This window comes from Ursus arctos, chromosome X (genome assembly GCF_023065955.2).
Source record: "Ursus arctos isolate Adak ecotype North America chromosome X, UrsArc2.0, whole genome shotgun sequence".
NCBI classification, from domain to species: Eukaryota; Metazoa; Chordata; class Mammalia; order Carnivora; family Ursidae; genus Ursus; species Ursus arctos.
This window is the reverse complement of record NC_079873.1, coordinates 23,477,163-23,549,251: the sequence shown is the minus strand read 5'-3', so window position 1 is coordinate 23,549,251 and position 72,089 is coordinate 23,477,163.

Sequence of the window (72,089 nt, the reverse complement as noted above, 5' to 3'; positions counted from 1 at the left end):
CCTGCATCAGGCTCCACACTCAGGGCACAGTCTGCTTGGGATTCTCCCTCTCCCTCTGCCCCTCCCCTGGCTCACTCACTCTCTCAAGCTCTCTCTCTCCAAATAAATAAATAAAATCTTTGGAAAAAAAATAAAAGTTGCTATCAACAACTAATATTTGGTCTTTTTACATTTATAACTTCAAGTTAGACAAATCAACATGTAAAAAGTTAAATACTACAAAGAAAGCATTTTTTCAGTTTTGATAATGTCTTTAATAAAGCAATGCATTCCTCCTGCAAAGCTAGTCCCACTACAGCCTGACCTGTCCAGTGGCTAGTGTCTGCCTTATATATCTTTGTACCAACAGCACTTAAAACAGCACATGACATGAAGTTGGACCTCTATGAATGTGTGACACAGATCCATCAACAAATTAGATCCTTTTCACCTAACTGGAACTCTTCTCTCTTTCCAGTTTAATCATCAGATTGCACAACTGGAGATTACATGATATATTCTAGAGTTCTCACACCCTTACATGTCTGCTTATAAATTTGGGTCCAACCAAGATTTCCTGAGAGAGGAGTTTATTTTCTACAAGGAAAAAATATTGGTATGGCACTAAAAACTTGAGAAAGAAAGACCAAATATCACTAAAGCTGATGGCATTGTACAATATTCTCCTAGATATCTGCATACAGTATAGTTTGCATTAAGATATTTATAAGCATCAAACATGTGGAATGTTGTAAATAACCCTTAAAATAAAGGGGAAAAAGCTGTTGATTAATCAGATAGTATTTTTGAAAATGTTCATTTTAAACTTATTATGCTTGTTTAAATGTTAAACTCTGAACGTTTTATATACAAATTATCTTTCTAAAATTATTATTTCTTCTAATATCCTTCTTGGCATTTGTATTTCAAAATCATAAAAAAATTAATCACTCTAGGTCTGAAAAAAAAAACTCTTCATTAATTCTATTGCTGCAGGATACTGTGAGTTTTGCTAGTCCTTGCCAAGTCATTTCTAACAACTTGCATTTAGAAAAATGCCCTCTCAGTACATGAATCCATGATCTAGGTCAAGGAGAAAAATAAGCAGAGGAAAAATAAGAGAATGCTAACCAAACACTAAAAAGAGTACAACATGAGGGAGTTCTAAAACCTTAGTAAACAAAGTTGGGGACCTTTTTGAGACAGTGGAAAGGGCTGACGGATGTTGTGCACCTCTCCATTTTAGAAATCCTAGTGAAGGTATGTGTGAGGAGAGATAAAACAAAATTGCTCAATGAAGTAATGGGGTCATCCCCTCTGATGCCTTTAGGGATGCTGTAACTCTGGACGTTCTTCATTCTGTTTCTATTCTTTTCGTATGTAGCTACAAGTGACTTCATTTTGGAGCCCACTGTAGTTCATTACAAGGTGCATTTCTCCTTGTAGACTTAAATGTTCCTTCAGCCAACCCTCACAATCTGAGTTTTCTGCTTTAAATGCCTGCATTTTCAGCTCAAAAATCCAAGTCACTTGTTTTAAAACAAAAAGTTAATGCCTTTCTAACAGGAAATGGTCTCTCTGTGTTGGCTCTTCCATGTTTTGCCCTCTTTTTGTGTGTTTTATTCATCTTAAATCTTAGCCACAGGTCAAACATGCCAGCTTGTAACCACTGAGAAAGTCAGAGAAGGAGTGAAAAACAACTAAATAGACTTCCTGACCTTACTATTATTAGCACGCTGCTCTCTTCCCGAGAGCCTCTTCTGAAAGTCAGACTGATCTTCATTTTTTATGCTGGGAGAAGACAGGTTGAGAGCCCTTTTGACATTCCTAGCTTATTCAGTTATATTGTAGTGGCTATCTTGTTTTCTTAGGGGAGACTATTAATATGCCCTTTAAAATGAACTGTGTTAGTTCCTAGTCTAGTTAATGCTAATGTTTGGAAGAAATTTTTTTCAGCAGTGTTACTGAGAAGAAATCTTACAAGGAGATTTACTAAATAAATGAAAAATTATACCACGGAACAATAAAACATAGTTTAGCATACTTTATACATTATATTATGCTCTAACGCTGTAGAAAATATGGCTAAGGTAAATGGTGAGAACGTTGTTGCTTTAAGGTATATCTAGATTTGACTTTCAGTCTGACTTTCTCAGTCAACAAGAGTCAGATTAGTAAGGTCACAGGAACAATTAGGCTAATTGTAGAGTATTAGTCACTCTGCAAAGAGAAGGAATAAATAAGTAATTAGTATTATATATTCCCTCCCCCAAATAATTTATACATACTGAGTGTTTTCAACATGAGAACTGATATGAGAACTTTCTCTGCCTTTTTTAAAAAGATTTATTTGAAATAGAGCACGTGCACACAAGTGGGGGGAAGGACAGAGAGAGAGGGCAAGAGAGAATCTCAAGCAGATTCCCCGCTGAGCATGGAGCCTGACACGGGGCCCAATCTCACAAACCTGAGATCATGACCTGAGCTGAAAGCAAGACTCGGATGCTTAACCGACTGAGCCACCCAGGTGTCCCTGTGTGTTTTCTTTCTTAACCCTCAAAACAACCTAATGAGTTATGTAATATTATTTGTCCAACCTGACAGATGCAGAGACTGAGCACAGAAATAAATTGCTTAATAGAGCAAATGGGATTTCATCTTCATCATCTTCTACCACTACCCATCCTTTTCACCTTCACATAAATAGTCTGGATTATGTTTTCTGCATTATAATAGACTGGAAACCAGTGACAAGGTAATCACAGTTTAGGCAAAGCAATTTATGTCAATATCTAACTAGTATCTGTTTCCTTAAAGGATAGTTCTTTTGAAAACACACACACACACACACACACACACACACACACACACACACACAATATGAAGTGGTATCCTCAATAGATTAAATTACTTTTAAAACATAAACACCATAAACTACTTGTAATATTTCAAATTTTTATTATAACAATTATCTCAAACAAAGACTAGGTAACTGGAGATTTTGAAATATACTTTTAAAATAGTTCAGATTTTTTTTGTAGGTGACCATTATCGTATATCATGCTTAAATGTATTGTTAACTTATACTGCATATTTAAATGCATTTCTGTGTACTATAAACTGCATAAGGAATCAAATCTAACCAACATCACAGTCTACCCTTCAAAGAATGATTCACTCTTCTTCTAACAAAATTAGGAGATCATGTGTAAATATTATTAGTAAAGATGACTTGCCAAAGTGCACATCTGATTAAATTACCTTGATGGTTTGGCTCCCCACCATTCACTGGAGAAAATAAGCAGTCCTTAGTAAGGTGTATTATATCAGACCATGACCTGACTCTATCTCTGGCCATAACTACCAGAAAGCCTAATACTTATTTCAAATTACTTGGAGTTCTCTGAGTTACCTATGTTTCACACACCTCTTTACTTCTGTCCACGCCCTTTCATTGACTACTCAATGAAAACCTCACTATCTTGATAATCAGATCAAGTGGTACATACTCTTTAAAACTTTCCTCCTTACCACAATTAGTAAACTTAAACGCTACCCACCTTACAGAGTTTCTATGGCAGACCCTACTATATTTTGAAACCTTCCTATTTATAGATCTTCTAATTCCTTCCAAACAGTAAACTGTTTAGAGAGCAGCTACCTTATCTTCATTATCTTTTTATCTCTAGCATTTAGTATATTTAGTACATAGTTGATAAATGATACCTGGATGAAAAAATAAATCATTTGTTTTAGCCTAATTTTTTTATAATTTTACTCTTTATTTTCCTCATCTAGGTTACCTCTATGTATGCTTGTGTGTGGGGGGGGTGTAGGGGGTGGGAGCTGTATATAAAGTTATAATAATTTGGTCCCAAATTTTTGCTTATTAACTGTGGCCCTACGCCTCAGGACCTCTATACATTCATTTCACAGTCAAGGTGGGTAATTTCAATGGGGTTGGCAAAGTTCCTTTTCTCAAATACAGATTTATTGGGAAGCCAATGACACATAAATTTCAGGGTACTTTCACTAACACGGGCCCTTCTCATGGAAATTGCAAGCATTTACATTCATAATTTATTTTATGCAATAATGCTGAAGTTGCTGTAGGCACTTTGCATTCATAATTTTGTTTTCTTTTTTATAGAGCACACCCTCCCTAAACAGCAGTAACTCAGACTTAAAAAACCTGGACCCACACCCTGCCTCTATTTTTAGCAGTAGCTATTATTTATTGAGCACTTCCTATGTGCCAAGCACTGTTCTGACTGACATGTATTTATATCTATATATATCAGAATATTCAGCACCCCATAATAATAGTTGAGTTCTCAGTGTACTAGATGTACTGTGCTAAATGTTATTCAAACATCACTGCGTTGAATTCTCACAGAAACCCTGTGAGGAGGTGTTGCCATTGTCTCTTTTTTTTTTTTTAAGATTTTATTTATTTATTTGACAGAGATAGAGACAGCCAGCGAGAGAGGGAACACAAGCAGGGGGAGTGGGAGAGGAAGAAGCAGGCTCATAGCAGAAGAGCCTGATGTGGGGCTCGATCCCATAACGCCGGGATCACGCCCTGAGCCGAAGGCAGACGCTTAACCGCTGTGCCACCCAGGAGCCCCAACCATTGTCTCTTTTTTTACAAGTTAAGAAAGGGAAGCAGAGAGAGATTAAGGAAGTTGCCCCAAATCATAGAGGCAAGATGTGAAGTCAAGCAGTCAGGGACCAACTCTGCGTACTTAACCTTACCCTATATAGCTTCAGTCATACTTCACCCTCTCTGTGGTTTTGATGACTACAAGTCCAACAACAAGAAAATGTCTTTCATTCCTTCAGTATCTTACATAAGACCTCATGTAAAAGTATCTCTGGGAAAGTAACACATTGACTTTTATGCACATGAATTATGCCCATGTATAAAAACTAAGAGAGTGGAGAAGTCAGTACCAAGAAAATATAGAGTGGGTAAAACACCAAATTGCAAGCTTGGCCAACTTAATCATATTAAGCAGTTTTGGTCCTGAATGTTGACAACAGCAAGCTATGAGGGTTAATATGGGAGCAAATCAAAGCTGCTGCAAGACTACCAACTATTCACTTTCAAACAGAAATCTCTCACATTCCTCCAGTTTTAGGCAAACTAATGCAAATATCAGAAGCTAGTATTTGGCAACTTAACTCCACTTATGGGCTGGCCTGTTCTTGGGAATAAAATATTTTAAATGGTCCTAAATACTACGTATCATACCATTTCATTAGCTTCATTTGTATAACATGCTTGCCATAGTTGTATGCTTTAAAATGTGTGTATGTTACAAAAGTCTAGTATCATTTACTTCCTAAATTTATCTTCATTTCAGGTTTAGTTAGGCTTCACTGAAATCTTGGTGTGTTCCCGTTCTCTGATCTAAGGTACTTGTTGCAATTCAAAAGGTCTTATGTGGCAACTGAGCTGAACAAAGGTCCCCAATACCTCCCATTGCCAATTTAAGCAGGTGTTGTTAGATAACTATATTCTCAGCCACCCCAGCGTGTCAGATTCAGGGAGATAATTTTCTTAAGCTATAATAGAATTTTCATTGAGGCAATTTGTCTTCAATGCATGAGATGTGAATTGCTCAGCTATCCCCAGATTTTGAGAAATCAAGCAAAGATACTGTCTACTAGTAGCTTTGAATATTTTGATCATAGGTAAAAAGCAATAAAATAATAGCATCATTTGGGGATCCCATTTACATAAAGCAAATTTATAATTGATGTGCCACTTTGTGGTCACCAGAGTTAATGGGCCTTTTCAGAACCTCTACTTAATAACAATAAAGTACCATTTTTACAAGATTTAATGTTGAAAGAATTAATGCACCTCATAGCTTGACCTTCAACTGCTCCTTGGATGGCAACTACTGTACTGTTTCATTCTCGGAGAGTCTGCAGATTTAAAGGTCACCTTATACAATCAGCATTCTCATATGTTTTTAATAAAATTGTTTTTGTATGCAGGTAACACTTTAATAAGGGAGGAATTTTCACCAAGATTTAGATAATGCTTAACATCCAAAACACCCAAATAATCTGTATTGATATTCAGGTCCTAGAAATTAATATGAATGCATCACCATAACGGATCTAGGAGGCTATCCACCAGTAAAATTTCATTTTTGCAAAATAAGTAGGCAGTTAAAGAGTTAATAACTACCACCTTCCTGAGCCCCCATCTCAATGACACATGCCAAAATGATATGCAAAAGTATGGTTCATCTCCCATTGCCCTAATCCTGGAGAGACACAACAATACTAAGTACCAACATGCTCATCCTAAATAGCAGGGTGTCAAGACTCTTCTAGGCAAGAGTGAATCGTTAACTCAAGCCTCCATTACAAAATTGCTTAATAGGGTCTAGTAGTGTGCAAAAGCGTTTTCCAACAAATCAGCATCACAGGAGACCTGGCAAAGAGTCACCAAGTCATCTTGATTTGCCAAATAGAGTAAACAAACCTCCTTTGACTGGCAGTTGCAGGAGAAACTATATTTTTCTATACTGGTTGGCAGAGTTCAAATTGAAGGGAAGTGCGTACTAGGTTTAACAAAATAAATTAAGACAATATTCAAGTTCATCTAACAGCTTCCTGAAGAAGTATAGGGATATGTAAATCTATGGTGAAAGATCAGGCTTTAAAACTTGAAATCAAATGTGAATAAAGGGACCTAGATATTTAAACACATGGAAAAAACAATCCTTTTTTGTATGTGGTAGTATAGGTCCTCCTCCTGGACTGGAAGCAGACACAAAGATGGGATTACACAAGGAAAAAATTTCTTAGGGTGTTGTCCTCTCCCTCTCTCTGCTTGTTCTCTCTCTCTCTCAAATAAATAAATTAACAAAATCTTCAAAGGCAGAAGGCAACCTGGGTGGCTCAGTCCATTAATCCTCTGACTTTTGATTTCAGCTCAGGTCATGATCTCAGGTCCTGGAATTGAGCCCCATGTCAGGCTCTGCACTCAGTGTGGAGTCTGCTTGAGATTGTCTGTCCCTCTGCCCCTCCCACTCGTGCTCTCTCTCTTATATAAAAATCTTTTTTAAAAAATAAAAATTAAAATAATTTTTAAAAAGAGTTCTTGGGTGGTGGGAGGAGCACCTGTGAGAGAAAACAGGAGGAAGCTGGAGGAGGTTGGAAGAGCTATCCCACTATGATGCATGTCTGACCACTCTGAAGGAGAGCGGGAAGTGAGTGAGCCAAGAAGCAGGCTTTGTACTGTAGTACAACCTAAGAAAGTTTCAGCCAAACTGACTGGGGAGTCCTTGGGCCAAAGACACATCAGAGGAATCCCACAAGTTGCAGGAATGGGCCTCCCTTAGTGCCCCTGCTACACTCAGTCATTGGCTGAGATAAGATCTTATGTGGGGTATGGTCTTAGCACTAAAGCCTATGCGCAGAGTGCAAAACCTGGAGCCAGCAGTCAGTTACACTCCCCACACTAAGAAATGTGAGAGGGCATTGCCACGATGGTCACAATGCATTCAGTTACTATGCCTTCATGAAACTAACCATTTTAATAAAAGTCTGAGCTTCAACTGTGTAAGCAATCACGAGTGATTTTCCACACACAAAAATCAAACATGTTTCTCCTACAGATAAATGACAATTACTGTAGAAAGTAGAGCTAGAATAAACAAAATATTTCAATTAACCATAAAAATAGAAAATCATCCTCATTAGTCCCTTCAAAATGTGTTCTTTGTTTACTGACACTAACTGCTTTTAATACAAGTAAACACACATTACTTTTAAGATCTTTGTCTGGCAAGAGTAGTGGTATCAACTGAATAAAACCAGTAGAGCATATCAGGGAAACTGCTCAGATAATGAAAACAAAGTTTCACAGGACAGAGGACAAAGGTACACAGAAATGTATGGGATTAACATGTAGAATATAAAACGTGTGTATCACTGTGCCATGAGTTTTGAAACAAGGGACAAAGATGAGCAAGGAAGGTACCTATATACTAAGCTATGTATAATAGAGTTCCATTTTGCTCTGACATTGCAAGCTGTCAAAGGGTTGGCATGAGTTGATGACATCTGTGTATACTGGTGTAAACTCAAATATATGGGCTGTTTGCATGGATAACAGCTGATCTGAGACATCCTATTTCCTTAGTGCACAGAAAGTAGCTTTCGCAATCCTAATAGGAGGTAAATAACATGCCCGGATACCGATATTGATAGTTTAGAAACCTGTGGAAATGTTTTGTCACCTTATGTCATTCTGTGTGTTTTCTGTGATATCCAGAAATCTGGGCCAAAGGTTTAAGGGGTCTGATGTAATTGCGGTAACCATATGGTATCTTCCATGTAGAGGCATCTGAAGGTGGTTTAGTGCAAAGAAAATTGGAGATAAAGGATTTATTCCCAAATTTTCTGAATGATCTTTGGAAAAAGAACTGTGATACCATGAATGCTAGTTGCCAGGCTCTCAGTAAAACAGAGAGATTAGAATAGCTAAATTTGGGAACCTGGGTGGCTCAGTCAGTTAAGTGTCTGCCTTCAGCTCAGGTCATGGGATCGAGTCCCACATCAGGCTCAGAGAGCCTGCTTCTCCCTCGCCCCTTGCTCTTCCCCCCTGCTCAGGCTCTCTGTCAAATAAATAAAATCTTCTTAAAAAAAAAAAAAAAGAATAGCTAAATTTTTCAAACAGCTCCACAGAGCCCAAAGAATTTCCAAAGATACCCTCATGAGACCACTCTGGAAAGAAAGAGAAACTGAGATGGTGGGGCAGTGCTGTTTGCAGTTTAATATTTGTGTTTCATAAAAGATCTCATCTGAAGAAAAATTGCAAGGACTGAAAGTATCTACATTATGTGATTTCTAAAGTCTCTGTAGCCATACAATTCTGATCTTTTGATTAGAATTATAAATAATGGGAGCTTTACAAAGAGTGAGGTAATCCTAAAAAATAATTTTCTACACCTGCAAGTTGATGTGTCAAGTGTACCCAAACAGCAGCAGTTGGTGAACAGTATTATCTCATTTACTTCCTGTTGAGTCTTACATAGTGTGGGAAGTTGAAAAATGCCCACAGAAAAGAGATCTTTGCCCTAGTCCCTGAAACCTGCAAATGTTACCTTATAGGGAATAAAAGAATCTTTGCATATGGCATAAAGTTAAGAACATCGAAATGGGAAGATTATCCAGATAGGCATGAAATGCAGTAACATGGATCCTTTTAAGAGGCAAGCAGTTAGAGATCTGACACAAAAGAATGTACAACACAGATCTGAAGATAATGGCACTGAGGTCGGAATGATGTGGCTACAAGCCAAGAAATGCCAGCAGCCACTATAAGCTGGAAGAGGCAGTGAATGGGATTCCCCACTGGAGACTTCAAAGAAAGCATGACCCTGCTGACACCTTGATTTCACCCCAGGAATACTGATTTCAAAACTTCTGGCCTCCAGAACTATAGGCCAAACTTGGAGTAATTTGTTACAGCAACCAAAGGAATCTACTACACATGGGAGAGGGCTTCTTTTTCTCACGTCCTATTTTCGACCTTCTAAAAACAACATAAGCTAGCCACAGACAAATGGCAGAGTTTTAAAGTCATGTGCAAAGACCACTGACTTAGTTTTTTTAGAACATACTAAGTACTCATTTGTTACCATCTCTGGTAACCTGGAAGAGAAAACTGTTTTTTCTTAATACTTTATTGAAGTAAATCATATATACAGAAAAGTAATCAGAAGTACAGAACTCCATGAATTGTCATGAAGTAAACATGCCTTATATAAGCAGCACCAGGAGCAATACTCATCCTCCTTCCAGTCACTAACCCCCAAAGGTAATGACTATCTGTTGACTTCTAACACCCAACAGATTCATATTCCCTTCTTTTGTACTTTACCTAAATGGAATCATGTAATATATGTTCTTCTGAGCCTATCAACTTTTGCTTAACATTTTATTTTTGGCATTCTCCTGTAGTGTTGCATTTAACAACAGACCATTCTTATTGCTACATAAGATACTTATTGCTATATGATGATAACCACAGAGTATCCACTGGTAGTCATTTGGACTGTTTCCACTTTTAAACTACTATAAATTGCAGTGCTATGAACATTTTTGAGAAGAAAAGTACCTATTACTTCTGGGTGAACAGTACCCTCAGCTGAAATTGCTGGATCACAGAGCACTCATGTTTGAACAGAAGATTTTATAAGAATGTAAGTATAATTTTAATATCACCCCCATTTTGTTATGCAGGTATTTCAAGTATCTTTCTATTAGGGACCTTAAAATTGTAGGTGAATTCTGAACAACCTAAGCCCTTTGATTAGAGAAACTGGCCAGAAACACTGGCTAAACTCTGAAGTCAGAGTCTTATATTCATGTTTATCGTATTTTTAAAGGTCACTTTAACATAGTAAAATATTTTTTAAAATCAGAATTTTAAAAATTTCAAACTTGGTACTGGGCACATTTGAATTTTCTCCTCCAAATGATTTTCTCAGAGGAAGAACATCAGACAAAGTTCACAGTAAAGATTACATGTTATCTCTAGAAAACCATCTAAGGCATCTTGATAGTCTTACAATTTCTCATATAATCCAGAAGAATGTAAAACTTCAGTGAAGTGAATGCTCTCAGACTTGAATGGGTATAGAAAGATGAAAATATAATTAGTCCAATTGTGTTTCTTTGAGACACTTCCAACACTTCCAGCGAGCAGAACAATGGTAGTTTTTTTTTCCCTTTACAGAAGAAATAGGTATTTTTTAAAAAAACATTCTAAGTTTGAATATAGTTTTCTGGGTTGTTTTTGGCCAGGGGGGGGATACCTTTTTCTCCTCCTCCCTAGGACAGTAAAGCTCTGAGCTTTACTACATTACTATCAGCTTGGGACTGAAAAAAAAAAATCAGAAGTCTAAAGGCTTACAGATTCAGAATGAAAACATATATAACACCATCTCTGAAAATTAGGTCAAGTTAACAGAACTCTTTGCTCACTTTGCATCTATCTCAAAGTCCAACATTTGAGAAAATATGACTATTTTAATGGCAGGCTTGTGACACCAGTTATGAAAACAAGGCCTGAGCCTCTGAAAATAGTCTCCTTTTCTTGTTGTCTGTGTCCTTCTCATTATTCCAGATTGAGCAGGAAATTCTGTCTTTATCTTAACATCATCTCATCTAGCAGTAGTCTCTAATTCAGAACAAATTTATAAAGGTTGAACTCAAGTCTGGAAGCATACCAAGAAGCCATGATTATGCACCAATACTGTTAAGTAAAGGGTGTACAGCTTTATGCTAGGCACAGTGGGTTTTTTAAATAAACAGGTTTGGTGAAGGAAAAAATTAAATAGATGAATCTGTTAGATAAGAAAACCCAAATTAAAAACAAAGAACCTACCGATTGCTTTCTCTACTGCAAAAGTACACACTTGAGAAAAGATTATACAGTAAATACTTGCCTAGTATTTAAAGTATTAGAAAAAACTCGTTCTAGTAATCAACAATTATTAAGCAAGGCACTCTTCTAGGCACTGGGGATACTGAACAAAATAGGTAAAAATCTACCCCCTCATGAAGCTTACATATTAAGTGAAGAAAGACAGACAATTAGAAAATACATCATGTAATGTATGTCAGTGGTGCTAAGAGCTAAGGGAGGTAGTTTGCAATCTTATGTAAGTATCCAGAGAAGGTCTCACTAAGCAGTGATATATGAGCCAATAGCTGAAGGAGGTGACAGGGTAGGGAGGGCTAAGGGGAGCAGGTGAGCCATGAGGCTAGCTGGGGGAAAAGCATCACAGGCAAAGGGAATAGCTAGTGCAGGTGCTGACATGGGAGGAAGACAGTCTGTTCTATAGAGGGGAATTGTGCCCTGGAGTGGAGCAAGCAAGAGGGAAGCACCAGGAGACAAACAACAACAAGGAAGAGCCACCTGACTGTACTGTTACAAGCAACTGTAGAGACTTGGGATTTTATTCTTAGGGAGATGAGACCGTCATGAGTAGATATTGAACAGAGAAAGGTATCATATAATTTATATTTCAAAGAATCACGCTGGCTGCCACGATGAGAAAATACTAAAAGGGGGTAACTGAGAGCAGAAAAAATGGTTAGTAGACTACTCAAATGAAAAAGGTGAGAAACGAGGGAGTCTGGACCAAGACGTAGCAGCAGATGAACTGAGAAGTAGTCAAATTCTGGGTCTAAGTTTTAAGACAAAACTGAGAACTTGCCAATGGGGTGGAACATCTGAGAAAGAGGAGTCAAGAGAAATCCAAGGCTTTGGCTTGAACATCTAGAGGAATGGAGTTTCCACTGAGGAAGAATAGAGAAGGTCAGGTGCGGGAGGGAAGATAAGGAATGTTTTTGGGGTTGGCTAAGTGTGATAGGCCTGTTTAGACCACAAATAAAGATGTGGACTAAGCAGATGGATATATGAGTCTTGAGTTCTGGGAAGAGATCAAAGGTGGTGATGACATATTGCATGGTGCACTGGGTGTTACACGCAAATAATGAATCATGGAACACTACATCAAAAACTAAGGATATGCTGTATGGTGACTAACATAACATAATAAACATTTATTATAAAAAAAGGTGGTGATGAAAATTTGGGAATTGTAAGAATATAGATAGTATTTAAAGCCATGGTATTCCAAGAGATCCCCAACATAGCGAGTATACACATATAACAAGACATGTAAGGCATGAGCCCTGGGGTCCTCCAGTGTTTAGCAGCATATAGTTTATCTGGAATTCACGAGAAGAAGCATGCCAAAGAGTCTCAAAGGAATTCTAGAGGAAGTGATCCCTTAAAACAAAATATGACTAAGATGATACACTAAGTGGTGATTTTAACAAGACACTTTTTGAAATTACTTCCAAATGTTATAAGATTTTTATGACTAGTAATGAAATCTTCCTTTATCCTCATAAAATTCTAATATATGAATATTTAATGTAAGTATGCCTAAGTATGACATGTATATCTCACATACGAGGATCAATTTTTTACTGTTCAGATAATGTCCTATAGTAAAAAAATTGCTGTGTTGATATGAAATTTAAGAATTTGGTATATGTCTCAAGAAGTTGCCCTTAGATTCATGAGAGTCAGTGATTTAAAGATAAAAAGTATATTAATGCACCTCACCAATGAAGATATAGAGATGACAAACAAGCATATGAAAATATGCTCCACATCATATGTGATCAAAGAAACATAAATTAAAACAACAAGATACAACTACACACCTATTAGAATGGCCAAAATCTGGAACACTGACATGCCAAATGCTGGAGAGTATGTGGAGCAAAAGCAACTCTCATTCACTGGTGGTAGGAATGCAAAATGGTACAGCTTCTTTGGCAGACAGTTTGGCAGTTTCTCACAGAACTAAATATAATCTTACCATACAATCCAGCAATTATGCAGGTTGATGTTTACCCAAAGAAGCTGTAAACTTATGTCCACACAAAAACCCACACACTGATGTTTATAGTAGTTCCATTCATAACTGCCTGAACTTGGAAGCAACCAAGATGCCCTTCAACAGGTAAATAGATTCATAAACCAGTACATCCAGATAAAAGAGCATTATTCACCACTAAAAAGAAATGAGCTATCAAGCCATGAAAAGTCATGGAGAAATCTTAAATGCATATTACTAAGTGAAAAGAGCCAATATGAAAAGTCTACGTACTATATGATTCCAACTATAAGGCATTCTTGAGAGGGCAAAACTATAGAGATAATAAAATATCAGTGGTTACCAGGGGTTGGGGGAGGAGAAGAAAAATCAGAACACAAAAGATTTTTAGGGCAGCGAAGATAACCTGTATGATTCTTTAATGATAGATGTATGTCATCATACATTTGTACAAACCCACAGAATGTACAAAGCCAATAAAGAGCCATAATATAAACTATGAACTCTGGGTGATTTCTGAGGTGTTATGTAGGATCATCAACTGTGGTAAAAAAAAAAAAAATTATCACCCTGGTGAATGATGTTGATAATTGGAGAGGCTATGCATCTCTGGGGGCAGGGGATGTATAGAACTCTGTACCTTCCACTCTATTTTGTTCTAAATCTAAAACTGTTCTTTAAAAAATCAATTCTTTTTTTTTTTAAAGGATATTAATCAGACCGAAAGTACTCTGTGTTCTCTTGGTGAAATCCTAAGTTGATTTATCCAAGAGATGTGGAGATACTGAATAATCTACCTTTAATATGATAAAGCTAGGTTACTTTAAATCATGTGATATTTCTTTTAAGATTGATGATTTTGATATTTATATTTTTAGTACATATAATTAAGGTCATGTATGCCAAGTGTAATATTGAAAATAGAGAATTTCAGAAAAAAATTAACAATATTTAATGACTAAACATACCGATCAATTTCAATATGGCACCTCTGTTTAGACTATACATATCTTATGTTTGTGTGACCATTCCCTAACTTCTATAAACCCTGGGAGAAAGTGTCTAATATACCCAACATTATTCCTCCTGCATGTACTGATTCTTTACCTTTGGAATGCACTTTTAACAACGTTACAAATAATACCTTTTACTCCACCGTGGCCATCTTTAGAATTAAATTCACCAGAGACAACTTCTGTAAGGTTGTGATATTTTGACTGTGGTGTACACATCAACAGCATCTTTTATATTCTCCCTTAGCCCACACTTTCAAATTTCCTCAAGACAAATATAATCTTAAAATGGGAATCGAAGCATTTTCAAGAACTGTGGTATGAAAGGGTCAATACTTAAGTGCTTTCAAACTGTAGATGATGACTTAACACAATTTCAATAACTACATTTATTTTTTCCTCAAGTAAACAACATATCTCAATCAAGTAACACGTTCTTGGTGCCTGGGTGGCTCAGTCAGTTAAGGGTTTCCTTTTGGTCAGGTCATGATCCCAGAGTCCTGGGATGGAGTCCCATGCAGGGCTCCCTGCTCAGCAGGAAGTCTGCTTCTCCCTCTCCCTCTGCCCCTCCCCCCTGCTCATGCCCTTTCTCTTGCTCTCACTCTCTCTCTCTCTTTCTCTCTCTCTCAAATAAAGTAACATGTTCTTTTCTTACTATAGGTAGTTTAAGCTACATTTTCAAACACAGAAACACTTAATCCTAAAAAAATAAATGTTTACGGGAAAGTAAATTATTTAGAGAAAATACCCTTTCTTAATTAAATATTCTTCCTCATGAGACCTAAAGATTAATAGATAACTCTATGGAAGTCCATTAACCTCCTATCATCTTAGAGGAATTCTACCAATACAAAGGTGGGAAGTGACCATGTCTTAAAAAAAGACATGAATATCCACAACAGCTAAGTGAGACTACCCAAGACTAGAGGGTTTGTTGGTCTACTAGTAAGACCTTACTCATGTCTCACAGTCAGCTAGCTGTTGGCTGCTGTGAGTGAGCCACATGCCTCTCATCATCTGGTGGTGGCAGATTTCCAAGAGAACAAGTGCAAGCATTCAAGGTCTCTTGAGGTCTAAGTTTAGAAAAGGCATGATGTCAGTTTTACCACATTCTATTCATCCAAGCAAATCACGAAGCCAGATACAATTCAAGAGATAGGAAAGTAAATTCCACCTCTTGAAGGAAGGAAATGAAAAGACATCAGAAATGGGTGTGGGGGGCAGGGGAGGTGAGGTTACTAAGATTGAAGCAAGAGGGAAAGTGTTAGGAGATGAGGTCACAGAGCTAAGAAGGGAGAAGATCAATAGTGAAAGCCAGGAGACAATTTAACAGGCTACTGAAACAATCCGTAGAGAAATCAAACCATTGATTTTCAAGTACCAAGCTTCCAATACACGTTGCCTGAGAAAAATTTCATTGTAAGGAGAAAGCATTTGAAACTCAAATAAGACATGTTCTACCAACATACTGCTCTGAATACCTTGTGTTTTCAAGTTCTAATACCCTTGTTCTTGCCACCAACATTTAGTTTTTATCACAAAGATATGGAATAAAAAAATTAAGTAAAATTTGACTCTACAGCAATTCCTACAATTAATTTTCAATTAACTAACATGTTTTTTAAACTCCAAAGATATAAACAAATTTAAGGTACTATAATTCTTTTCAGAAAACGCAAAGATTCAAGTTATTTTTTTAAAAAATCCTTAATAAATAATTCATTAAATAATCAGTCTAGGAACAAGTATATTAACCACTGAAATAACAAAAGGAACATAACAAACTGTTCATAAGGATGAAAGCCACACACTTGACCCCTAGCACATGTAATAGCAACATGCTTTAGTGGATGGTACTTCAGACATTTACAGTAATTTTTTACAGATTCACCTATCTTTTAATTCCAGTTCATTAATTATATGAGAAAATGACCCTTAAGTAGCAAGGAATTACCTTGCACATATTTCCTTTATGGGTATAAAAGATAACTCAAGCCCTCTAAAAAATTTTATTAGACAAAAAAAAATGTTCTGTGCAGCTAATCCCCAGACTCCTGAAATTTAACAGAAAAAAGTAGAAGCTGTATTTCCACTTATCCATAGACATATGCCTTAGAATTAGTTGAGCTAAAAAAAAAAAGGTAAAAAAAAGTTCTGTAACTTGCTTCCCTTTCTTGTGACCCATGTCTTTATTGTTTCAACCTTTTCTGTCTACAATTCAGAATCCATGTTAAGAGTTCATCATGAATACATCATGAATACACCAGAAACGTTTAAGAGAATCATATTAATATTCTACCAGACACCCACACACACACACACAAAGGCTTATCATATAAGTTCGACAGAACAAACTTCTAAAACTTACCCTGGAATCCTTATTATCATCATATGAATGACTTGACTTAATTCATTTTATATCAATTCACACTCCCAATGTTTTACTGGGTGAGTGAAAGACATCAGTTTTATAATATAGCAAATTTAATCCATGATTTCATTCATTCATCAAACACTGAGTATCCTCAATATGCAAAAGTCAACATGTATGGATTAAAAGTAATTGTCTTGTATCATAATTGGGGACAAAAAGTATGGAACATTTGCTGATTGCATAGTGTTGACTGTTTTGGGGGTGCATTTTAATGTCTCACAGGAAGCATAGGAAGTTCAACTGTTCAGTAATTTGCTGAAGGTCATAGCTGAAATATGGCAAATGCTGTATTAGAACACAGACCTATCCAACATCAGTGCCTATACTTTTTTCCCACTGCACCATATTTTTTAATACATGTTGGACAGTTCATAAAATAAAGGTAATAAAAATTATTCTTACATAACCTTAAGACTATTAATTACATTCACATCCTAACAGCTACCCAATAGCTCTGGTTATTTCAGCTCTAGGGTCCACACTTGCCTCAAGTAACAAAGCATAACTTATTTATCCTCGAAGTGCTTAAATATTTAAGATTCCAAATTATGGCTAGATGAGCTTCAAAATCCTTCTAAGTACTGATAAATATCATGGCAGTACTGACAAACTAGATGAAGCCATTAAGGTTACACTATCAGCTAAAAATGGTTTGGGAAATCAGAACATTACATTTCTCTCCAAACTATCCACTTTTGAAACACAGAGCCACTGCAGGTTACTACTATGTAACTTGGAATTAAGCTAAATCTGATCACTACACCACTGCACATTATTCTATTTCCATACTCTTAAGAATCTCCATTGAAATAAGGAGTCAAATTTAAAAGAGACTGAAGTCAAATACTTAACAATTACTTAGTAATGCTTTTGACTCTTAAGTAATCTACCAATCAATCCTGGAAAAAAATACACTACACAAAAAACAACGATGCCATACTTGCCCTTGTGTCTGTACTAGAAAAAAATGTGCTACTCCATTTGACATGTTTTAGACTATCCCTTACAGGTTTTATCTGATAGATTCCAAAATCACTCCCCAGGCAATTATCCTGTGCACCAAAGATGGAGAACCATGGTTTATATGATGATTTTCAATTTCGCTGTCCTTTCTTTTAATTTATACCCAAAACAAAATTTTGTGAGCATAAGGCCTTTCTCTGCTCATGAACTTTTAGGCACAATATTCTTAGTAATATTCTATAAAGACAAAACCATGTATTATTTAACCCTGTTTTTCTTCTACAAACTTTATTTTTGCACTAAAAAGCTTTTATTATTATCCTAAAATGTGTCTGTACTTTCTAACTTTAAAACTGTAATGCATAATTCTAGGTGATCAGTGCAGTCTATGAGTTGGATTTTTTATGTAAATTATCCTGTTAAGTTATGCATTATGGAATAGTACTTATAAGAAGTTCTCAATCTCCTACTCGTAAAAGGCTTTGTGGTAAACATAAGTGTAAACGTATCTAATGGTAGACTACTAGAATATTAAGTATTGCATACTTTGCTATAGTAAAAATTGGAAAAGACATTTCAAAAAGACTTACAGTTTTTCTCCAAGCTTAGGATATTAGAATATTCAAATTGTCACACTTTGACAAACACTGACAATATTTTTCATATTATATTGAAAATTATTTTCCTCCGAAATCATCTATACACAATCAAAACTTAAAATTCAGGGTTTGTAATGTTACGGTGAAGTAGTTTTGTTCATAAACAGGACTACTGTACAAGAACACATATAAAACATATTTCCACTGTAAATTAGGTTCTGTGTCTGTTGCCATTAAGAAGTGGAATAGGGGAAACATAACTTAAGCTTTTACCACATCTTCTATCATTACTCTGTCTCATTCTAGTTTCCAGTGGTTTCAGTCATAGTGGTAACCCCATTGGGAAGTACAACACAGACATGGCAGCTTAAGTCCTCCTAAAACATGGAATAAAGAGATGAGGTCCAAACATGTGACACCTCATATTCAGAGAGTAGTAAAGAAATATTATTTAAGATAAAGCAAACTAAATTCATTTTAAGCGGTTTTTTTCCAATACACATAAAACAAAGATTTCTAAACAGATTATTTTTAAATTTAAAAGTTTTTGTGCTAAAAAAAGTATGTTTATGCATCAAATCTGAACACAGTCTGTACTGAGTTAATATATGGCACCAGTGTCAATTTCCTGATCTTAATAATGGATGGTAGTTACGTTAAATGTTATCCTAAGGGGGAAATGGGTGAAGGACACAAAGGAACACCAGTATTTTTGCAACTTCTATGAGTATATTATTTCAAAATAATAAGTTTAAAATGTTTTTGTGAAATTACTCCTAAATAAGTTGTTTTCAGGTTTTCTATTTGTATTATAATTCTATATTCATTAGTCATCTTCAGATGACAAATAATCATAGCTCCATCCCTCTATCATTGTGGTGCAAAAAATGGAACTAGCACTTCTTAAATTTGTGTATTTTTTTCCTTCATGAGCAAGTATCTACTATAATTTAATACTTTTTACAGTGCCATCAAATAAACCCCTTTCTTTCTAAACCAGTTTAAGTGGCCTATTGTCCTCTTAGCCTCTCAACTTCAAAGAAAGAAATGAGTTAATATCCCATAATTCAAGAAAATAATTTCAATTTTATTTATTTGTAATTTCTATTAGGGTGTCTTTATTTTTTAATAATAATTTTTTATTATGTTACGTTAGTCACCATACAGTACATCCCAAATTTGGGATGTAAAGTTCCATGATTCACTACTTGCGTATAACACCCAGTGCACCATGCAATATGTGCCCTCCTTAATACCCATCACTAGCCTATCCCAATTCCCCATCCCCCTCCCCTCTAAAGCCCTCAGTTTGTTTCCCAGAGTCCACAGTCTCTCATGGTTCATTTCCCCTTCTCTTTACCCCCCCATCATTCTTCCCTTTCTTCTCCTACCGATCTTCCTACTTCTTATGTTCCATAAATGAGTGAAACCATATGATAATTGTCTTTCTCTGCTTGACTTATTTCACTTAGCATTATCTCCTCCAGTGCCGTCCATGTTACTGCAAATGTTGTAAAATCGTTCTTTTTGATGGCTGAGTAATATTCCATTGTATATATGGACCACATCTTCTTAATCCAGTCATCTGTTGAAGGGCATCTCGGCTCCTTCCACGATTTAGCTATTGTGGACAATGCTGCTATGAACATTGGGGTGCATATGGCCCTTCTCTTCACTATGTCTGTATCTTTGGGGTAAATACCCAGTAGTGCAATGGCTGGATCATAGGGTAGCTCAATTTTTAACTTTTTAAGGGAACTCCACACTGTTTTCCAGAGTGGCTGTACCAACAGTGTAAGAGGGATCCCCTTTCTCCACATCCTCTCCAACATTTGTTGTTTCCTGTCTTGTCAATTTTTGCCATTCTAACTGGCATAAGGTGGTATCTCAGTGTGGTTTTGATTTGAATTTCCCTGATGGCTAATGATTTTGAACATTAGTGTGGCTTTAGATGGTACATATAAGCCAGATTTTAATCAATCTCTCTCTCTCTCTCTCTCTCTCTCTCTCCCTCTCTCTCTCTCTCTCTCTCTCTCACACACACACACACACACACACACACACACACAGGCATTTTATAACTTTCGAGCCCTTTGGCATACTTCCTGGAAGTCTCAGTAATGACTATAGTTACTCTTAATTGCTTTCAACACACTTACATGAATGCTACATTCAGTTGAATTATTTCCTGGATTCCCTCTAATTAATCTGATAGCAGCTGTTTTAAGGCCTGTGCTGATTAACAGTTGCAAGACAGCTAAATGCCTAGTACAAGAAAAGCTCTCTGAAGCTTACGTATGTTCATCCACATAATTTTCTCTTTTAAGTATCAACATTACGAAGAGGATCTTCTATTTTTAGTTAATGGTATTATTTGTTTATATAACTCAAATGGTCTCTCCCTAACATACTGAAATATCATCTCAATGTATTTAATAAATATCCTAATAGATATTATGGAAATTCAACATTTCAAAAAATAAATATAAGAACATGTTTTAAAGATTTAAATAAAACTTAAAGAAAACAACTGAGGAGGTATTACAGTATATATTTATACTGGTTTCCTTGTCCTGGTTCAGAAAATATAAATGAACTTTACAATACAAATGACAAATAAGTGACTCATTTAAAGTAAAGTGCTACCAGCAAACTTTTAAGGTCAGACTATACATACTTGTTGAAACTTTATTCCTTCTGACCTACAAAAATGGCAATTTGATATGTTTCAAACATCTGTTCAGTGCAAATAACTATAACTGAATGACATTTTCTACAATTAGCAATTTTAGGCTACATTTTTCCTGGTAGAAAATTGAAACTCTGGTTCTGCCATTCCTCTGTATTCAAAACATGAGATTTCCTAAGACACTGAGGCCAGACCTCACAGTCTGGCAATAGCCCTCCTCTCCATCCTGGTCTCTGGCCAATTCATGTTATTCCTGCCCAATTCCCATTTCTTTAGCTCATCCAGCAAGCGTCCTTCCTTCCTTGAGTGGTACTATCTCCTCACTGAGCCTGGAATAGCCTAATGGAATTCTTGAAAGAGAAGTTTAAAGCAACTTCTTTGAGAAACTATGTCAAGATTCACAAACTCACATGTCTATCTAGGAAGCATAAATAAGCTCTCAGTACTGGTTGCAGGCCCAAGGGAGGCAGCTGAAGGTCAGCTCCAGACCACTCAGTAGGCAAGGTTTTCAGATATCATGATTTCATGGAACACTTCATGGAACATTCTCCAACCTTGATTTGTACAGAAATCAAGAATTTAATGTACAATATTCTCATTTTTAAATTTGGCCACAAACAGAATATAAATTCTAAACACCTTGCGGGGCAAACAGTACACATCTGATGACTGGCTTCAAGTCCATTTGACTCCTGACTCATATAATCATGTGAAGAGGAAGTGACCTTTACATGGTACATTTGGCTAATCTTTACATAAACTGTCTACATTATAGTATAGAGGCATGTCCATGAGTGCATGTTTGTACATCCCACTAGTGTGTGGTACAAAGCAGAGTTTAATAAATATTAGCTATGAGCAAAGAGCAGCCATAGTGTAAGGTCTGACAATTCAAATCCCAATTGGCCACTTGGCCACTTACTAAGTGTGTGATCTGAGGCTAATGGCTTACCCTCTAAAATTTTCGCTTTACTTGTTAGAGATAACAATACACTCTACCTACTTCAGTGAATTGTTGAGGAGTAAATGGGGTAAAATGTGTGTAGTACTTAGGAAAGAGCCTAGCACAAGTGAACACTCAAATATTAACTGTCATTATTATTACTATTATCCTTATTAAATGTGTAGTGTATGTATATATATTAATACATAATGAACACATTTAACAACTTTTTACAGAAATTTTAAGTATGTCTTCTGTTCCTATTTCATGCCCCTTCTGAGAAACCACAGCCAGGACTGTCTTTATTATACACCCAAACATGGAACACCCCCCCACACACAAAGAAAACTTGCATTCCAAGAGGATGAATAAAAAGTAGCTAGGTACTTATGTTAAAAAACTAAAACAACAACAACAAAAAATCAACTACTGACATACACAACAGTATGGATGAATTTCCAAAACACCACACTGAGCAACAGAAGCCAGACACATAAGATTAGCTACTGTATAATTCTATATATATATGAAGGTAACAATGAAAATTCATCAATAGTAATAGAACTTAGAATATAGGTTACCTTTGGTATGTACGAATCAGCTAGAAGAGACATGAGGGAAAGATGTGGAGTCACAGAAATGTAATCTCTTGATTAGGATATGAGCAATAGAGTTCATAAAACTAAAAAAAAATGATTTAGTTAACATCTACATTTCATAGTTAGAAAACTTCACCTCAATACAAGAATTTAAAAGGTGATTAATACATTAAATATTTGCTGTTTTCCTGAAAACACCCACTTAATATTAACATAAAGACATTTTAAATGAAGTATGGAGTATGCAGTATGGAAGTTCCTCAACAAGTTAAAAATACAACTACTTTGTGATCCAGCAATTCTACTTCTGGGTATTTATCCAAAGAAAGCAAAAACACTAACTCAAAAAGTTATATGCACGCCCATGCTCATTGCAGCATTATTTACAATTGCCTAGATATGGAAACAACCTAAACAAACATTGATGGATGAATAAACTGTGGATAAAAAAATAAAGAAATAAAGATACACACAAGGAAAAGAATGAAATCTTGCTATCTATGACAACATGAATGGACCTAAATAAGTCAGACAAAGACAAATATTGTATGATCTAAGAAATCTCTAAAAAAAGAAAAATCATAGATACAGAGAATAGATTGGTGGTTGCCTGAGGGAGGTAGGGAATGAACATGGGTGAAGGGGGGGTCAAAAGGGAAAAAGAAAAAAATAGAGCTTGAACTCCCATTAAGATCCCATTGCCCTTTCTGATTATTGCCGAGGTTCCTTTTCTAAAATCATTAATTCAAGGATTTTGGTAAACTTGTCTCTGACAACTTTTCTGCTGAAGCTTCTACACACAAAGAAAGCAAGAGGTGGAGGCTGTGGAAGGTTGGGGGCTTACAAGGGACTCTCCTACTGCTAATATGCTAAACCCCCAGACCATGTATTGATTAGCAAAAGGAATCTCCCCTGAGTCTTCAATGGACTGGCAGAAGGTTCTTCTCACATACACATGAATTGCTCAACTGAATCCTAAGCTCAGAAAATTTTGATAGGCTGAATGGGTGAATATGAGAAATCATTTTCATGTTGACTGTTGTCCTAACCTGAGCAAAACAAATTCAGAAATCAAAATATTCCCACAACAACAGAAAGCTTTTCAGCTCTAGAATGACCAGGAGAAAAATGTCTGATTTCTTGACATTTGTAATCACAAAACATAGTAGAGTGGATGTGGAACTTGCCTACATGGAACCTATTACTGAAATTCTCCAACCTGTGCATATAGGACAGGGAATGGTTTAGATTTTCTGTGTGTGCTTCCTTTTTGTAGTCTAGTGACTAACCAAAATCAGAAATATAAAATTTTTTTGCCAATCTTATGAGTATCAATGGTATTTTTGTTTTTAGTTTTCATTTCCCTAATTATTAATAAGGTTGATCAAGTTCCTTTAAAAATAATAAAATAAATACAAGGTGATTATTGCATTAAATACTGGCTGCATGTTCCTGAAAATACCAACTTAATATTAACATAAATAGATTTTTAGAATTACAAATATTTGAATCCACAAAAACAAAATGTTCCTTAATCTCACTATATAAATGTCACAAGTAATATTTTCATCAAGGCCTATTTCTCTTTCTTAGTTGCTTACATGAAATATCGGAGGAAAGACCCATTGTTTTCTCTATCAATCTGTTATCAGTTATTTAGTTATAAGTTGCATTAGAACTCTGCAGAGTGGAGTTAAATCTTTAAAATTTGAAAGTACTATGGGGACTGTGAAGAAACTCAATGACATCTTAATATACAGTAAACTAGACTGAATTGGTATTGATCTAAAGGCATATGCTAGAAGTTATTTTGAATACAAGGATAAAATTATAAGGCTTTCAATTGATTTAATTCTCCAAAATAGAGTACAGAAAAAAATAAATCAGGTTACTTGTTTTCTAAATAAAGATAACTTACTGCAGTTAACTGTCATAAAATCCTATGTTACCCAAAATATTTCCAATTTAGACTTCTTAGGTTCAGATGAAACTGGAAGGTTTTTTTCAGATCTTCTATTTCTAGTTCATTTTTATTGAATGACAACAGATAATTCTGGAAAGAAACAGCTTTCATGACCAAATGAATAACTATCTTAAAAGGATTCTGAAAGTAAAGAAACTGCAAATCTTTATGTTAAAATGTATTAAATACAAGAAAACAATCAGCAAATGTAGTTCAAATAATTAAGTCTTAAGCTTTAAAAAAAAGATTTTATTTATTTATTTTATAAGAGAAAGAGAGAGAGTACGAGCAGGGGGAGGGAGAGAGGGAGAGAGAGAATCTCAAGGAGACTCCACACTGAGCATGGAGCCTGACACAGGACCCAATCTCACGACCTTGAGATCATGACCTGACCCAAAATCAAGAGTCTGACACTTAACCAACTGAGCTACCCAGGCATCCCAAGATTTAAGCTTTTAACAGTACATCAATGTATTGGAATTTTTAAAAAAAAAACCTGAAAGCACTAATAGGTTTTTAAAATTAAGGTGATAAAAAAATTATTCAAAATGCTGAATCATTAAAAAAATAAAAATATTCAAATGAGAAGGGCCTCCTGAATGGTAGAGTATCAACTTCTGCAAACCCACTCCTCCATGTAAGTAAACAGAACACTGGAGAAAATTGTCCAAATCAACATTTTCAGACCTCTGAATATTAACCAAAAGCTAGCAATGATCTGAAGAGTGTTTATTCAAGAAAAATGACTTAGTCTCAATAAGTTCTGTGAACTTTGTGGCATTTCAACTATCTCTATTCCCATTTCCCTCTTCCCAGTTCTGTGTTACCCTTGAAAAAAAAACAGTAGCCTAGCAGCCAATGAAAGGCTTCATCTCAAAACAAACAAACAAAAACAAACAAACAAAACACCGCTATGTGATATGTCTTGCAGCTCCTTTAAAATGCTACATTCAAGGATTTTTCTTTATTTGACCTAACTCAGAACTTCTCAATGAGGACAGTGCTACCCCTAGGGCATTTTGCAAAAATCGTCAGCAGCAACTGCTTAATATCTCAAATTCATGAGGTGGTGAAACAAGATGAGACAAACAAGAAGATAGCCAAAACACTTAAATGTAAAATATGGTGAATAAGACGGCCATAGGCAGCTTTGAAAAGCCACGGCATATTTCTGGGGAATTAAGTGGCCACAAGTATATGTAGGGCTGTGTGCATGCTGAGAAAAGGCAGAGCCCTAATCCCTCACCTCTGGGTCACTTGAGCTTCTGCACAAGCAGTAAGTAAAGGCTAAGCCAGAGCTATCAGATGGCACACTGTTGAAGATACACTTCAACATACACACAGAACCACAGGTTTGGAGCCCTGTTAGCTCAAAGCATTTTTTTTTAAATTTCTGTCCAATCACTAGTTGACCAAAAAGCTAAGCAAGCAGAGATTTCAGTAGAATATTTTCAGAAATAATGGTGAAAAACACTAATCTATACATCAAATAACTTCAACAAATTCCAACAATAAACTCCAAGATATACACACCTAGACACTTGTTAGTAAAACTGCCAAAATTCTAGGACAAAGAATTCTGAAAGTAGCAAGTGAAAAATGACTATCACATACAAAGGTGTGTAAACAAAATTAAAAGCTGACTTTGCATCAGAAATCACTTTAGTCAGAAGGCAGTGAGAAAAAATATTCAAAGTGCTGAAAGTAAAAAGAAAGTAAAAAGAAAGCCAACCAAGAATACTATATCCAGCAAAACAATCCTTTAAAAATAAAGGAGAAAACAAGACATTCCCAGATAAATAAAAACTGAAATAACTTGTCACTAACAAATCTGCCCAACAAGAATACTGAAGTAAGACCTTTAGGCTAAAATAAAAGGACACAGACAGTAATTCAAATCCACATGAAGAATTAGAGAACCACCATTAAAGATAGCTACATAGGTGAGTATAACGGAGAGTTTATTTTTCCTTGTCACACTTTTCTTACCCCATTTCAGTTAAAAGAAAGCCACATAATGCATTAATTACAAAAATGTGTTGATAGGCTCATAAGGAATAAAAAGGTAATTTGTATGACAATACAGCACAGAGTAGAGAAGAAAAGACCCAGACTGAAGCCAAGTTTTGTATACAATGGTTATTAATCAAAGATAAATTGTTTTAATATGTTAATTGCAGTACCTATGGAAACCACTAAGAAAATACTCCAAAATATACAGAACAATGAAAAATAACTGAAATGGTGAAACTCTCCTGTGACACAAGTGACTGACACTGACTCAAAGGAAATAGACACTGGAACAAACAGCCCTTAAATTTGTGTGGAACCAGAAAAGACCCCAAATCACCAAGGAATTGTTGAAAAGGAAAAACAAAGCTGGGGGCATCACGTTGCTGGATTTCAAGCTGTACTACAAAGCTGTGATCACAAAAACAGCATGGTACTGGCACAAAAACAGACACATAGACCAATGGAACAGAATAGAGAACCCAGAAATGGACCCTCAGCTCTTTGGGAAACTAATCTTTGACAAAGCAGGAAAAAAACATCCAGTGGAATAAAGACAGTCTCTTCAATAAATGGTGCTGGGAAAATTGGACAGCTACATGCAAAAGAATGAAACTTGACCACTCTCTCACACCATACACAAAGATAAACTCTAAATCGATGAAAGACCTCGATGTGAGACAGGAATCCATCAAAATCCTAGAGGAGAGCATAGGCAGCAACCTCTATGACATCGGCCACAGCAACCTTTTTCATGACACATCTCCAAAGGCAAGAGAAACAAAAGATAAAATGAACTTGTGAGACTTCATCAAGATAAAAAGCTTCTGCACAGCCAAGGAAACAGTAAAAAAAACTAAGAGGCAGCCCACGGAATGGGAGAAGATATTTGCAAATGATACTACAGATAAAAGACTGGTAGCCAAGATATACAAAGAACTTCTCAAACTCAATACATGAGAAACAAATAAACAAATAATGAAATGGGCAGAAGATATGAACAGACACTTTTCCAATGAAGACATACAAATGGCTAACAGACCCATGAAAAAACATTCAAAATCATTAGCCATCAGAGAAATTCAAATCAAAACCACACTGAGATACCACCTTATGCCAGTTAGAATGGCAAAAATAGACAAGGCAAGAAACAACAATTGCTGGAGAGGATGTGGAGAAAGGGGATCCCTCCTACATTGTTGGTGGGATGCAAGTTGGTACAGCCACTCTGGAAAACAGTGTAGAGGTCCCTTAAAAAGTTAAAAATTGAGCTACCCTATGATCCAGCCATTGCACTACTGGGTATTTACCCCAAAGATACGGACGTAGTGAAGAGAAAGGCCATATGCACCCCAATGTTCATAGCAGCATTGTCCACAATAGCTAAATCGTGGAAGGAGCCGAGATGCCCTTCAACAGATGACTGAATTAAGAAGATGTGGTCCATATTCGCAATGGAATATTACTCAGCTATCAAAAAAGAATGATTTCTCAACATTTGCTGCATCATGGACGGCACTGGAGGAGATAATGCTAAGTGAAATAAGTCAAGCAGAGAAAGACAATTATCATATGGTTTCTCTCATCTATGGAACATAAGAACTAGGACGATCGGTAGGAGAAGAAAAGGATAAAGAAAAGGGGGGTAATCAGAAGGGGGAATGAAGCATGAGAGACTATGGACTCTGAGAAACTGAGGGCTTCAGAGGGGAGGGGGTGGGGGAATGGGATAGGCTGGTGATGGGTAGTAAGGAGGGCATGTATTGCATGGTGCACTGGGTATTATACGCAACTAATGAATCATTGAACTTTACATCAAAAACCAGGGATGTAATGTATGGTGACTAACATAATATAATAAAAAAATATTATTATTAAGAAAAAGAAAAAGTCAATAACCTATAACAAATAAAGATATTGAATTAGTAATTCAAAACTTTCCACAAAGAAATTCACAGGCACACTCGTAAATTCTACCATATATTTAATGAAAAATTAACACCAATACTTTACAGACCCTTCCAGAAAATGGAAAAGAATGAAACACTTCTCATTTTGATACTCTGATTACCCTAATACCAAAACCAGACAAAGACATCCTAATAAATGAAAGCTACTGATTAAAATCTCTTACATATATAGATGCAAACAACCTCAAGAAAATAATAGGAAATCAAATCCAGCAGCATACAAAAAGAATTATACACCACTACAAACTGGAATATTTCCCAGGAAATCAAGGCTAGTTTGATATCCAAAATTAATGTATACCTTATTAATAAAGGACCAAAATCACATAACTGCTTCAATTGATAATGAAAAAAAATAATCCAATATCTTTCATGAAAAAAAATTCAATGACTTACGAATAGAAGAATAAAACCAAATAAAACACATCTATGAGAACCTCAAGGCTAGCATTATATTAATTGGTAAAGGACTAGATGCTTTCCCCTTGATCATAAAATGAGACAAGAACTTGCACTCTAGCAATTTCTATTCAACATTGTAACACAGATCCTAGCTAAGGAAATTGGGCAAGAAAATAAAATAAAAGGCATCCAGAATGAAAAGAAATTAGAAAAACTATCACAATTTGTAGATGAGATGATTTTATATAACGAAAATCTTAAGACATCTTCACATGTAGAAAAAATCCATTAGAAATAATAAATTCAGAAACGGTGCAGGATTCAAAGTCAATATACAACAACCAATCTGAATTCTATACACATGTAATGAGCAATCTGAAAATGAAATAGAACAATTCCATGTACAATAGCATCGAAATTAATAAAACACCTAGAAATAAACTTCAGAAAATAAGTACAAGACTTATATACTGAAAAGTATAAAATACTGTTGAAAGAAATTAAAGATGACCTAAATGAATGGGAAGATAACCAATGTTCATGGATCCAAAGATTAAACATTGTCAAGATGACAATACTTCCCAATTTAATCTACAGATTCAAAGCAAATGCTACCAAAAGCTTAGTTTCCTTTTTTGCAGAAATTGAAAACTGTGCCTAAAACACATGGAAAATCAAACTGGAAATCTACAATAATCAAGAGAGTGTGATACTGGTGCAAGAATAGACATTCAGGTCAATGGAAGGGAAATGAGAATCCTAATATAAACTCTCAGATTTACAGTTAAGTGATCTGTGACAAGGGCACCAAGACAATTCAATGAGAACAAAATAGTCTTTTCAACAAATGGTCCACAGTCGAAAGAATGATGTTGTGTTCCTAGCTTAAATCGCATATGAAGGTAACTACAAATGGATAAAACACATAATGTAAAAACTAAAACTATAAAACTCATAATAGGAAATACAGGCATAAATCTTCAAAAACACTGGATTAGGAAATGGTTCCTCACATGACACCAAAAAAGCACGAACAATAACAAAAAACAATGGATAAATTGGGCATCATCAAAATTAAAACCTTACATCCTTCAATGGACACCATCAAGTAGAAAGACAACCCACATATTGAGAGAAAATATTGTAAAACACATTTGTGATAAGGGATTTATATCTAAAAAAATCTTTCGAGTCAACCCAATTTAAAAATTGGCAAAGGGGGGCACCTGGGTGGCTCAGTCGTTAAGCATCTGCCTTCGGCTCAGGGCATGATCCCAGAGTCCTGGGATCAAGCGCCACATCGGGCTCCCTGCTCTGCTGGGAGCCTCTTCTTCCTCTCCCACTCCCCCTCCTTGTGTTCACTCTCTTGCTGTCTAACAAATAAAATCTTTTTAAAAAATGTGCAAAGGATTTGAAAAGACATTTCTTCAGAAGACACTGGAAAGAGGCTTTTCACATTCTTAAGTATTTTATAGTGTTGGAAATGTGTTATACTAAAGAACTACTTGAAATGAAAGAAGCATCCATTAACAGGCAATATTAGATATTTCACTGTGATGGGAAATGATGTTTATAAGAAGTGATGTTCAGATACTAGAATCTTATCTAAAGATGCCAGTTCATGTTTAATTTCCTCACACTAAATGCTGACTTTGGTCTCCTTCTTGCATGAACTCACTGGCTAGTGGTCTGCAATGACTAATTCTGTCAGTCTCTCAATTTAGAACAATGGAACAGGGATGCAACTCTAACAGCAGCCAAATAATTAGTAAGTGTACAAGCCAATCTAGGATCTAGTCCCAGGCCAAAACAGAAGAATGAACTGGTGAAGATATGTAAATATTGGAAACTTGCAGGCTCTTTGCAAAATTACAGTGTCAGAGAGAAACAAGCTGTACACATTAAGATGGTATTACACAGAACAATGTGAGGCAGTACATGAAAAGAAAAATGCATTTTATAGGTAGATTAAACTTTTGGAATTACTAAAACATACAACTGTTGCTTAAAATAATTCAACTCTTAATTAAGCTAACAGAAGAGATACTAAAATGTTAATGATATTCAATATTTGTAGGAGAGCAAAAACAACCCACATCTTAATTACTTCTCTAACTTCATCTTTGCTGCAAGTACTAATAAATGAATAAAATTTTTCAATACTGCTGACAGGAAAAGTTAATTAAATGTACAAATAGCTACCACATAATATAAATCCTCTTCAAAGCCACTGTACATGAAGGTAAAATTTAATTGTTCAAATTTCAGAAAAAAGATCAAGACACTTGGGGGTTCTTTACATGAATGAGAAAATGAGCTAATCAAGTCAGAAGAAAACCTTTTTATAGCCTACATGAAAGTCTCTTCCTATTTCATTTTAAATGTGTTATTTGGAAATATTCTATTTTTGGTACCATCTCTGATATTTCATAATGAGTGAATGCTCAACTTAGTCCAAGTCTAGTCCTGATTAGACTTAATAAAAAGCCAACAAATTTTCCTATATATAGCTCTTCTGCTTTCATCTTATAAACCTAATTTAAAATGAGATTAATTCAGGTTTTTAGACAATATAAATACTTAGGGACTTAAGAAAGTGAGGTCATTTAATTGAAAATATGTAGCTAAATAAAACATTTTTGCTCCAAATATATTTCTACTGAGAATGGAAATACGGTGCATGTAAAAATCTTCTTAGAAAGTGTCCTAATTAGTGATTTTTTATTTTGCACAAATAGAAACTTCAGCAGCCAATGTAAAAACTGCCTGTGTCCAAATAAATTCAATTTAATTATCCACACTGTTCTTCTCCAACATTTACACCGATAATTAATGATCTTCTCAGCAAATTTAGGACTACAGACCTGCTTCTTATAATTGGGCTGCCTCTCAAACCATCTGAATACGCAAAGAAATTTGTCATGCAAAATATACGAGCTCGCTCTTGCTATCTCTATTGCTCTACTATTATGATGAAGGTAATCTTGTCTCCACTACTAATAGGGCTGAAATATCCATACCTACAATAGCAATATAGTAGCTAGTCTCAAAAGTACTGTTCTTAACTGTTAGAGGGCTGCAGAATGAGCAGATTCACTCCCCTGAAGAATTTGGCTCCATGATCTTATAAATCCGGCCTGGTAATGTCAAATTTTTAAATATGATGTAACCTTCCCATGAAGGCCACTCTGTCACTGAGGTATTGAGTGTGTGCAAGATAATCACACAAATCAGGACATCTTTGTTGCAAAGGAGTAGCAGAGTCTCAAAAATGACTGTTCATCTCAAAAGTTAAGTCAACTTCTGAATAGGTCTGGGAGGCTAAAATGTGGATTCTCCATGTACTAACAGCCTAAGTCAACAAGGTATCACAAAATGCTTTGAGTATAATGTCTGTGTACAAAATATAACATCAAATACACACACACACTGTGTGTCCAAGTTAAAGAACTTCACATGTATTCTGTATCACACCTATCTTACATATAGCCAATAATCTTTTATTAAGTAGAAAATACCCTTGAATTTAAAAAATTGCTATTTCATCTGATCAAAAAGGAAATCCAGATTAAATGCTCTCCTGATATTATTTTGTAGCCACTGTAACCACACATCACCTTTGACAGAATTTGTCCTGTGAATACCAGGCTTCTTTTATTTGTCCATAGCTCCCTTCACTCTCTAAGTTTCCTGAGGGCAGAGAACTTATTTTTTTTTTTAACCTTTGTACCTCCAGAGGTGAACACTGGTCTAGAGTACCAATTCAGTAAGGAATTATTACTTAGATTAAATCCCTTTAAAGTTAAACTACATGAGAAGTTAAAAATTAAAGTTCACATTATAGTTGACCAATGGTTATTCTTAGAGTTTTACTCTAAGCTCATTTGTCTCATATTTGCACATGAAATACATCAACCATACAGAGTTAACCAAAATGCTATGAATATTCTTTAGTAAGTGAACAGACATAACTAAGGTATTTTTGCATCTGATAAATCAAGTAAGGTTCTACATTCTGAACACTACACATTCGTAAGCATATAGAAAAATTTAAAGCCAATAAATTTTAGTGGTGATTTTGATGACAATTTAATACTGGTGATTTGTGCCTGTATGTATGCAAACTCACTCTCCCTTCAGCATTTCTCTGGTTTTTCTTCCATGATGGAACACAGTACCAGTATTAAGAAAAGTTTAAATTCAAACGTCATGCTATATTAAATCTACGTCACTCAATTTAGAGTCTTACCAACTCAAAACATTTATAAGTAATTTTTGAAACGTCCATAGGTTTATGGGAATGCAAATACATCTCATGAACTCACTGCTATTGTATGCAAAAAAGTACACTAATACTAAGACAGTAATTATTCACTGATTATCAGAAAACCAACATGGTTATTCAAAAGTATATTTTCAGGGGTGCCTGGGTGGCGCAGTCGTTAAGCGTCTGCCTTCGGCTCAGGGCGTGATCCCAGTGTTCTGGGATCGAGCCCCACATCGGGTTTCTCCCCTGGGAGCCTGCTTCTTCCTCTCCCACTCCCCCTGCTTGTGTTCCCTCTCTCACTGGCTGTCTCTCTCTGTCAAATAAATAAATAAAATCTTTTAAAAAAAAGTATATTTTCAAAACCTGAGGCTTTATTTATTTGAATACATACCATATATTCAAACGTCAAGACTCCTAAATATGCTGGTATGTGCTTTCAAATGAAATGGTACCACAATTACAACTGATCCTCTTGAGTGTAAACAGTAAAATGTTGTTCCTCGACAGTGAAAGAAAAAGTGACTGACACAGGTAATCTGAAGTTTTGGGAATCAGTGATTTATTTATCTATCAGCACCACAAGAAATGGCATATTCCAAAACTTACATTCAAGCGTGAGGGGCAGTTAATTTCCTCAACTTCTGACTAATACTACAAGTATCATGATAATACTGCTATACTGAACATCTTTAGACAAAGCTCTGCCAGCTCCCATGCTATTGTGCCATTCTCCATCAAAAGCAATGCCTGGTCAGAATCTCTACTGAAATGACTACCTTACAACAAGACAGAAACATGCCTTCTGATGGCAACTTCATTTCTGATAAATACTAAACAAAAGAAGCTTGGTAAAGAACTATCCAGACATACATCAAGTTTTTACTGGCCTCACAAAAACAATACCCAGAATTACCTCATCTATCCAACCTAGCTGTGACAAAAGATGTTTGCTAAGATCAGAAAAATATCTCCCAATGGAAAACTTCTGGAGACAGTCATTCAGGTATAGTTTGCTGGCAGCTGAATCCTTCAACACATGTCTTAAGTCAATGTAGCCCTGTAGTATATTTTAATTTAAATAAGATCATGGTAATACTATTATTGAGTACTTTCTATACAAAACATGGGGGCAGAACTCAGGAGGTAAAAATCTGGGCAGGATGTGTATTCCCCTAGGTGGTGGGAGAAAAGGATACTACACAGGAATGTAAAACACAACGCAAAGGAAGTTTATTTAGGCTACTCTTTCAGAGTATGCTGGTAGTCCAGATGATGTTATCAGGGGCCACAGGATATTATTTAAATTGAATCCATTCAAGAGGCAATATGAGCTGAAATTGAGATGCAGGTAAAATGAAGAATGTATAAAGTATGTATAGATTTGAACAGTTTTACAGGTAATGAATTTGAGATGTAAGAATTCAGTCATACTTTTAGAAGATAACTTACATTTTTTTTTGAAGTGGCAGAGAGTGCCCGTAAGAATGACAAAGCAAATGGAGCTGAGATCTTATGGCACAGTAAACAGAATAATAACCCCTAAAGACACCCACATCCTAATTCTAGGAAGGTGTGAAATTTTACCTTATATGGCAAAAGAGACTTTGTGCTTGTGATTAAGAAACTTGAGATGGGAAGATTATTCTCAATTATTCTTGTGGGTTCAATGTGATCACAAGGGTCCCTCAAAGAATGAAGCAATAAGGTCAAAGTCCAAAAAAGGACACATGATGACGGAAGCAGAGGCAGGAGTGCTGCACTTTGAAGATGGAGGACAAGACCATGAGGCAAGGCATGGAAGTAGCCTGTAGATGCTGGAAAAGGCAAGGAAATGGATTCTCCCTAAGGCTTCCAGAAGGAACACAGCTCTCCTGACATCCTGATTTTAGCCTGTAAGACCCATTTTGCACTTCTAGCCCCTAGAGAAAAAAATAATAGATTTGTGTTGTACAAAGCCACTAAGTTTGTGATAATGTGTTACAGCAGCAATAAGAAACTAATATATTCAGACTACTCATACTTAAGGGTAGAAGCAGGAATTAAAATCAAAGGGAAAGGGAAAGCAACCATCAGAAAAATCAGAAGGCAAGTTAGAGATGCAGGTGTCATGGCACATATAATTGGGGAGCTGGTTAATAGAATGAAAGAGAGAGTTCAAGGAGAATGAGATCTGAGAAAACTAATAAATATAAGGACCTTAACAGGGCACTGGCAATCTCTGAGTAAACAAGTAGCATTCATCACCCAGTACATCTTTTCATCACCACCTTTACTTAATAAATTAAATAAATGAGGGGATACTACACGAAGACATCTTAGAAATCAGCCAATGATGTCTAAACGAATCCAGGGCTACTGAAATATATAGAACTACTGAGAAAAACAAAGACACAGCTTAGAGGACCAAGGATATCTCAAGAGTTATGAGGTGAGCTAAAGAAAAAAAAAAAAAGCACAGTGAAAGAGCAAGTCCCTTTAAGAAAGTTCTTCGGTCTTTCCAGCAGTGAGTGTGGACTGCTGGGAAACTCCTTAGTTGAAAAGAACAGTCTCAGACAGTCCTGACATGGATTACAATAGCTGAGTGTACATGTGAGTTGGATGTAAGTCAAAGATGCAGAATCCAAAGAGTAATCGGGCTTGGTTGGAGTAGTACTGGATGATGATGCAGAGCCCTGCTAAGACTTACCAGTTGATTTTCACCTGGGGCAAATGCCTTCCATCCTGGGCCTTACGTCCTCTTCTGTGACGTATGCAGTAGAACTGAGTACTCTCTAAGGTTTAGTTCTCACATCCTTTAACATTGGTGGGAATTTTCATTTCCTCTCTCTCCACTAACCCTCTCCTCCAAGTCTTCACTCTCCTAAATTAATAAATATTTATTTCCTCAAATAAAAGAGGAAAACATGACCTAAAGGGTAGATGAGAAGAAGTGTTTAAAGATTAGAGTGCTATGTGGAAGGAATTGCAATATATACAACAGGAACGTGTCAAGAAGACAGTTTCTTGCACCATGTAACCATCTAACACAGAGGTTGACAATTTTTTTGCTATAAAGGGCACAACAGTTTATATTTTAGGATCTGTGGGCCACAGAAGGTCTGTGTCACATATTCTTTTTTTCCTACAATGCTCTGAAAAACATAAAAACTTCATGGGCTGCACCAAAATTGGCTGTGGGCTACATGTTTGTCTGCCACATGGTTAGTGTGCTAACCCCTAGTCTAACAGGTCATTATCAATGTGGACACAGAGAAGGAACATCAAATTTCATATAAAGGAATTAAAGAAAGTTTAGACAAGGTACTATGAGACTCCAGATGAATCTGTCCTAAGGAAGTGCTTTTATGTGCATGATGATGAGCTGTCTTAAGGAATTCTTTTGGCGTACAATTTGTTATCTTCCAAGTGAATCCTATATCATCACAAAGCAAACTGAATGGGTGGTGGGAGGGAGAAGCAGGGAACAGAGCCAATACAATCACAGACAAATAAAGCTGAAGACCTAATGCTTTCAAAATCTTTGGCTCAAATTATGAACCATGCTTAAAGCTTCCCCTACATCTGTGCATTTTGGTTAAAAAATAAATCTATTCCTTTCCGTCATAATTTAAGCCAGTTTGATTTGGATTTTGTTTCTTTTGATCAACAGCATGCTAACTGATACAATGTGAAAGAGATGCCTCCTATCACTAAACTTCACCCAATTTCTGGCCCCAGTCCCATGGCACATGACATCTTCAGATGCACAACCCATCAATTTACCTTATCCCGAGGCCTAAGAAAGCCAGGGGTATGGTGAGGCTTAAAGATAAAGCAACACTGGGAAATATCTTGGTAAGGTAGCTTGCAAAGGAAAAAAATGTTTCATTTTGCCTACGGAAAATGTCCTGAGTCAAAATAATCCATATTAGAGTACACTGCTTTATCATACGAGTCTGATTTCTGTGTACATTCATAACACTGCTTACAGGTATTAGCCCTCTGAGAAATTTCTATCTTTGGGAAACCTAAAGGACTTTGCAAGTTTAGAGAGTGGTATTAAAACTCCAAGTTTTGTAGTAGGTTGAGTAATGGCCCTACAAATATGTCCACATTCTAACCCCCAGAACCTGTGAATGTTACAGTGAATAGCTATTCTTCTTTTAAGAAAAAAAAACACTTTCAGAAGAAAAACACCCCATGAACACTAAGAAATATACAGGGATTTCTCCCACTTTTACATGTATACATGCACATGTATTCCTTTTATCTAAGTTACAGTAAATACCTATCCTTTCCTGTTTAGTCTTCAGTCAGGTTAAAATGTCTCAATCAGTACGAAATTTTACAACAAGATAGGACATGGGCTTTAGCCATATTTCATTTCTAATCTTTTACTGACCTTTCTGTTCTTTTAACATCATCTTTTTTGTTTGGATTATGTGTTCTCTACCATCAACTCAGCATCATCCTGACACCATCCTGACACCTTGTACTCTTCACTGTTTTGCAAGGAAAAACCTTTAACTAAATGTTCTAGAATCCCTTTCCCTCTATGTTCCAGGGTTGCTTTGGCCAATTAGAGACACTTACACTTTACTAGGGGGTTGAAGGCGAGGATGGGCCATTAGTATCCACACCAGTTGCAGCAAAATAAGATGGCAGATGTTAAGTCTACAGTAGCTCCTGACTGAGCTCCTCCTGTGAATCACCTGCTGAGATGCATAAATAACCAGTATTGGCTTCCCTCCCATCCCATGTTCTCATTTTGTAAACTCAAAGAGTAGCTTCCTTGACCTGTGGTTGTACAGTCCTTTCGGTGGTTGTACAGTCCTCTAGTTCCTTGAGTTGAAACCCTTCCAGCTTTCAAAATCTGCAGTGGCTTCTGTTTTCCTAACAAAAACCCTAATACATACATTCACTGTATCTATTAGCCCTGTGAGATCATGTTTTGTTGCTATTTGAATCACAAAGCAGCTGGATCAAACGGTGAGTGGTGGAACTCAATACTAAACTAGATGATATTTATCAGTAACAACGAAGTAGGGGAAAACATACAAAGTAGTAGTCAATTCTAATCCAGGCTCTGTAACCAATTGGCTGCATACCATTAAGTAAGTCACTTCCTCACAACAGACAGTTTTCTCAAGTATAAGAAAAGGACAGGTATAATTTATCCCAAGGGTCATTTCTAAGACTAATCATTTAATTATATATGTATCGATGATATGTCAGTGACAAAATCCTGATTCCATGGCAGAATAAACTATCCATATGAGCAAAATAAAAACACAATCCCAAAACTGTTTAATATTTTTGTAAATTTTGCTAAGTCATCCTGTTTATACTATGAATACACATGAGCATAATTTGAGTAAGTAGTATTTTATCAAATACAAACTACCTACTGATAAAGTACCTTAATTCCATTCAATTTTTATATCTAAATATAGAATCTATATTACTATGTTTATGTATTAAGTCCAATGGTAAATACAGAGCAAAAGTTTTTGGGGTGGCTGGGTGGCTCAGTCAGTTAAGCATCTGTTTCTTGATTTCAGCTCAGATAACCATCTCAGGGCTGTGAGATCACCCCACTTCGGGCTCTGTGCTGGGCATGGAGCCTACTTAAGATTCTCTCTCCCCCTCTCCCTCTAACACCCCCTACCCCACTCAAAAAAAAAAAAAAAAGAAGTTCTTCAGTCATGGGAAGAAAAACTAAGAAATCAAAATCTAATTAAGGCAGTCTAATTTAATCTTTTCCCTTGTATAAATCAAATTTAGAAAATCATAAACATTTAACAAAAATGCACAGTAATTATTAAGGTACCAAAATAGAAACAAATGCATGCAGTTCCTTTAAGATTTTATTTATTTATTTTAATTTATTTATTGAGAGAGAGAGAACGCACAGGTGCAAGTGGAGGAGGGGCGGAGGGAGAGGGACAAGTAGACTCCATGATGTGCTTGGAGCCAGATGCAGGGCGGAGCTCAATCTCATGACCCTGAGACCAAGACCTGAGCTGAAATCAAGAGTCCGACACTTAACCAACTGAGCCACCAAGGTTCCCCAAACGCATGCAGCTCTTATTGTTACATATGCACATATAAATGAATATATAATACCTAGGAATAGGTATATTTCATTTTGGCTCTGGTTATCCTAAAACAAGTACTCTGCATCTTGGAATCCTGAGGACATTGATGATCTTACACAATTGTTTAAAATTTTCTACAAAGATGATTCATTATTTATATAACTGAACGGGATTTAAAATAACTGTAAAACTCTCAGAAACATTTACAACTAAGAAAATCTCTTGTCAGCAATGGGTTCCTGTATTTTATTGCAAATATTTGGACTTCATAACAGTATGTGTCTGCCTTAAACTTCACTTTAGCTTACCTACGATTGCTGTATTTGTTTTAGCCACTTTGCTAACAGAGGCTTAGGGAAATCTTAATAAGCTTACAATGTATTTTACAGGACAATTTTAGTTATAATACAGATAGTCACAAAAAATCCCTCCAGTAAAGGAAGAAAACATTAATTAGCAAGAAGAAATAAATTCATTTGCTCCAGGTCATATATGATGATATCTTTGGCATCTTACATACACATAAGACACATTTCAAGTTATGTGACACACCAAGATTCTCAAAATAAATCTTTGGATTAAAGTATCCTAAGATGCAGATGTTTGCACTTTCTCAGTCAACACTCTTTCTTTAAGGGAATAATTGATTAGTTTTATAGTATAATATTGGAGCAGTTTCAAGATGATGAACAAGTCCAGATTTCTTTGTGACACAGACCTGCAATTTACAGATAGGCAGTGATACAATAGTATGCTTTCATGGTTTTTGCAGAGCCCTTGGAGCCTTGGTGTAAATAGCAAGAATATAGGCAAGTACAACTATGGCACCTAGTTTTAAAAGACTTCCACTGATCCATAGATATAAACCAAACGGGAACTTTGAACATACTTGGTCTTACCTTCAAAGGTCTCAAAAATGCCTGGTATATAACCAGAGAATCTACTAGGGGCATAACTGAAGTTCAGAAGCTAGAGGTCATGCTCAAGAAACCAGTCAGACTCTAAGAACACATTTCGTCTTGTTTAGGTCAGGAACTTATATGTAAATCTTATAATCACTTAAAAATTCCATGAAACACTCGAAAATTAACCTACTTTATACAAAGAATTCATAAGAACCAAATTATAAATCATTAGCCCTTATATCACATGAGAAACAATCAACTTCAACAAGGACTCAGAAACTGTCAGGCCTTAACCCGCTTTTCAGAGTCCCAGATGGAAGCATATATATGTGTAACCATATATTCCCATATAAAATAAAACTAAGGAAATAAACTTTTTGTTTCTGGCCCCCTATTTTGGGAAAATACCTTAGGGAAATACACCCATTCTTACTGTTTCTTTTACAATATAGAGTACTTATTCATTATTAAACAGTTTCTTTCTACGCCCATAATTTGGTTATGCTATAAATTACACACTTAAGGTCACACACCTCTTCAAACTCTAAAACCTTTGTTTCCCTAAATAATATTAGTCATACTTTAAAATGGAAACTTTAAGGCTCTTTTTTCTAAGTTTTTAAACTTCTGTTAGTTAACATACAGTGTACTATTAAGTGTACAATATAGTGATTCAGCACATCCCTCCATCACCAGGTGCTCATCATAAATACACTCCCTAATCCCCATCACCTGTTTCACTCACGCAACCCCCCCCCACCTCCCCTCTGGTAACCAGCACTTTGTTCTCTAGAGTTAAGACTCTATTTCTGGGTTTGACTCTTTTTTTTTTCTCCCTTTACTCGTTTGTTTTGTTTCTTAAATTCCACATATGAGTGAAAACATAAGGCTCCACATCCAAAAAACAAGCCTTCCCAAAACAGCAATCCCTCTTGTCCTTAATGTTTTGTAAATCCAAAATTATGTCTTCAAGTGCATTCTAAACAAGTAAAAACTTTTCTTTCACAAACCTTTTCCAGTTTGGAACCACCCCTTATAAAACCCAATTTGAAGCTTCCTGGCATGACTAAGCTATGCCTCTGGCATCATGATTTATCCTCCTACCATTTGATTTGTAATTTAAGCATCAGCAGTTGAAATCATGATCAAAAGTGAAAAGGTGCCTAGAGCTTTCAGGCAGTCATGATAATTATGTACATTACTAAACTGTTCAATCATATCTAGACCCACGATCCTATCACCATTTACAACTCCAATGATCTTAAAACTCTCCCCACCAAAACAGAAAATTGTTTGCCGGTAAAATGACATGTCCATCATTCAGTTACATGTCATTTCAACATTACAAAGAGGTCATCTTCCAGAGGAGACTTGGCAGAACCTCTCTTGTGAAAATTAATTATTTAGCTACCTGCTCAAATCCTAAGAAACAATGACTAGCAATATGCACTTGGGAAAAACAGGCACAACAAGGATATTCAAAATAGCACCAAAATGAACCCCAAAACTTTTCCAGTTTGTATATTCTGGTTTAAGACAACATGTCTCTTGTTCCACAGTAAATGTCAACATTTCATTATGTATCCTGTGCTTGGTGTATGACTGGTACAACTGGTTTAGAGATGTCTCTAAGCTCATTATATATTATGTTGATTCTGCTAATAGTTTCCTGTCAGTGTTGTTCTGGGAGATTATGGCAAACTGTTGTTCTCTCAGCACGGCGGCTTCTAAGCACTCCTCCTATCCATCATCTTGAAAGGCCTGCCTGATACATGGGTGACCCACTGCAAATAAACTGATATTAGGAGTTCATGATTACTGACTCAAAGTTTATAGTGTATGAAATCCAGTATCTAAGGCCTTAGAAGTGATAGAGCAGGAGGATATAAGGTCATAAGAAACACTCGATTTTTTCTGTGTCTTCCTTACACAAACATAACTTACAATACACTTTGAGAAACATCACTGAGTATATATAAGGAATGCTGATCTTTTTACCATCACTATAATACCAGAAAAGTTTTAAGTTTCATGAAGTTATCTGCTTAAATTCCATATACGTGCAATTGAATCAACTTCTCTAATTTATCTTGGGCTTAGATATGTAATACCTTACACTGGGCTTTATAATTGAATTATTGTTAATAACATAATAGTTGAGATTTACTAAACACTGAATATGTATCAGATAATATGCTAAATGCCTTACTTGTATCACCAACAATTCTCTAAGAGATGTACCATTATTGCTCTTAATCCACATATAAGAAAACTAGACTATGGAGTCTAAGCAGCTTTTCTAAAGCCTCACAACTTGTGATGGAGGAGAGCTTCGAATTTAGGTTTTCTTTTTAATTGAGAGCTCTAACCTAATTTTGAAAAAGATATTGTTTGTCCTTAAGCTCATTAGGTTTTTGTTCTGTGTTTTCCATCATGCTTTAGCCCAACCACTGACTCCTCCATTTCCATAATACCTTTTCCCCATTCAGCAGTCACATTCTCCCTTCTGTCCTTCATACCAAAACTGCCCTTCATATAAAGCATCCCTCTTCCAAGAACTATTTGTGTGTGATACAGGAAGTAACCATTTGTCCTCAAAATAAAGGTATAATATTAGAATTCCAGTCATTGTTGAGCCTATGTAATAAGCTACAATCAAAGGAGAGGAAGACTTTCTTGGGGTTCATTAAATGTTATTAAGTAGGCCACAACCTGAATGGAAGACAAGCCCAATGTAATACACCACACTACTATTTCTTTTATAGTGTTCTTGAAAATAGCACTTCCAGCATTAGGAAAACACTGGAGGATTAGAGAAAAAATTCCGTCTGAGGAGAGGAAACTATAGCTGTCTGTTTCTGGCTTCATATAAACTTTGTTGGAAATTAACTTATAGACTGAAACACAAAGTCACAAAGATGAGTATTTGAACTCAGTTGGAAAACTATTATTCCCTTAATTTCAGGAATTTGGTTAAAACTTAGCCTTAAATAAATACAAAATAAGCCTGGTCAGGATGATGACTGGTGATTAGATCTATGGTTTATAAACAAAAGGATGGAATTGAAGTCCAAAGAGCAAATCCTGCGAAAGGATCCTGTATATTAGATCAAACTTTAAGACGTGGTCTACAAATGTTGAGATGCAGACTGCAAGGGGTAAGAGATGCATCCAATCACTGGTGTTGGCCAACAAAACAAAGACAGAATCACAGCTAGATTATGGTGCATGAATCATCTTTCAGATACCTGAGACAGACGCAGACAGCAGTGCATATGCAAAGGTCTGGTGCCAGTATAAAGGAATCAGGACACAAATAAGACAAAAAGCAATGCAGAGGCTATAGACTAGGGCCTGACAACTGTGTTCATGAACCCAAGGGAGGCAACTGGTTTTAGTTACCACTTCCAGGGAGATGATATCTATTATTACAAAAATGGGACTATGTAACTTTCTTGCTGGCTTTGAATAACTTTTGTGGTTTGTGTGAAATAGCATTTTTTGGCAGCCTTGCCCACTCCCACAAAGCATATATGATCCTACAGTAATTGGTATTTCAGTTGAAAGCCAGTATCTCAAAGAAGACTTCCCATGTAACAAAATGTCACCACAAGTTCTCTATAGGATGTTTAAGTCCAGACCAAATAGACTTCTCTGTGTATCCAAGGGAGAAGGTCGTGAAAGATAACTAGTGAGGAAGCTAGTGTTTTGACTATGTACCTATTTGTGACAGAAGCCAAACTGTGCTACTTATGTTCTATATCTCATTTAATCATCACCACCATAAGAGGTTACCAATTTAACCACAATTTATTTGAAGTAGAAAACAATGTTCCAAAATATTAAATTTCTTGTCCAGAGCGACACAGAGAAAAGTGGTAAAAAAAAAAAAACATTTTGGACTTGAAATGGCAGAACCACTCCCAAAATACAAAACAAAACCAACCAAAACCAAAAAACCATGCTCCATGTGACACCACGAAAAATGAAAACTTCTTCTATCCAACATCCAACTTAAAGAGACTTGACTTCTGGTTTCACCTCCTCCATACAGAAGTCTCGAAGTTGTCACTCCTGTCTGTACTACAAGAAAAAGCTAGACTAAGTGAAAATCAGTGACTTTTTTTTGGACCCGCCAAATCAATGAAGGAGCAAGGCAGACTGCCATCCTGAGTTCTAGAGAGACAGGTGTATAAAAAGTCACAGCCAAGATAGGTTTACTTGGGGCAGAAGCCAATGGGACCATAAATTGGTAGGAACACTTCAAATGGCAATTCTGACTAACTGCTGGAGGCTGAGTATAGACTGGAATAAAAGTGAGAGACTCCTTCAGGGCCAGAGTCTTGCATGGGCTCCCAAATTTGTATAGGCTTTATCTGCAAAAACTCCCTAAGAATTCTTACAGTAAAGATCCAAGAAAGGTCCCACCATGGCTCGACAGGGGAAGAGGGAGAATAACCATTAGGAAATAAGCTCAGAACCTTTTGTACAACAAAGTCCAACTTTCCAAGGAAAAGATTTTGTGAGCCTTATCTCTGCTGAAGGAAGGGCATTATTCCATTCTAGCTTTCTCTAGAAATCCTGTGTCAAATAAGGGGAAAAAATAAAAGAGAGTCAAGAAATTGAATGGAAACAATGCAGCCAAGGAAAGCAGAGAGGGAAGAGGTAGGTGGAAAGCTATCATACTGGAGAAACAATTATGAAGATAACATCCTAGACAAACAGGCCCAATAAAAGAATGAGATTTAATCATAAGATTATGATCCTCATTCCATCCTCACACCATCCTCATACCAAACCACCACACCAACAAGGTCTAGTATAATGACAGAAGATTACAACTGGTTAGAGGTACGAGATAAACCTTCCCTGAAAATGAATACTTAGTGAAAACTAAGACAACACAGAAAACAAAAACAAAGACAGTAGAGGAATTTGGAGACTTCGGCACCTATGCATACAACTAATACTACACACATACCAACTACTACCCAGATTAACATAAATCTTCATATTAGAAAGCCTACTTACCTCAGGTCCTAGCAACTCATACAAATTTCCAGCTTTCACTGAAAAGTTATAAGGCATGCCAAGAGGCGGGGGCGGGGGGGGGGGGGAAGGCAGTCTAAAAAGACAATGCAGCAATCAGAATGGGACTCAGGTAAGACACAGACACTGGAATTATCACATGAGAAATTATAAATAAGTATGATTAATATGTTAAGGCCTCTAAAGAAAAAAGTGAACAAAGGCAAGAACATATGGGTAATATAAGTACTGAGATATAAACTCTAAGAAATAATCAAATGGAAGTACTAGAAATCAGAAACACTGTCACATAAAGTAAGTGTGCCCTTAGCAAGTCCATCAGTAGGCGAAAGAATCACTAAACCTGAAGATAGGTCCATAAAAGCTTCCCAACTAAACTGCAAACAGAAAATAAAATATGAAACAAAAAGAACATTCAAGAACCAAGGGACAATTTCAAAATGGTAACATGTAATTGAATTACAAGAAGGAAACAGAAAAAAAGAGGACAGAGCAGAATAAATATTTGAGGTAGTAATTACCATCAATTATCCAAAGCTAGTGACAGACATGAAATCATAGGTCCAGGAAGCTCACTGAACACCAAATACCTAAAAAGTTACATCCACGTATATCATACTCAAACTGCAGAATACCAAAGACAAAGAGAAAATCTTAAAAGAAGCCATGATGGGGGATGGTGGCGGAGGAGGGGGGTGTACCTAAGAGGAAAAAGGACAAGAATTACAGCACACTTCTCATCAAATACCATGCAAATAAAAAGAGAGTAGAGTGAAGTACTTAAAGGAGTAAAAGAAAAATAAAACCCATCAAACTAGAATTCATTACCCAGTGAAATTACCCTTCAAATGTAAGTGAGAAATGAAGTCTTTCCCTGACAAACAAAACCTGAGGTATTTCAATGCAGCACACCTTCCCTGGAAGAAATATTAGAAAATGTTTTTCAGGAACAACTAAAACAATATGGGTCATAAACTACATTCTACATGAAAAAAGAAAGAGCATCAGAGATGGATAAATAAAGGTAAAATATTTTGTCTTATTATTATTTGATCTAAACTGTTAAGTGTTTAAATTAACAATAGTAACAATGTATTGGGTGATTATAACCTGAGGATAAGTGAAACAAATGACAATGCCAAAAAAGAGAAAGGAAGAATTGGGATACTCTTTTTTTTTTTTTACAATATAAATATTGTTTATTGCATGGCTATATAGCAATTTAATTTTTTTTATTTTTATATTGTTTTATTATGTTCAGTTAGCCAACATATAATACATCATGAGTTTTTGATGTAGTGTTCAAAGATTCATTAGCTGCGTATAACATCCAGTGCTCATTGCAACATGTGCCCTCCTTAATACCCATCACCCTGTTACCCCGTCCCCCCACCCCTCTCCCTTCTGTAACCCTCAGTTTGGTTTCTAGAGTCCACATTCTCTCAGGGTTTGTCTCCCTCTCTGATTTCTTCCCATTCAGTTTTCCCTCCCTTCCCCTGTGGCCCTCCGTGCTATTCCTTATGTTCCACGTGTAAGTGAAATCATATGATAACTGTCTTTCCCTGCTTGACTTATTTCACTTAGGATAATCCCCTCTAGTTCCATCCATGTCAATGCAAATGGTAGGTATTCATCCCTTCTGATGGCTGGGTAATATTCCATCGTATATATGAATCACATCTTCTTTATCCATTCATCCGTTGAAGAGCATCTCAGCTCCTTCCACAGTTTGGCTATTGTGGACACTGCTGCTATGAATAATGGGGTGCACGTGGCCCTTCTTTTCACTACATCTGTATCTTTGGAGTAAATACCTAGTAGTGCAATTGCTGGGTCATAGAGTAGCTCTATTTTTAACATCTTGAGAAACCTCCATACTGTTTTCCAGAGTGGCTGTATCAGCTTGCATTCCCACCAACAATGTAAGAGCGTTCCCCTTTCTCCACGTCCCCACCAACATTTGTTGTTCCCTGTCTTGTTAATTTTTGCCATTCTAACTGGTGTCAGGTGGTATCTTATTGTGGTTTTGATTTGTATTTCCCTGATGGCTAGTGATGTTGAACAGAATTGGGATACTCTTTATAAATAACAGCACTACACATGACTAAGTGTAGTGTTATTTGATGGTAGACTCAAACTAGATAAAAATGTGTATTTCAAACACTAGGGAAATAGCTAAATTTTTTTGAAAAGAGATAATTGGGATGTTAAGAGAGGAGATAAAATGGAGCATATAAATGCTCAATTATAATAAGAAAAGGCAGAAAAAGAGGGAAAATTAAAAAAACAAAGAACAAATGCACATATATAAAAGTTACAAATGTGACTATTAATCCAACTTCAATAATTACATTAAATGTGAACAGTCAAAATGCACCAATTAAAAAATAAAGATTAGAGTGGATTTATAAAAAAGACAAGACACAAGTATATGTTCCAATAAACAACCTACCTTAAACATAAAGAGTCATAGATTACAAGAATAACAATAAAGATATACCATGCTAACAACAATAATAAAGAAAGTTAGAGAATTCTACTTCTGGAATGACAGTGTGAGGAACTCTGTAGACTATTCCCTCATCAACTAAGCAAAACTGTTAAAACTGTTTAAAAAAAATTTAAGTATCTGAAAAGCGTCCTAAAGGAATACAGCAAATAAAGAAACATCCTTTCAAAAAATACACTAAAACCTGGTATCAACACTGAGAGTCAATGACATTTGAACCATGACCTGCTCCATCGTTCCCACAACTCCCTCCTCCAGCTCATCTAGAGAAAAGCTCCATTCCAGGTGGGTATGGCCAAAACAATAGTGCTCCCCCCTACTCAGCTCCCAAAGGTTACTTACTGTATCTCACTAGAAGGACCAGGCTGCCAGCATTTCTCATTCCTTCCAATTCCAAGATGAATAGTCTACACATTTATCTCAAGCTCATGTGGAACATTCATCAAGATACACCATATTCTAGGCAATAAAACACACCTTAAGGAATTTTAAAAAATAGAAATCACTAAATGAATTATCTCAGATAATAGTGGAATTAAACTGGAAATCAACAACAGAAAGATAGCTGGAAAATCCCAAATATTTTAAAATTTAATACCACACTTATAAATAACCCATGACCAAAGACAAAGTCTCAAAACAATTTTAAAATATTTTGAACTAAATGAAAATGACAATAGAACTTAACAATTTGTAGGATGGAGCTTAGGGGAATATTAATAGCACTACAAGCATGTATTAAAAACACCAGAAATCAAAAACTAGGGATGTACTGTATGGTGACTAACATAATATAATTTAAAAAAATAAAATTAAAAAAATAAAAAATAAATAAAAACACCAGAAATCAATTAAAATGGACTTGGATTTTTTTAAATGAAAATTATCATGAAGAAAAATGTTATTAATTTCATTGATATTTATTGAACATTTTTCATATGCCAGTTATTATTCTAGGCGCTGGGGATATAGGAATGAACAAGAAAGGAAAAGCCCTCCTATAACCAGGCGGACATTTTAAAAGGGACAGCTGAACTTTAAACAAGTAAATGAGTAAAGAAAATGCTTTCTGATGGCCATGAGTGTGTAAAGAAAGTAGAACTGGGTAATGTGGCAAATGCTGGAAAGAAGCAGTAACACTTGGTGTGACTAGTGTAATTGTACCTGAGGATATGACATTCAACAGAGATTTTTATGACACTATATGTACAGTATCATCCTTAAGTCTCTCTTCAAGCTGCTTTTTTTTTAATCTGAGGGAATATGTTTGTCTTTGTTTTCACATTGCATTTTATGAAGATATATACATTGAGGCTTATATATTTAACTTATTCACTTATAGGAAAATTTTAAAAGCAGGCACTTCTATATTTGCCTAAGCAAATAGAGACACATACAGTATTAAATAACAGATAAACACTTTTTGCAAGAGAAAAAAATTACTAGTATCAGAGAGCGGTATGTATTTTAATGACTTGAAATTTGACATTTTAATTACAACAAGCAAAAAAAAAAAAAAAACAGGGCATATTCAAAATCTTTTATATACAAGAGTAGAAAACGGTAAGGATCCAAAAATACATGGTTAAGTTTGCCCAAAATTACATCTTTTGCCGAACCCAAAGGGTTGATACTTTAAATTTATTTCAGAGAACAATGCCATGGCAAATCAATTTAAGTACATTAAAAGCAAGGTTAACCAAGAAAGACCAAAAAAAAAAAAAAAAAAGGTTAAAGTATGCATATTCTGAATTCAACTGGGTGCTTGTCTAAACAATCTGTACATAATAGGTTGTTTAATTTTATAGAGACAAAACTAATAACTAAAAAGGTGGGCACACAAGTAGGTTCTTTATATATGAATTTTGGGCAATAGCGGTATTATTGCTGATCTCTATCATTCAAATATGCCCCTTAGTCAAAAATCACTTTTTATTCTTGCATCCTGCAGAACGAGTAGTGCACAAAGATTAGTCTCTAACACACATATGTGACCTCTCTTTATACCATATATAATTCTCCTAAACAGTTCATACAAAGAGAACCACATTATCTCTGATGGTCTAACCTAGCAGGCCATACAACCAGATGAACAACTTTAAGTAAATTATTTCACCATATATGAGAGAGTTACACCACATGACCTCTGACATTCTAGGCTTTAACATTATTCCGTAGTATGTTTCTGCTTTCTCTCTTAGCTTGTGGTCATCTCAAGCCTCACCTGTCTCAGGCCCTGTTTTTACAGTGAGATGTCTGATACCCACTGCATTTGGTATATATGCAGGTCTGAACATATTCTTAATCATGGTATTCCTCAACTCTAGGCTTAATTTATTCGTTTCCAATTACTGTGTCAGTTTGATTTTTTTTTTTAATTTATCTCAACTCAAGTAACCAAGCCATGGCTTTGCTTCTCTATTCTGTCATCCTTCCTTTATCTGACCCTGTAAGTCTATGGGGACTCCTAATTTCTAGGTTGCACCTTCCCATAGCCATCTAAATCCTCATTCTAGCAATCCTCAGAATAAGAATACTGGCAGCTGTCTGTGAAAAATGAATAGGATTCTGACCATCATTACTACATGTTTTCTATTTCCTTGCTAGGAAAATTAATGCTTTACATACAACTTGTCAAAGGTGTACATTATTCATTACAACAGGCCCCAACTTTTCTATGAGCATTATTATAATATTGGCAGCCTTGTTATTAACCAGAACATACCATATTCTGGTCTTATTTTATATTTTATATGCACTTTGATATAAAAATGTACTTGCATACAATTTACTGAATTAAACTGAGACAGGGTTATCAGATTTTTTAAGTTGCAATAATTCAACTAGGCAAAGCCTCTACCAAACACTATTTTAAATCACAATGTATCAGCATGGTACACTTACTTGGATATTAATTAAGCTCTAAATCTAAATAAAACAAGTTTATTTGGGCTTGAAGACGCTGTCATTTGTGCTTATTATCTACATTTATGAAGGATAGTGATTAACTTCATAGTCTGAACATTTCTAACTTATGAGATCTGACCAGCTGACAGGAAAAAAAATTTTTTTTCAAATGGCCATCTGTATTTATCAGAAATTTCACATCTAATTTCATTAGATCCAGGTGGCAGGAATAATTAACACAGTTCTTCATTACATAAGAGATCTAATAGGACAGTGGACACGAGGAATATGGGTTTGTGAAATAAATTTCAATCAATCTGATGTTAACTGGTTTTTTTTTTTCCTAAAATAGTTTGGGGGCGCCTGGGTGGCTCAGTCAGTGAAGCATTTGCCTTTGGTTCAGGTCATGATCCCTGGGTCCTGGGATAGACCCCACAGCGGGGTCCCTGATCAGCGGGGAGCCTGCTTCTCCCTCTCTCTGCCTCCCCCTGCTTGTGTGCTTTCTCTATCAAATAAAGAAATAAATACATAAAATCTTCATAAAATAGTTTGAACTCCCTGCTTCTATTCTCTTCACTTTTCCTTCTGGCCTATGTATTCACCTCATAATATCTAGTAGCATCAACCTCCACAAACATGTTACCAATAGTAGATGACTTTAAATTCGCTGCAGTGTAACACCAACACTGTGAATAAGATAAGACTTTGAAGCTGGCTCCCTTGGCCTCTACGTAGCCAGCATTCACTACTTTTTTTTCTCACATCCATTCTTTGCTTTTCATTACTAATAGTTGTATAAATGTCCAAATCCAATGAATAGTATGCTATCTTCATCTTATTTCACTTTTCAGCTCTATTCAATCATTTGATTTCATATCCTTGAATTACTCTGAACTCCCATGAAATCACTCCATTTTTTCCCTAATCTCACTTTTTTAAAAGATTTTATTTATTTGAGAGAGAGCGAGCGAGAGAGCACAGAGGGAGAGTGAGGAGAAGCAGACTCCCCACTGAGCACAGAGCCGGACATGGGGCTCGATCCCGGGACCCTGATATCATGACCTTAGCAGAAGGCAAACCCTTAACTGACAGAGCCACCCAGGCACCCCTTCTAATCTCGCTTTTCTTGCACCTCAGTTCCCCTTGCCAGCTCCTGAAATGTTGAAGCATCCCAGAGCCCCATCCTACAACCTCCATTTTTTTCTAACTACTAACACTCAGCTTGAGTGGTATCATCCAGGCAAATGGTTTTAAATACCAATTACTGCCAGTGACTCCTTCCATTAGATATCCCAACTTGACCCATGCACTGAGTTGCCTGCAGACTTCTTGAAAAATCTACGGAAATTCTGAATGGGCGTCTCAAATTTAACACATCTAAAACAGTAATCTGTCTCCCTCTACTGGCTGGCCCAATCTCAGTAAATAACCCCACAATGAACGCAACTGTTCCAAAAATCCAGAAGCCCTCCATGATTCCTTACATATTACGTATTCCCCATACATTCCTCATCTGTGACATCCAGTATGTCAAGTCCTGTTTGGTTCTCCTACCCAACTGTCACCCAAGCCCATCTTTTTCTCTCCACCTTTCATTTAGACCTAGCAATTGCCCTCTCTTGCTAGGAGGACTTCAATAGCTTTTTACTCCACAGTCAAATCGATCTTTAAAAATGTGAATCAGGAGCCCCTGGGTGACTCAGTCAGTTAAACGACTGCCTTCAGCTCAGGTCACAATCCCAGGATCTTAGGATCAAGTCCCGCATAGGGCTCCTTGCTCGGCGGGGGAGCCTGCTTCTCCCTCTACCCCTCCCCATGCTTGTGCACTTCCTCTCTCTCTCGTTCTCTCTGTCAAATGAATAAATAAAATCTTTTTTAAGAAAAGCTTTAAAAACGTATCTATTAAAATAAATAAATAAAAATATGAATCAGATCTCAATATTTTTTCCATTTACTAGATTCCAGTGGCTTCACGTTATACTGAGAATACAATGCAAGTTCCAAATCATGACGCAGAGGGTCACAGCTAATTCTCCAACATTTCCTTCCACCTCGCCCCTCCAATCATTGCCCTACAGCCTTTGAAACTGATTCACTATATGAATGCTGGTCACCACCAATCAGCCATAATGACCTTCTTTTATTTCTCATACATGTCATGTCTGCTCCTGCTGCATGGCTTTCGCATTCACTATTTCTTCTGCATGGAATGAGCTTTTGCCACTTTCTTAAAATAATGGGCTCTTTATTTGTAGTCAAATTTCAACTCAAATGAGATCTCCTCAAAGAGGCTTCTCCTGACCACCCTATTTGCAATAGCTAGCTTTGCCAATCATTATACTACCTTCTCTTATTTTATTCACAGCATAAATTATTATGAGAATTATCTTGCATATTTAAGCCCACTAGGGTGTACTCTACATGAGAAAAACACCTATCATTTTATCCCCAGTGCCTAGGACATTAGCTGGCACATAGAAGACAACTCAAAACATTATATGTTGAATGGGTATTAAGTGAAAAATAATTATTAGATCTTCTACTTTTTGAAGAAAAGAACCACTTCATTTTTTAATAACCCCCCGGCCTGTTCTGTTCAACACACAAGCCAAACAATCACTATAAAAGCAAACAGCTTCAACACTCTAAGAAGAGTTTGTACAACCTGACAGAAAATAGATTTTTCATTTGCACACTTCAAAATATTTGCTTCAAAAAATACTTCTTTAAAATTGTTATCTCTGTAATGACTTAGGCTATTCAACAGCAAAACAATACCAACTAAAAAGCATTCTACTCACTGATTCTCTAACGCTGAAAAAAAAAAAACAATAGTGGAGATATAAATATCCTCCTCCTTCCAAAAACAGTAATTGCAAAAGGTAATATAACCGCTTTTTTGGTTACAAAGTGGGGTACGAATCTAAAAGACCTCATATTTATATGCTTCCAATGGATACCAAATGTGTTTTTCAGAAATATTTAACTTTTGCTCATTAAAAGCTCACAGCCTACTAACCCATCCCAATCAAGTATATAAATATATAACTTCATGATCATATAAGTTAATATTCAAATTACCTATATATAATAGAATATGCACTTAAATTAATACACATGGGAAACCAGATTCTCACTAACTCTTCATGTATTAATGCAAGTTTACTTCTGTGTTTTATTTTTAATTCCCAGAGATATAGGCATCTAAATTATTTATAACTATGTGTTTGAATAGAAGTTTTAATAATTTGTCACTGAACAATAATTTACAGATGGTGTGGCTTAACCACATGGCAACATGAACCAAGAGTTCTCATTTAAAAAATAATCTCAAAGCATCTAGATGTTTTCCTTATTTCAAAACATCTGGTTGTAACATAGTTTTTCCTACTCTTGAACTTTTTCTCAAGGTCTGTTCACAAGAGAAACGTGTGATTTAAGCCATGTTATCCACCGGCATTTTCCATCCTCCTTAATTCCTACCTCTTTCTACTCTCAGGAAAACTGGTTTGATTTTATGACAAAACTGCATAATGGCAAACTGTGGCACTAGGTACAGGGAGGAGAGGGTGGAAAACTCTATTCTATCCTCATGTTACTAGATATTCTGCCTCATAAACATTCCCTACCTTGCACTCCCAGGTGCCTCCTTTTTGGGACTTTTCTTCTCCCTTCCACCTTCCAGAATTTTCAACCAGAATTTTCCTCTGGTTGTCAGGTATCACCCGAAGATTTTTAGAGAAGATAACCTGACACAAGAGAGCTTTCCAGAAAACTCTGCAGTTACATCCAAAAGGTATCAATAAGATTCTATTTTTCTCCACTTTAAAGGTAAATATTATAAACTACAAATCAAATTTAGGATGATATGAGAACAGCATGCATCTATAAAATTTACATAACCTTCCTCAATTATACTGAGCCTGACTTCTTCAAGTTAGGATGATATGAAGTCTGAGTAAGTTTCCAAGTTTCAGAGAAGTCTTATCTTCGAAGTTATGAAGAAACACATTTGAGGAAGCATAAACAACATAAAACTAAAACCAAAGAATGTAATAAAAAATTAAAATAAATGTACAAATGAAACTCATTATATGCAAGTTTCTATGTGAGGCATCAATTTAGTCAAGCATATGTATCTGTCTAATTCAGAATATGTCAACAGTATAATCACTCAGGAGGTGATCATATGAAAGAAAATGGGATAAATACTATTCTCTACCCACCAGCTGTAACTCAGAACACAAACATTATATTGAAACAGAATCCAATCTCAAATGCAGGTAAAGTACAAGGGGATACAAGGTCATCAATAGTTTACTAATTCCTTATTAAATTAAAAAATGGATCTGGATTTAGGAACATTATGCAGAATTTGAGGATATATATGTAAACCCAAAGCCTGAACCTTATCTTTGGAGAATTAATGAGTTAAAACTGAGAAAAATTTCCCTTAAAAATAATTACAAACAGGAAGACTGGACCAAACAAAAACCTCCAAAAATAAACAAAAAGAACTGAAAGAAGAAAAATTGTTGTATCAACCCCATGCATACTGCAGAATGAGACTCTCTCCAATTAGCTTCTGTAGATTGTCTCATCTCAGACAATTAGAGCTAGTTGCACAAAAATTGTCTCATTCAGAACACGCTTTGAGAGAGTTTACAAGATCCCAACGGAGCTTCCAAACTTGTTTTGTGTTCCTAATTGAAAACTTAGAAGGTAATAACCTCCCCTCAATTCATAGAAAGCCGGAAACCCTAGGATACAAAGCAGTTTCCAAAGAAATTTAAAATAAAATCATGTATCATTAAAAATTGAACAAAACAAACTAAGCGCGTCTCCCAAAGAAGCAAAAACATGCCTTTGAAACAAACAGTAAGTCACCACTGTTCATTGCGGAGTGGCATGTCAGTTACAGAGCGGCAGAATGAATGTGCAAGTTGCCAAATTGAACTAATTCATGTTCTGAATTAAAATAAAACACCCTCAATGTTGTAGGCCACTTCTATTCACCAGCATTCCTAGGGTTTGCTGTGATCTGTCTTAGGAGACATGGAGGCACTGAGCAGCTGCTTTGGCTCATGACCCACTCCTGGGAGGCGCCCTTCCATGCAGGACTCATGTGGTGCATCTAGTCCTCCTTCATGGAATGACCTACATATGCATACGTGTGGCAAAAACTCCGTGGATAAGAAGGAGGTAAAACTTGCTCAATTCCCATTACAGTGAAATAACTAAAAAGCTGCCCTTGTTTCCCAGAGTCCACAGTCTCTCATGGTTCATTCCCCCTTCTGTTTAGGTCCCTTCATTCTTCCCTTCCTTCTCCTACCGATCTTCCTATTTCTTATGTTCCATAAATGAGTGGAACCATGACAGACTGTGGACTCTGGGAAACAATCTGAGGGCTTCAGAGGGGAGAGGGTGGGGGAATGGGATAGGCCGGTGGTGGGTATTAAGGAGGGCACATATTGCATGGTGCACTGGGTGTTATATGCAAATAATGAATCATGGAACATTGCATCAAAAACTGGGGATGTACTGTATGGTGACTAATATAACAAAACAAAAATTACAAAAAAAAAAAAAAAAACGCTGCCCTTGTGAGCGAAAGAAAAAATGCCACCTCAAGATCCACTTCCTAGGATAGCCTCAATGCTTCTGGCTTCAGTTATTACAAATCCAGCAGGGAATTACATTCAGTAACTACGGACGGTCGGATCACTCTGACAGCTAAAGATAAAATTTAATTCTCCCTTTCCAGAGAAATGTAAACTACAATAAACTATTCATTTTAATTTAAGTTTAAGTTAATGAATTAAGTTAAATTCATTCATTTGCTCACGTAACAACTGGTCACAGAATGTTGTGTGCAAGGCCTTGGGTGAGGGTTTGTTAAAAAAAAAAAAAAAAGATGAAGTTAAACCATATAGAGATCATTCCTCAAGGAACTTCCAGTATTGGGGAGGAGCTATGACATGCACAAAAATCGCTACGGCATGAAAATACAGTGTTGTGATGAGATTCATCAACATGCTTAAATCCAGCAATCAAACACAAATATGTATTGAGCACTAATTATGCAATGACTCTTTCAAGCACAGTGATTCTAAACGACCTATACATAAACACATGTACGATATTTTTACACTCAATGAGACTGTACTATTTAGTTGGGTAAATAAAAGACAGATGTTAAAATACGCAGCAGTCACATCCTAATCACTTCTGAACTCTCAGCACCTGCCACATAGTGGCTGCTTGATAAATGTGTTTTGTGAAGTTAATTGTATATATACACACATGTATGTATATGGATGTGTGTATATGCATGAATGTATGTATGTATGTATGTCATACTATATTTGTTAAAAAGCCTGACACCTTTAAAAAATAAACCCCTATGTTCTTTCGAGGTAGTTCACTGAAATTAGCCAAGGAAAACTCACTCATTGATACAATCCTACATTACAAGCACATTTGACAGAAGAAACTTGAAACAACTATGAGAAGTAAATACTGACTTTAGCAAGATGCTGTGTGTGAGAAATCTACTACAAAAGAGGGATTTAGCTCCAAAACCTAGACTTTTATGTCAGATGTACAGTGGGCAAGTCTAAAGCCAAACCATGCATGATATATCATATTAAAACCTAAAAATGTATCTTCTCAGGAAGAATGCAGACTAGAAGTGCAACATTAGCTATTAATTCTCAACAGAACTTCAATGAAAGTGACTAGAATCACCTTCTACCTCTTCCTCTCCACTTACACAATCAGCCCCTAAGTTTTATGAATTCTTTATTACACTAGCAATCAAAACCGTATTCCCACATCCTAATTCCCGGAACCTGTCACTATGTTACCTTATATGGCAAAAGTGATCCTGTAGACGTAATTAAGGATCTTGGGATGGGGAGATTTCTGTAGATTAATTGTATGTACTCTTTACTGTAATCAAAAGAATCCTTTGACAGAGAAGCAGGAGAATCAGAATGAGAGAAGGAGATGTGACAATGGAAATAGAGGTGAGAGAGAAGATGTGTCACGGGATCTGAGTTTAGGAAGGAGCCACAATTCAAGGAGTGCAGATGGCTTCTAGAAGCTGGAGCATGCAAGGGAAGAGATTCTCCCCTGGAAGCTCCTGAAAGAGTGCAGCCCAGCTGACATCTTGATTTTAGGACTTCCGACCTCCAGAACTATAAGATTATAAATCTGTGTTGTCAAAACCACAAAGTCTGTGGTAATTTTCACAGGAGCAATAGGAACTGATACACTACACTTGTATATCTCATATCACTTATTTCTTTTGCAAGATCTTTAACAATAGAGACAGTATAGAGTTGTTTGTTCATCTTTTTAATCCCTCAGAGAATCCAGTCCAACTGTTTGTTTATAGTGCGCTCTGTGTGAAAGTATTTGCTAAATATGAAAGTGTAACTAGAATGGACTAGTAAATATGAAAGAACAATGCCTATAGTATCACCAATTCCAAAGTTATGATACATAGGTTTTATAATATGAAAAAAACATGCAGCTACCACAGTCAGCAGTCCATATGTTTCCAAAACAATAATCACCAAAGCTATAGGGAAATTGTATAAACAGTTTTCAGAATACAATTCATGGATATGGAAAACAAAGAATAAAGTGATCAAACCTAACAATGATATCCTTTCACCTTGTTTCTTTTACTAAAATTTTCTATCATTTAGTTTTTAAAATAAGGAATACAAAAGTCAAATTTCTACAGTCAAATACCTAAACATTTTAACCTCTTTTATAGCCAGGGTAACTGATGTCAGTCAATGTTACTAACCACATACTACAGTAGGAATTCAATACATGCTTGTTAACAATTGTATACATAACATATTACCTCTGTCTATTGGGAAGATGAAGGAGCTTCCATGTGACATTAGGTCATAAATGCATAAAAGAAACTAACAAACGAATACAGCTGAATACATTATATATAAGTACTCATAAGTGGAAAGAGGTAGAGATTATCTTCAAATTTTAGAAACACTGAAAAAGATAGATTGTATGTTAGTATTTGTGTATGTGTAATATATTCCTTTTATTTGAAAAGATATTTGTAACAGCTAAGGCCCTTTGGAAATTTTTCTTTCTTAGAAAATGAAACATGGCCAACCAGGAAATTCCTTTCAACTTGGACCTCCTTCTTCTAGGATAAGAGCAATCGCTTTTTCAAGGCAACTTTGCCTGGTGACTAGTACATTTATTAGCTTGACTATACTCAGGACCCTCCACCTCATATTCCATGCCCAGTCCTCTAGAAAATCAGGAAAATCTAAAGAGTTTAGCAGATAGCCATCCTCCCATTTTCTTCTTTTCCATATTTCTACCAGAAGCTCTTATTTATATTAGTGAACAACTGAAAAATCCTTGACTTTTTCTTTTATTACCTGAATCATTACAATAACAAGACCTTAATGGCAGCAATGTATTACAAGAAGGAATTTTTAAAATACTTTATAATATGAATGTATTGTGTACATAACTTGAACTTGATAATATATGGCTATAAACTGACATGATTATATATTGGTGAAATACAGTATTTTTTGTCTCCTTAAAAAACTCAATGAAAATTTCTATTATAAAATATACCCAAGAAAGAACAGAAATCTATATACTTTTTTTTCAAACCTATGGCAATATAATTGGAGAAAATAGACTTGGGAAATATTAAAATCAATTAAAATAACATCTGAACAATAATTTATTAGAAGTTTTCTTTTCCACGTTTATTTTCTCCTTTTTGTTTATTCCTGTATTTTCACCAACTCTGAAAAGCCACCAGATGGCATTGGAGAGTCCAACCAATTACTTTATAAAACAAATTTACAGGAAAAACTGGAAGAATCTTCTTTTCAAGTTGAAATTGTCCTTTTCTTCTGTTATGAAAATGTATTGAAGAAAAAATATGAATTCATCAGAGTATGGAAACCTTTTCTTATCAATGATGAAAATAATTTTCCTTTATCATTCACAACATGTTTATGTCCTATGTGGAATAAAAACTAAATGGAATATGCTTTTAGAAATCAAAGTAAAATGCCAATAACAAAATTTTACTGAAATCCAGGTAGCAATATTAACGGGGAAACATTTAGTACAGTTAGTAAAATATAAATAATTGAATAGTGTTTAGGATATCTACCAAAGGTTTACAGACACTCTTTAAAGAAATGTTTATATACAACCCTCAGATTTTAAAACTTGGCAAAGTTATCCATTGTCATTGCCTTAAGGCAACATTTTCCACGCAAGGCAGCACTTTAGATATTTTAAGAGACTACAATTCTACAAAAGGAAATCTGCCATAAATATGCAAAAATAAGCTAAAACACAGTTTAGCATTGTGAACTGCCAAACCTAATTTCACTTAGATATACCACTACCTGCAAGGAAAAGTGCCTTACCTTTATTTTAGCATTGTAACTATATACTATGTGCTTTTTAAACTAAAAACAGTATTTTTTTTCTTAATTGAACCTTTGTTTTAACCTGATATCCTCCACTCTGCAGTGTTAGGAGAAACTATGTAGCATAAGGTTAAATGTAGCCAGGGAGTATTCTGGCTATAAACTCTGGTCATCTAAATCTGTTTGATCAACTTGTAAATACGTACAGTATGTTACAGAAGAAAAGGTGTCCTTTTATATTCTCGGTATGTACTGAAGGTTTTCAATAAATGTTTGTGAAATGAACAAAAGGATAAACTTTGAGTTCTAGTGATGATGTGCCTCAAAACTTTTCATTTATGAAAAAGGAAACCAAGGTCTGAAAGGTTCAGGGACTTGTCCGAATTTACCTAATGGGATTGAAATCCAAGTTTCTTAATTTCTATTTCTTTAAGTCTCACAATACTCACCAGAACAATCTAAAGTACTTCTGGAAAAATAACTCAAAGCGTGTGTTTTTAGTGCTCATCAAAGTAGAAAGAAGTTGACATGTCACTCTCAGTTATCTGCAGAAACGGCTGCTCATTTATGATAGTCAACATGAGGACTAACCATGACACATTTAAATACCCTTGTAAGCCACCTTTTCCATTTGTTTGTATGAAATAAGGGAATGAAAGTTGAATCAGAATTACCCTACCTTCAGGAGATTAGTCTAGGCAAACATTTCAAATCTAAGTAAAAGAATTTTTGTTTGGAGAAATGTTATCCTTTCTATAGTACAATTATTCTCATTATCATGGATGACCAAAAATTTTACTCTTGTTTTACCTAAATAGAAAAAATGATAAAATAACTTCTAAGAGTTAAGCAAACTTTATAAAATAAACAGCTCTTATACTGATTTTGTATAATACACACACGCACACACAAATATATATACACACATACACGCACATAAATAAAACCTGACAATAACTTTAACATCTCAAGATCATCCTGGATTATTGAAGCGGACCCTAAATCCTAGTGACAAGTGTCCTTACCAAAGAATGGCAAAGGGAGATGAGAGAGATAGAGGAGAAGGCCATGTGAAGATGTAGGCAGAGACAAACCAAGCAACACCTGAAGCCACCAGAAGCCAGAAGAGACAAGGAAGGATTCTCCCACAGAGACTTCAGAGGGAATGTGGCACTGCTGAAACACCTTGATTTTGGACTTCTGGCCTCCAGAACTGTGAGAGAATTGTTTTAAGTCACCCAGCTTGCGGTAATTTGTTATGGCAGCCACAGGAAACTAGTATAACTCCAGACCAATAAATCCATCAGCTCAATATTTTCAGTGATTGCCACAGCTCATATGTTCCAAACTGAACTCATTCCGTCGCCTCTCCCTGGGCGGGGGGGGGGGGGGGGAGAAGCCCCTCCTATTCTCGAATTGGTGACACCATCAATATAATTTATTCTCACATTATTTCATAATCTATCTCCAAACATTCACTTTTTCACATTTACTTTTCTCCAGAAACATGTTTTCAGTCCCTCTGCTGCTTTTCAGGCCCTTTGTGTAGCTCAATATGATTTTATTGAGTCCCTGACTCATCACACTGGAATCCCAACACAGTCTTTCCTACCAGGAATATTATCTTTTCAAAAACAGATCTGACCATGCCACTCGCATGTGTGACCCTTTATAGCTTGACTCTTTGTGTGTTTTTTTCTGTAAAGGCAGTTTTACTGATGGGACTGGTACAAACATTTGTGCAGCACTATTGCATATTTATCAAGGAGTTTCATCTTTATGGTATATAGAAGACACGACAATGCACAGATCTGCCAAATCAGAGGCCCAACCTCACAGACCAAATTTACTACTAAAGGGATTTGCAAAGTAATTAAATATCTTGGCCAAAACTTTTTGTTCTACAAAATAAAATCCAAAATCCCCTGGCAAGGCATATGAAACTCTTCATGCTCTGTGCTCAATCTACTTTTTGGGCTTCATCTTAATCAGAAAAAGACTTCCCTACTGTTTTATTTAAATAAGCGGTCCTTTCGAGTTTCTGTTCTTTGGAAACTTTTAATATGATTGATGACATCTAAATGTATTACAGAATTATTTTCTCTACCTTTATTTTTTCAACCGTCCATCTTATCATCAAACCCAACAGAGTCTAACTTTAAAGTTTTCTCTCTTCTTTCCTGTTCTCATTGCTGTTACTTTGAGTTGGGAAATCATTTTTGTGTCAGGCAGTTTTGACTGAAAGAAACAGACACCTTTAGGTTATCACCAAAAAAAAAAAAAATGGGGGATATTTTTTAGAGCACATTTGCAGGGTGCAGATGAAACTTAAAAGTTATCAAGATCCAAAGGATCACTAGAGTTTTTTTTATCCTTCTTCTTCCCTGTCTCCCTTCCGCTTTCTCTGCCCTGTTTTTTTTTTTTTCTTTCGCTTTTCCTCTTTTCTCTCCCACTACTTCTCTTTTTTCATAGATCATAGATCACATGGTCCCCTTCAGGGAAAAATTTTCAACTTCCCCCATTCCTGACTGACCACCCATTCTCTAATCTAGTCCAAATGCAGTAATAAATTTGTTTGACTAACAGAGGTAATTATCAGTCATGGTAGACAGAATAATGCACTCACCTCCCCAAAGAGGTCCACATCATAATCCCTGCAACACGTGACTTTGTTACATAACATAGCAAAAGGGACTTTGCAGATCTGATTAAATTAAGGATCTAGATGGGCAGATTTTCCTGGATTACCTATGCAGTTCCAATGTAATCACAAGGGCCCTTAAAAGGGAAAGAGGAAGGCAGGAAAAGTCAGAGCCAGAGAAAGATGTGACATCATAAAAAGAAGTTGGAAGGATGGGCGACCATGAGCCAGAAAATGCAGGTAGCCAATGGAAGCACAAAAATGGCCTAAAACAGACTTTGTAGAGGCTGCACAAAGAACACAGTCCTACCAACCTATTTCAGACATCTGACATCCACGATCATAAGATGATAAATTTGTGTTGCTTTAAGCCACTGAATATTTTGCTTATTTGTGAAAGCAGTAATAGGATACTAACACAAAAGTGTCCCTAATTCCCAAGCCACCTCATGGATCATCTTCAAGCCTACAGTAAACTCATCATGGATCAGGGGCTCATCTGTTGGTCTGCCAGTGGTCACCTCTGTGCTAAATCTAGAATGAACATCAATTTTTTAACGTGACTTAAAATGCTCACCATTGACTGGCTCCTCACTTCTGCCCCTACTCCTCATGTAAATGTCTCCCTTTACATACATAGAAGGATTTATCTTTTATTATCCCTTTGATACAGTGTCACAATGATATATTTTTTAACTTGGAGTATTCCTCTTCCATTTAAATCCTTTTCAACTTGCAAGACTCATCCAGATTGACTTTTATCTTCTCCATGTAAATTCACCATGAACCAGGCATGAGTCTCCACAAATGACATTAATCTACACCAACTCTATATAAAATTGTACTGACAACTAAAGGTGAACAAGTTTATGGTGAAATTTTTAGGTATATCAGATGATTATTAAAAAAATACACTGGATAATTTTGTCAGGGTTAAGTTCCATTGTTCATTAGACTTAGTCTAATTTAAGACATTATTTCAAGTGGACACTAAAATTATTCTAGATCTAATTGCAAAATTTATTTTAAAAACAAAATACATAGAAGAGGGAAATTTTTTTCCAAGAAAAAAATAAAGTACATTTTTCTCCTTCAAAAAGTGAAGAAACAAAACCTCAAAAGTTTGCTCTTATAAGCTATCCCAAAGGAAAAACAGGAGAAATGCTTCAATCTTTTTGACATACTTGGCAAACTGGGAATAAACACATGGTAACATAACAAAAGGCAGATGCTGGGGGACTAGGTTGTTTTTTAATCATATGGAATTAAGCTTATTGACTTTCTGGAATACCCACGAGAGCTGACACACATAAATCACATTGGCATGATATGGAAACACCCCACCAAACCTTCTCACTCCTGTTCAGTTAAATCTTAATTTCTTTACACAGTAGCATAATTTATTTCACTTAAAGAAATGAAGATCCAGAAATAACAAATACAAGGATTAGAACCTAAACTGTGTCTTTGGTGATTTAACTACCATTATCTTGAATAAATTATTTGGGCTTAGAGTTACAAGTCAACGAAAACTATCTTGAGAGACTTCCTCTTGCTGTCAGAAAGAACTGCATCTAAATCATTTTACACAAACAGGTATCCACTGTCAGGTTCTAGAATGAAGAGAAGATAAACTTCCTGTGGTAAACCTTTTACTCTCTAATAGCTAGCTGTTTCGAGTAGCTTTTACACATCCTAAATACCTTCTAGAATAAGATGTACTCTTTGGTTTGTAGTACTATAGCCACCTACTATTCTCCATATGTTCTAATAATTGTGAATACTTTTTTTTTCTATACTGAAGTCAGCTGCTTATTTATTGTGTATCAGTAATCATGAACTACACCCTTTAAACAGTGGTCTATATTGAGCAATACCATTAAAACCAAAATGTCTGCATAATGACAATACTTCTTTAAAGTAGCACTAAATGTAGTAAAATTCCAATGCAATTAGAATCATTTTCCTTCCCTTCTAGATTTTGAACTGCACTTCAAGCTCATGAAGACACTCATGATTTGCAAAGATTCACTGTCTTCATATAAACTCTTAGCACAACTTAGAAACTGCTTTTTCTGAGTCTATATCTTTTGTTTCAATAGTCTCATATTATACATTATACTAATTTCTATTTAAGAAAAAAAAGTTTTCCTAAAAACCTAATTTTACCTTTATTTTTCTAACACTTGTGACATACTCACTGATGTAACCCAGCCTGAACATTAAAGTCACTCATTCATACATTCATGTAATCACTATTGCATGAAGACATTTTACAGAAACCAGACTCTGAAATACATATGTGGCACTGTGGAGGTCATAAGCATATATACATCAGGGTATCTGCGCTCATCACCTTATATTTTAGATTTGAATATGAGAGCAAAGAGAAACAAACAAAAGGTCTGAATCCCTTTCTCTTCCCAATTCTCTATATCCAGGTCCCTCTGGCTTCAATTTATATTCCACAACCCCAATTCTTGGGCCAAATCGCAACTCACATTTTGGCTCCCCAAAAATACTATACCCATACTTTGTACATAACGGTTCTTCAACAGTTTATATTTATGTCCCTACCCCTGAATCATATTCCAAATCCTCTTAGTCACACAAAATAAAAAATATGTAATAGCCATTATGAACAGAAACCATGCTACATTCTTGAAATAATCTTTTGAAGGCATAGTATTTCATGGACCTTAACCCTTCAAACAAAGTATTAACAGTATTTTTGTAGTTAAAAATAAAGTTCTACAAACATGCAGTGGGAATATTCCAAATAGGTTATTTTGTTTGCAGACAAATACACTATTAAAAAAAAAAAAAAAAAGGACAGAGGGGTGGAAGGAGGGAGGGAAGGAGGAAGGGAAAAGAGGAGAAAGCAAAGAGTAGGTAGCAAAGAGGAAGAAAGGAAAAAAGGATAAGGAAAGAAAAACAGGGAAGAGAGAAGGGGAGGGAGACACACACACACACACACACACACTCACACACACACACACACTCACACATACCAACAAGAACATTAAGCTAACCTTTCTGAACTGGTACAGATACAGATTCTCCAAGCAAGCATCTGCTTTACATGTGGTTTTTGTACACATTTCCACAAATGACAGCAAATCAAATGTTTATTTGCTGAACTGCTACAGTGCTTCATAAACTAGAGGAGAATGGGTATTACTGATAGTCTTTGACTCTTTCTTCAAGTGCTGCTTATAAAAACTGAAAACAAGGTAGAAAATTGTTCCAAAAGGAAATCTATTGGGTGCAAAGGCTGAATATCTACTTCCACTGATATTAAAGGCCATCATTCTAAATATAGGCAAAACTTTAGAACATGACCTGAGAGACTAGATTCAATCCTTGCTTGTTATACTCACATATATACCTGAAGTGATATTTAAACCAAAACATCATAAAACTCAATTTTTAATATTTCAATCAAGGATGTTATGATGACATAACTTCATTATATTTAATTTGTTCCTTAAATTCATAGCAATGGGGGTGTAAGGCAATGTGATAAAAATATTACATCTCCAGCTTGTTTATGAAGAGCTCCTATTGCTTTCAAATTAGTTGGGTTAATGAGAAACAAATACCTACTTCTACATTTTTATGGAATGACCATATGTGTTTATCTAAAGTCAATGCTATACACAATGTGACATAAAAGATTCAACATTATGAATGTGTACTATAATCATATTTAATATGCTCTTGGTTATTAAAATATCTAGTTCTGGTTTTCTAGTAGTCACAGGGAATTAGAAATAATATTCTAGCAAAGACACATGAAAAGCATTGGGTTTTAAATGATGTTTACTGTATTTTCAAAAATATTTATCAAATTAAAAATAAAAAAAGAATTAAATGATAAGAAGAAAGAACAAGAATAAGTAGCCCTCTTGGTTAATATGTGAAATCAAACATCAAAAAGTGATTTTTATTCCCTGGCCTTGGTGCCTCTGGTTTTATAGGTTGGACCAGGCGTGAAGACTGAGCCATTAATCTTTTAAGGAGAAGATGCCAAGTGCACTCCTCTTCTACTTGATCTATGGAGATCAGTAATGATGCTCTTCAGTAACCTACATATCTGCTTCTCTCAACAAAGGTGCCATGGTAACAGGCATCAGCTGAAATGAGTGTCAGCTATGAAAATATATAGGTAAAGTAATATTATTTATTCCTAAATTGCACACTTAATATTCAAAAACCATACAAACAAAACAAACTTTCATCCAGCTGGGTCTTAACACACATAGTGGGAGAAGCTATCTTAATTCACATTACACAGAAAAATAAACAAATCAAACCTGCCGCTTAATCTCAGTATCTGCCTTATTTATCATTTTTACATTATGATACAGAAAACACATTTGGCTTGGGAGATATTAAGTACCTATGTGACAAGTATATTTGTAAACAGAGGAGAACACGGTCTCAGAACGTCTGCCAAACTTAGAGCAGCATTTTATTACCACCCTCCTAAAAATAATTATATCATTAAAATAAAATAAAATTATATCATTAAAATAAAAATTGATTTTGAGACAGGTCACTGAGTTTTCTCAGGTCTCTGGAGCAGAAGGAGTTATGAATTTTCCAACTGTCCCACATTTCTAGCTCTGCTCCCATGTTACTCAAAGTAAATCCCAATTTAATAAAAGTTTTTCCCCCAAATTAGAATTTATATAGAATGGACCTGTCACCACTATTTGATGGTGGGGAAAAAAAAGTCACATTTGCGCTTCAATGTATCAATCTTAAAATCTGACACACACAAAAAGAACTGAAAAAATTTTTATGTAACCAAGTATCATAACCAGAAAAAAAATAAAGTTTTTAATATTATTTCTATTTTGAATAGTTTCATTTTGTTTTAATACTTAAACAGTTAAGTGTTTCCCTTCTATGTGGCCGGTATCTCAAAGATGCATGTTAAATGATTTTAATGTAAATTGCCATTGGAGAAAATAGCACTGTTTTACAAATTACCAGCTTCCTTCATGCTCCCCCTTGTACCTACTGTAACTCCCATAGGTATGCTTAACTTTCTGTGCCAGTGGCAGACAAAGAAATCAAAATATCTGGTATTTGCCAGTAATCCACTTGAATTACGAGAGCCACTACATCATAATTCTGCTCTAGGGTTTTCTCCATTAAAAGAAAAATCCACCAAGAGGAACATATGAAATAATGTGTCAACATAGAAACACTACTTTTTCACATTGTCTACAACCACATCAAAGGCAGATGAAACAGCTGTACAATAACCAAAAAGTTCTAGAGCCAAGAGGCTCAGTAAAATTCCTTTAACTCTCAACCCGGCATCATCCCCTGTCCATGCACAAGTACCCCCCAATTCCTCCACAGACTTTCATCTAAGGAACCTGAGGGGGCTCACAACAGCAGACTTGTTCTCTAATTCCCTTTCATGTGGCCCCATCTAGGCCATTTCATTCCTTCTCCTTTCTGAATTCCTAAGATACTTCTGTTTATCCAATTCTTGATAATCACAACACCTTGCAGTCTCTTCCACATTATCTCTTCTTTTTCCCCACTGTCTCTCTAGAACTAACATACAATACATTCTAGTTCTAGAAACTAAACACATTTCTTCCTTCATTACACTCAAAAACTATAGCTTCAAAAATTCTGTAACTCCACATAAAATGTGTGTGTGGCAAGGCTTCATATGATTAGTCACTTATCAAACAAAATACAACTTCATACTGGTAACAATATTTAATTGCCATAGACATTTTACTCACTCCAAGTATCAACAGTCAACTGAAAACCAAGGTGTCTTATAACACAAAGTTTTCCATAAGTTTCAACGTTACTCTATTTAGCAGCTCCTGTCCTATTACCGTTCCACTTTACCTCTATACTTTCTACTAACATGTTAGCACGTTTCCCCCATGACATTTTCTTTAATAACTCTTGTGCTTTCTTTAAATACCTGCAAAATAATCCAGCAACTCAGCTTAAGTACAACCCCAAAAAGAATCTGCCCTAAGCATAGCTGGTATTGAAATGATAACAGTAAAGTTAATATGAAAATAAGTCATAATATTTCCATGCAAAACTTAAAAAATGACACTCTTTATAAAAGAATATTGAAAAATCATACTATAAAATGAAATAAAAGTACAAGCTTTTGGTATTGAATCCCTTCAAATTCATAGTAATTGATGATATAAGCCACATTTTTTCAACCTATTCCCACCTTTCTAATTCCCCGTGAAGAAGCTCCATTCATTTAAAAATATGTCTTCAATACTTCCACAACATGCGCCCCCATTAATTCTCAATCTCTCCACAAATGGCACATGTATGAATGTAGCACCATCACTTCAAGCCATAAAAATAAAAGTAAAGGAAGATTCACTGCTTACCAGAGCCTCTTTTGGTCACAACCTTCAAACTCTGAGTAAAAGTAGCATATAAGAGAATCAAGTGTGGAATCGGAGCTTTCATCTTCCAGCTTTTAAAGGCTGTTCCCTAAAGCAAAGATAAAAAAAAAAAAAAGAAAAACATACACTGTTAAAAATATATAGCAATTGGGGCGCTTAGGTGGCACCACGGTTAAGCGTCTCCCTTCGGCTCAGGGCGTGATCCCGGCGTGCTGGGATCGAGCCCCACATCAGGCTCCTCTGCTAGGAGCCTGCTTCTTCCTCTCCCACTCCCCCTGCTTGTGTTCCCTCTCTCGCTGGCTGTCTCTATCTCTGTCAAATAAAAATAACTAAAAATCTTTAAAAAAAAAAATATATATATAGCAATATGTTAAGGTTTTTGTTCGGCTTTTGATCATGCACACAACTAGGGCAATGAGTATCACAACAGTAAAGAATGCGAACAGGATCTGTATTATGTTTTCCTATATGTTACAGTTGCTAAGTAAAATCCAAACGGGTAGTGTCAAAATTATGTTTCCATAGGGCCCCCAAAATGTTTTAAAATCTTAAGATCCCTTAAAGGTTTAGAATTTCTCTTTAGAGTACCTAACTGCATTTAAGTAAGTGGAAACAATCCCTTCAAAAAGACTATTTCACTAACAATTTATTTTTAATATAAATTACCACTTACATTTTTTAATGTTCCATGCTACAATAGAACATGATTTTGTTCTGTATCATTCTTTCCAATCAAAAAGAAATAATAAATTCTATGCCTCTAAAGACTTAATTATAATTTTACAATTCTCTTTCAAAAAGCTTTAAAAGATACTTCAAGAGAATTCTGAGACTGTCTCTATGGAAAATAAGTACACTGTCTCTGAAAGCTACAGAAAGATACATCATCTCTTACTATTACAAGGCTCTCAGAGGGATACTAGAAGGGACATTAGCCTAGTGTTTGGATTTCAAAAGGGGAAAAGATTTCATTTGAAATTAATTGAAATGAAACACTATCTTTCATGGAAAATCACCCCTCTTTTATTTTTGTATAAGACTGAGATAGTAGAGGTGAAAGACTGAATTTCGAAAAGTATCAAGTCAGAACACAGTTCAAATATATTGTCAATCCATGACAGCACAAGTTTCTTTGCAAGACGGTTAAGGACTGATCATATTCAGCTTTCAATCACTATGACTTTATTAAAAATGAGGAAGCTGAAATGGTGGTTTGACAGTCACATATTTTCCTCTCCTACTGCTGCAGATACCTCTGAATATTTTTTTTACCTCTGAATATTTCTAAATGATTAATTCATTTGCATTAATAAAAGTCTGTTAAGACACATTTTAATTCACAAAACAAAATCACTATCTATTCACTTGTAGTAAAGTGATACCATCATCATTTTAGTCAGAAAGTCAGTGAATTTTTAAAATAAGCACTGTGAATAAGCTATTTTAACTCCATCTCCTTTAAATGACGATAGCCTGTTTCAGTTTTCTAACCAAAGACCTCGAGTTCACATAAAGACACAAATGAAACCTAGTCTGAAAAGCCAACTCATCAGACTCATCTGACGACCTGCCACATTACAGTGTAAGCCTGAGTCATGCATTCCTAAAACCTGATTCCCATTTTCCAGCCACTATACTAACTGCAGCTGCAGGACATCTTCAAGTTGATATCTTCAGCCTTCAGGTTAGCAGTGAGAATCAGTTCCTCTCTCAGTGTGAGTTTAATCAGCGCTACCCAAGAAACTCCAGGATCCAACTATACACTGCAAGACCTTCCAGCTTAACTAGCTTATTACTTTACTCTTGTTCAAAATACTACTTCCTCACTCATTTCATTTCTATAAGGCACACAAGCTAGTTCGCAATTTTACTTCTTAAAACTAAATTGGTTTGGAAAGCATCAATTTGGTAACATCAAGATCCTTAATTGAGTCTCTTGAAATGCTGTATATTAGGGGAAAAATACATAGTGTATCATAGATTCAACATCTTGGTCAATCTACAATAATCTTTACAAACCTCTTTGATATAATTTATTATATCTTATCTTGAAAGACACTACCATAGACACAACTCACATCCTCTCACCTGCAACACTTTCTATATGGACCAGCTTTCTTTACATCCCACCTCAAACTATTAGCTTATCTCTTTAATTATGTGTCTATCTTTCCAGACTTGAAGTCCCACCAGGGTGAATATGTTTTATTCACCTTTTTCTTTCTAATGCTCAGTAAATTTTGGCTGAAAAAGTGAATGAATGAAAGACTGAATGTGGCTGCTATTACATGCACTTGAATTCTGGCATTCAAACTCATCATTTGGTAAACACTTATTAAGCATATACTAGCCACAAGATGCTGTGCTATGGTGTAGTGGGGACACAAAGACAATGCAACGCACTCTAATAAAGAAGGCTCATAGACCAATAAAGGAGACAAACACTTACCTACTTAATTAAACTGGCCCTATTGCCATATGGAGAGTATAATGTGCTGAGGGAGTAGAAAGAGAAATCTATTAATTCTGCTTCAGGTTGGTCTGGCGAAGTCACAGCAAAGAGCTTTCAGAGGAAGCAGCATTTCAGTTAGGTCATAAAGATTTTTTTTTTAAGGTAAAGGGACTTCTGGGTCTAGGATAAAGTATAACTGAAACTGTCACTCTGGTGGGCAGAATAATGCCCACCTGCAAACACGTTCACATCCTGGAACCAGTGAACGTGTTACCTCGCATGTCAAAGGGTTTTGCAGATGTGGTTAAATTAAGGATTTCACGATGGGAGATTATGATTCAAGCAAGTCCAAAGCAATAAAAATCATCCTTATAAAAAGGGCAGTGAAAAGAATGA